Below are 61,848 nucleotides of genomic sequence, written 5' to 3'. Positions count from 1 at the left end.
AGGTAAACTAGGCTAGTTCTCTCTCAATGTTGTCTGCATGAAATGCAAATGGCATGGGCTTAGATCTTTGGACCCTCAAGCAGCCTAAAGTTTTCCATAACCATGATTCCACGTAGGCCTAATAACCTTATGTAACCATCCACACCACAATTCACTTAACAAGCCCTGAATATATGATTTGGGCTTAGCATGAATAGTTACTAGCATGAGGAAGCATGGTGTGATGAATAGGCATGAGCATGGCTTGAATATCGGGCTTAATCACCATGGCATGGCATGTTTGAAAATATATTCCTCATCGATCCCACGTCTTGGCATATGTTTCGGCTTGAATATAAGCTTTGCATGACAATTGAGCCTTGAGACTTAATTGGATTGGTGTGTGACATTTTTGGGCCCCAACAACAACCAAGTGGGAAGTGGCCCTCCATACAAATTAATCAAGCAAAACCACTATTGAGAACAAATTAACCAGGTAGGTAGTGACCCCATAATAAATTAACCAAGCAAAGTCACTCCTACAAACACTAATAAGTCGTGAGTACCCATCGCAGATTAACCGAGCTTGATCACCCCTAAGTACGCATGGCCATACCTAAGTGATAAGGATTGCCCATTGCAGATTAACAAAGCACCATCCTAAAATTGTATGGTTTCCCATTGCAAATTAACCAAGCTGGACCATCCATGTACCACTGCTACATGATGCAAACTCAATGTCACCTAGCCTTGTGACAATAAGGTAACAATCCTCTAATATATTTCTCAAACATTTTCAATATGCATATAAAATCACATTTTATAAAATAGACCGATGACAAATTTTAAAATCAATAATTTAGCATAAAACAATCTTGGAATGTTGTTGAGTCAATTGGTCGTGGTGGGTGGCTTCAATTTGCCAAAAAACACCAGAATAGGCGTTGGAAACTGTTGCAGGAAACCAGGTTTGGAAGTCGGGTCGTGAGGTACTCGAGTCTCTATCCGGGTTAGCTGTCCATTTCCCATAATGGTATTGTTCTACTTTCTCACATTGTTGGACTTGCTATTTATAGAAAGTCCACATTCCTATTTGGAACCAACTTACGTTGCTCGTAATTTTTCCATTACAACTCTGTTTCACAAACGGTTTTCGCCTATGTACTCGTGGAATCGACTGCTATTCGAAAACATAAAGTGTGACCCTGAAACGTCTACAGATTTTAAATTATTTACAAAATTCAAACTTTGTAACTAAATAACTAAAATTCTAAAATTAACGAAAATAAAAATAAAAATAAGTTTTGTAAATATGAAATTTGTAATTAAATAGTGAAAACTGGGTGCGGGATTTCACACATTCCTCTTTTATAATGCGATGAAACCCAATCAACTGCAGAATTCGCTTGACGGCGGATCCAACTCCAATTGAAAAAATAGAAGGGATGACAAAGGTTTCGGATTTGGATAAGGTAGGATAAATTGACTATCTCTCATTTCTAATATCTCTATTGAGGCTGTTGATAAACTTACGACTCTAAACATTAGAAATAGGTAATTTAACCCAAAGCGCGGACATCTTTCCATTCTCACTCCCATCACAGACAACGACACAATATGAGACTCATCCTCTCTCCTCCAACTAGAGCATCTTCGTTAGCTTTGGACTTCTAGAAAGCAATATGTTAAAAAACTAGTATTGAGACTAGTCGAGGAAGTTTTTTATTGATGAGGCTACGAAGAAAACGCATTTGTTCAGTGAAAGAAGGCTATATACTAGCTGGGCATTTGGGAGGCACGCCTAGGCACCTGAGGAGTTATCGAGGCACCACCTAGGCATCTAAATTTAAAAAAGAAAAAAAAAAAAAAGCCCAAACACAGAATGATCTTGTTTTGGGTAGGCATTTTTTAAAGCGAATTGTTATTGGCACTCTAAATTTCTCATTTTACACTCCAAACTTTCTATATTTAGAAAGAAAAATACACTTGTGAGGAGTGTAGAATGAGATTTTTAGAGTGCCAATAACACTTCCCTTTATAAAACTCAAACCCTTTTGTCTTCTTCCACCTTTCTTCACAATTTCAAGTCACAAGCTGACAATAAATTTGTAATTTTTAATTTAGGTTTAGGTTTCTAACCTGTATTGGGGTTTATTGAAAAATTAAAATTTTATCCTAATTTATGTTTCTAACTTAGTTTATAGGGAAACTTGATATAAGTCTAATTTTTTTGGTCAATAGTAGGAGTAGTCCAGTTTATTAAAATAAGTCAAATTCCTTAAATTTAAAGGAAAACTAATGAAGATGACTTCAAATCTTTGCATTTTAATAAAAAATCATCTACTAAATTTATTTAATGACAAGTACAAAAGAATAAAAGAAATTTAAAAAAACATAAAAAAACCCAACTTCCCCCCCCCCCCCCACCACCACCACCACCACCACCATACTCCTCTTTTTTCTGTCATTGTCAGCTACATTAAGAGATTTTTTTTTTCTTTTTTTTTTTTGCTTAGAATAAGAAAAAAAATTTCAAATTGAATTACATTCCCTAGATTTTTGTGGTGTTGTTCCCCAATTTATTCTTGTGTTAAAAAAAATTAATAACATAAAAAATAAAATTTTCCGGCACTTACATAATAACACGTAGTTGACCACTTGTGTTATTGGCACAAGAAAAAATTTCTCCAAGATGACATCCAAGTTCAAGAAATTGGATGGAGAGTTACATTTATTATTGTAGGTATGTAAAAATGTGTGGGAAATTTAATTTGGTAATTGAAAACAACTTTTTAAAAATAATTACTAAGAACATAATCTTCTCAAGATTTTGATCTAAATGATCACTTCTGGGTTCATCGTTTTCGGTGCAATTAGTGCTTTTACAAGACCAAAAAGGGTCTAAGTTTCAAACATTTTGAAACTAAACCAAGAATTAGGCACTGTTTATGAAACTAGACCAATAAGTAGACACTATTTATGAAACTTGACCAATAAATAGACTCTATTCATGAAACAAAACCAAGAATTGGGCACTATTTCTAAAACTAAACCAATAGGTGGAAACTGTTTATGAAACTAGACTATACACTATTTATAAAATTTGACCAAGAACTAGACACTATTTATGAAGCCAGACCAAGAAAGTGGACCAATTACTATACACTATTTATAAAACTGGGACCCAATAACTAGGCACTATTTATGAAACATGATCAAGAACTAGGCACTATTTATGAAAGTGGATAAAAAAAACCAGGCACTATTTATAAAACTGGACCAATGAATAGTGTACTAACATTCAGTTTCATAAATAGTGTTCAAATTTCATAAATAACGTTTAGTTTCATAAACAATGTCTGTGATGGACGCACGGGTCCTACGTGTCGGGTTTTTTTTTTTTTTTTATATATATTAAAATTGTGTCATTTTCATTCAAATTTAAGTTCTTTTTTCATTTTTATAAATTTAAGGTTTTTTCATTAAATAAAGTTATAGCATAGTTTTTTATTAAACTTAGTACAAACACTTTTCATGAAAGTTTCCTAAATTTAGTTATTTTATTATCAATAATTATCTCTTCAATGTTAAGATTTATTATAAAACTCAAATTTCTTCATAATTATCTCTTTAATCTTTTTCTTTGTTTTGTTAGTTCTTGTTCTTCCTCTTGCTTTGAACCTCATTTATAAAATTTATTTTTAATTTTTATAATCAATCTATATCACAGGTTAATTGAAAATCTACCTATATGACAGATTTTTTTTTTATTTTATTATAATCAACCTGTCACAGATTAATATGTCTTGCTTGTGGATATATTTTGTTTTTTTTCTACAGGTATCATATCTTGCTTATAGATATAATATACATCCATATATTTGTTACTTTAGAGTAGAATACTCTGCAGATAGATTTATGTTAGTATATTAGTTTTTTTTATAAGATATTAATTAAATTTTTGGAGTTGGAAAATATTAGAAGATTTTAAGTGATTTTTAATATTTTTAGAAAATATAAATGAGTATAAAAGCAATAAAAACATGTAATTTGATACTCTACGCACTCCTAAAAATAATCTATGTTTTTAAACCTGGATCTAAAAGCCTCTAGTTTCTATTAGTTTATTATTATTATTATATATATATATATTATCCATATCTATATTTATCTATATATATATATATATAATGCTAGGAGTCTATATATAAAGCCCGGAGGAAAAAAGGTGAATCATTTTTAAGTTCGAAAGTAACCCTCTTTAATTAAGATTTAAAATATATATATTTTATAAAAAAAATCTAAACTAACAGAATAAAACTACCCTTCTAGTTGGCAGTTTTTTTTCTTTCAATGATACCGATGAAGAAACTACTCACAAAACTACTTGTTTATTTACCGTAATTCTCCCATGTGGTTAATTTGATAAAGGTTAAATATGTGAAAAGATTGCATCTTTATGTGTATGCAGGGGTTTTGGAATGATCTTCTGCAGAAAAATCTGAGTAGGCAATGGCTGGAGTGGAGGGACTCCGTTACGCTGTTTTCGAATTGGGTGATTCTGGTTACCAGAAATTCAATGTATATTGTTTTGTGCCATTTCTTTATTTTCTGCATGATTGTTTTGTGTAGTCTGTTGTATGATTGATGAGTATAAGGTGCTGCTTTTCGACCTGTTAATATAAACGGAATTTATATGCTTGTGACGTTCGAGTTGTGCTTTGCGGTTTTTTAGGGTTTGTGGCAAAGAAGATTGACAGGAGACTTTTGGACCTTGGGCAATCCCCATTGTCCAAAGAGGTTTGGGAGATGATCAGCACCCGTCAGGGTACGGTTATGATTCCTTTATTTCTAAATTAGTTAATGAAATCTTACTATATGTTAAAAAACAAAAAATTCAAAACAAATTCAAAATCCAACAATTACATGATGTGTCATATGACTGCTGGTTGCAACAAATTGGCCCTCAAAACGGGCTAGCTGGATTTACCCCAGCCCAATGGCCATTAGGCTTCTCTTTGGCCCGATGGGTTCCTTTCTCTTTTGATTCAACCCTCCATTGAAGATGGTTTTTTTTCTCATTTCGGACTATAACATAGCTCATAGCCCTATGCCCTGATCCATTGGAGATGACCTAACCTTTTGCTTGCAGACTCTGAAGCAAATAAGCTTCAACTGTTTACGATCTCAATGTGACTCTGGCTTTTTTTCTTTGCCATCATTTTATGTTGCTTGCAAATTATTTGATAACTATTTGTGATTAGTTCTTCTGGTGTTCTTTTGAGACTATCATTTATCCATCCATCTGTTTTCTCTCCTTAGATATTGCAATATCCTCAGCATTATTCAGCAGATTGACATATTTTAGAAGCTCCTTTGGTCCGTTAATAGTTCAGAGGATCTTGCATCTAAAAGCCTGAGCTATGGAGAACTCCGCAGAGACAGTTGTGAGGTTGGTTTATATATAATTCTTTGTTTCCTTAAATAAAATTTATGTCAAACAATAGGACTTGGAAGCTTTTGGTCCAATGGTATTTCTCTTTCCAATGTTATAAGTTCAAATCTTCGAATCCACCATCTTAGTCTGGTGGAACCTCTACCAACTTGGAAAATCCACTATGCGGTATATTGAAAGAGGTTCGAAGTTTGAATCCCCACCCCCTCCCCCAAGTGATAACAAAAACATAATTTACACAAAGACGGATGCATAACTCTTTGCTTCTACTCAAAGAAAAATTGTAAAAATTTAAGCACGATAATTTGCCGAAAATTACTTATAGGCATCATATTGCAACAGCAATTCATGGGCATGGAAACTAAGTTCCCGCTCACAGCCCAAGTAGCAAGCGACACCAACCAAGCAAGAAGTGTAGAACAATTAACTCATAAGACAATGTAAGAAAATCAGCTAATCAAAAGCAATACCGTCACAAAAAGCTTTCCTCGTTCAATCCATCCCGACGGATCATTTTCCTTGCAACTCACTGTTTCTTATGAAGGAGAACAATTTATGCAAAGCACTTTGAAGAAGGAACTGGGTCTAAACGTACAGATATCTGAATACGAACAAACAATTTTTGCTCCTTCGGTCAAGTAGAGGCCACTTCTTTGTCTTCAGTCAAAAAAGGAATTGGTTTCGTTGGGGCTGGCAAGCGGCCAATGCTATCAACTTTATCCTTCTGTTTTGGGGGAGGTCTAGCTGCTTTCGGCAATAACCTGCCTTTCTTTTCAAACCACTCAGGTTTAAGCAATGCTCGAAAGCCCAACTTGTTGTAATACACTCTTCTAACAGACCCACCTGCAGCTTCAACAGCTTCCCTTGCCCTTACGGTGACGCGTGATACCTGCAAACCTCTCTCATAAGTCCATTTTTGAGTTGCATGCAACAAAAAGAGGAATGAAACCCAAAGTCTGACCCATCTGCATTTACTCCATATCCATGTGAATAATAATTGGCGTAAAAAGTATCTGCCACCACTAAATAGTAATGGACTGATAGTTCATTTGTAAACTAATTTCAAAATTCTATGCGGAATTAATTATTGTAATATTTCATAATTCTATACCCTGAAAACATTTCAAGCCATCACTAAATTTCCACTAATGAACATGATCACCATTTTCCAGTCATAGCATGGTTCTGCCTTATCAGAATCAAGTTTGAACAGTTTTTTTATTGATAAAATTTGACAGAGATCAAAGGTTATGTTACTAAACATTACAAAGAACAACGTAAATTACAACGACATCAGCAAACCATTGGACTAGCAGTAATCTTTATATCATATTTAACTGACATCGCCACTCCTTGGTTCAAAATACAAATTGAAGTGGTGAGAGACTCTCATGCCAGTGATGATATCAACATATAATCCAGCTACGAAGAGCACATACACTTTTGAGATAAGGGCAGAAATTTTAAATCTAGAAACAGTGAAGAGGAAGCAAGAAGTACAGGAGTACCCGCATAATGCACAAGTCCATGTCAGGTGGAATGCCCAGATGAATACATACCTCTAGATGAATTGGCCATTGGATCTGTTCAGCACCACGTCCCATCAATCGCACTCCATCTTTAATCTGCTTCCCTATTGCCCCTGTATCCTATTGTAACAATAATCACCCGACTGAACAAAAGTTGATGGAGGAAATAGTGCAATTGACCGTACCTTGAGCGTTTTCATTGTAATCAACTCAGACGAATCAATCTTTCCTGCATTTATAAGTGTAGCAATTTTTCCTAATCCTACAGGCTGCCACAACGACATGTACGCAGATCAGAAAATGATTGGAAATAAAGTTAATATTTAACAGCCCTCAGAAATATAAACAAGGCTTAAATAGATTAAAAGTCCAAAGGAATGATAAAATCAGTTTGCTATGTAACCAAAAATATCAACCGACAAAAATAATCTAAAACAAAAATATCCGGAGCATAATGGTTTTCAAGCATTGAGGAATCCGTACGCATGTATGTATGTACGTATAAAAGTAACTACTACTCAAGCATTGAGGCAAGACATACAATTACACCAAAGGGTACTAACAACAAGTACTTTTCTATTGCAAATATCAAACTTAGAGCATAAGCACTGGAAATTATCAAATGAACGTGCGAGTCATTCGTTGTACCAACAGAGAAACAAGTAGCAACATAACGACAATTAATATTAACTTCAGTACCAGCTAACCATGAGTGCCTATGGAAGTTACTTCCTTACTATCTCTATCAGGAGGGATATAAGCTTCTCGCAGAGTTAAAATAAGACCCCCCGGTGATCTGCATAACTCACGGGATTGCATAAATTTAGTATTTCAGTATTTATTATAGATCTATTGGCTTTCACAAATTTATGTTGTCTGTGTCAGCACACATGCGCACGCATTGTATAGACAGAGTACATGACTAATAAGCAACATATTCCTGTAAATTAAATCAATCTCAATTGAGCGGTTATGTTTATGCATCTGCTACTGCTTCGGAATATAACAACTGGAAGAAACAAAGTATACAAAATTTCCAATAGAAAGGAATTGACCTTGACAGTGGTTAAACTCATTCCACTACATTTCCTTCGTATTCAAGAACTTCGGGGCAACTCGACCAATAGAAATGCGCAATACAAACATAGAAGAAATTAAAGAGGATAGGGTACCTGAAAAGTGAGACTAAATGGGTTGTTAAAGCCACGCTTGGGCAAACGACGGCGCAGCGGAGTCTGACCACCTTCGAAACCCAGCTTCCCGGAGCCTCGAGCCTTCTGACCCTTGTGGCCTCGACCGGCAGTCTTGCCTTTACCAGAGCCAATCCCACGGCCTTTCCTCGTCTTCTGCTTCCTGGGCACCTTGCCTCTCAGATCGTTCAAGCTCAGCAGACTGTAGGCTCGCACTCCCTGAAATCCAAACCCTTTGTCATTGTTAAAGCTAGGGTTAGGGTTTAGGCAGGGGAGGAAATGTAGGGATTGAGATGGGATGGGTGAGTGTGTGGGGAGGGTGAGAGGGGTCTTGGTGCGAATTGAGGAGGTGAAAATGGTGGTGGAGAGAAGGGATGGGAGTCGTCTTCTCAGCATAATTGCGATTTGCAGTTGTAGTATTACTGAATCATTACCAGAGGGATGAGGATTAGTGAAGTGGAGGCAGCAGCGGCGGAGGAGTTGGTTTGTGAAGAAACTGCGAAAAGCTTAAACTGCTCGAAACGTTGTCGTTGCAATGGTTTTGTCGAAAGGCTTTAATAAATTTTTATTTTTTTAGACAAAATCATTTCAATTTAAGAAAAACTAATGAAAATGGTTTGAAAACTTTGAGTTTTAACGATAAAAACAAAATAAAATGTAAAGTGAATAGTACCAGGATTAATTTTTTAGTATAAAAATATGGTTTTTCGTTAAAGTGAACAGTACTGCGAGCTTTTCGTTAAAACTCTCTTCAATTTAACCAAAATAAAAGGGGAGTTCTAACGAAAAGCCCGTGGTACTGTTCACTTTAACGAAAAACCACATTTTTACACTACAAAGTCAATCCTGATACTATTCACTTTACCCTTTATTTTGTCCCTATCATTAAGACTTAAAGTTTTCAAGCCATTTTCATTAGTTTTCCTAAATAAAAGTCATATCATGTTATATGAGTAAACTGCCAATATGCCTCCGGAACTATCACCTAACTTTCGATTTCCCCCTTGAACTTTTTAATTGGAAAATTAAGGATTTAAACTAATTTTTTTTGCTGATTTACCCCTGCTGTTAATTTTTTATTCATTCCATCCAAATTTCTGTTAAATGGAAGCATGTGCATAACAAGTGTGAGTAGTTCGGTCGTTTCATTCTTTAAAATAATTAAAAACCTTAGATTTCTAAAATATAAACCTATGCAAATATGTGTGATTTTGTAGCTTTTGTGTCTAAAGGTCTAGCGAAGTGACGTTTTTGTCTACAAAGGAGAGTTACGTGGTGTGCACATGATCAGAGTTAATATTAATTTGTATGAAATTTATGAAAAACTAACTGTAGGGGGAAAATCGGCTAAAAAATTAGTTGAAGTCCTTATATTGGGCATCTATCCAATCCAACGGCGGAGAATGGCCAGATTAGGAAATTCTGGATTAGAATACCAACAACAAATAAATGAAAAGATAAAAAGCATTTCTTTTTCTTTCACTTTCTTCGTTGATGGTGTTCCCTTTTTTTTTTAGTCAAACGATCGATTTTTGTTAAATTAAATGTTAGATTAACCACCGACGAAATTCGAACTCACACCCTCATTCAAAAAATCAACTCATTTTCATAACTATAGTAAATAGTCACTTGCTCGTTGACAGTGTTCAATTGTTGTAATTTTCTGATGGCAAATTAGAATACAAGCTACAAAGCTTTCGACTTTTGAAGCACGCGCTCTTGTTTTTATTAAATCGGAGCGCATAATAGAATTTGACGGGGTCTCAAATCTTAATAGTGATTCCTCTAGTATTGGTAAAATGAAAAATCACTTTTATCTCTACTTAAGCGTACCTTAAATTGTACGAGTTATCCAATTCATTTCGATCATAACACCAAATAAGCATTAGGATCAAATTAGATCAAATAACCCATTAAACCTACGTGATATGTTTACTTACTTGAATTGTAACAAGCAATGATTCAAAAAAAGGCAACAAGAATTGTGTATTGGATCAAGTTTCAAGTTTTATCCATGTACAAGTGGAACATATAAACTTATAATTTTCTTCTTGTTGTTAGATTGCTTTCAGGAGGTGCAGAACCCCCTGTACACGCACAGGTAACTTAAGCAAATTATCCAACTCAAATGTAACTTCCAAATTCAATCCCTCCTTAATGGATGAGGTTTAAATTTTAATCCTAACCCGTAATTAAATTACTCTTCCTGTTGAGTTGAGAGCAAAAACTTATAAATTGTAGCATTAGTCTCTCAACTTTTATCTAATTAGAGTAATGATCCTTCAACTAAAAATATATTATCATTGATGCCTTAACTCATTAAAACGTGCATTTATGATCATTTTCGTCAACTGCGTTAGAACTTCCGTCATAAGGAATCACGCGAGGCTAGATCAAGGGTTAAATATGGAAAATCAAATTATAACAATGGTCCCTAAACTTTAATTCAACTGGAGAAATGATCCCTCAATTTTAACTCAACTAAAGCAATGGTCTTTCAACTTTAACTCAATTGTAGCAATGATCCTTCAAACATAACTTTTTTTAATAGAATTCTAACGGAATTAACGAAAATAATCATAACTACACATTTTGATTAGTTGAGGGACCAATAGTAATGAATTTTTAGTTAAAAAACCATTGCTACAATTTCCTTATAAACTTAACACCCAAAATTGGATAAGAAAAGAATTAACAAATATTTTTTTTTTTTTGAACAAACTACATTATCTATATTACAAAAGAGAAGAGTGTTTAGCCTCACAATGGGCTAGCAATAACATGGTTCAAATTCACCTTTGACGAAAATCAAACCTAAGACCTCTGACTTATAAGTGAAGAAAAATACCACTAGACCGTAGTATTAAGTAGCTCTTAATTTTAACAAATATTAACATACAAAAAACAAGAAAGGTTTGTCTCTCCCGCAGAGAGGAAAGAAATAATATTGCCAAAACGAATCCTGATCGTACATGAAAGTAATTTGGATCAAATTAATCCTTTCAAAATTTTATTTCGACAAATGCAAACAAAGGCGAATAGCTTGGAAGCCGTGAGTAGCCACGCGATTCAAAAAATTACGGCCAGCGGGCAGCCGAGGCACCCTCTCATTTTGCATGGAACCTGCTGCTAATTGAGTCGTAACCCGGTACATGTACAACTGCCACAAAAACACAACGGTTAATTTCCTCACCCTTGAATCAATGCCAGTAAACATCAACGACGAGATCAGTGTCTAAGAAAGTGGAAATTACCGCTGCCATATGTTGCCAGTGTTAGAGGTGAAGAGATAATCTTCTGCGCAATTGTAGTAATATCTTTCAACGTCACTCCTTCCACTGTCTTCAAGAAGTGCTCCACAGGTTTCCTGCAATGGTAAATAGTAATGTATGTTTTAGCAAGTCACAACAAATACAGCTTACCAAATAGAAACAGAGCAGTTAGTGAATTACCTATCTCCGTATGTCAAAACCTGCCTTCCTATATCCTCTGATGCAATCATCTGCGAAATGGAAAATGAAGACCCATTAAGAATGACCGAACCTCAACAACAAAAATCTTAAATTAAGAACAAACTAGTGCATCAGAGAACCACTGCGGCGTAATCATGCGTGTGCGAGAGAGAGGGCATACTCTAGATTCTAGATTCATTAAAACTGCAGCCTTTGTGGACTCCTTGGCACGTTTGACCTGTACATCCGTAACTGCAAACAAGAAAGGCAGCGATGAGAAACATAAATCAGAAATCGTTCATTCAGAAACAAGACGAAAGTCAGAAATAAAAAGAGCAAACCTTGTCCAGGTGTTGCAATTGTAAGTAATTCCTGTGCTGCTATATCAACTGCTTTCGATGCAAATTCAGAGCCCTACATTCAAAAATTGCAACAAAAGAAATCATTTTCAAATATAAGATTCATGCATTAATTATTTTACAAAATGATCAAGCCAATTGGCGATTCGTATTATTCGATAAAAGGCAGACACAAAACCATCATGATATGTGTTGTTCAACAGAGAAAAACCATCTTCATAAAACTAGCTTAATGAAATTAGTTCCAATGGCCAAAATTGAAATTATAAACTCATGGTAAATGTGCTAGAAAAACAGCATGGGTTGTTCCAACAGAAAATATCAATTGCCAGACTTCAAATTATAATGTGAAAGCAGGTAGATGCCATATCGATAAATCTATCTTCTGTCCTAGTCATACACACCCACATACACAGATACTACCCCAGAAATCAACATTAACTACAATGATAGAGAACTCATGGTTGAGCCTTACAGTGCTAGCATAAATGCCAAACAACCCAGAATCATTGAAGATGCTGTTGAATGCAGAAAAGGATTGGATCTGTGGATACTGATTCAAGACCCGGAGATCTGTTGTCAAACAAACATAATGATCATTATATAAAAATGTAAAAAAAATGTCCAACCAAACAAGAATAATAGTCAAGCACTCTAGCTAATTAGCAACAAACTAGAAGCCTAGATAAAACTCACATAGCCTTGAGTGCATCCCCTTTCCAGGGCCCCCAGCAGAGAAAGAGCCACCACCTCCCATCAGCAACTGCAAATACACAATTGTTATCGTCACCCATCTATACATGACATTTGAGTCTTTATTATGATGACGTATCAATAAGTAATAACCAGATGATTCTACAAATATCTGTAATAATATGTTAAAGATTCCAAGAGTAAATGTGGAACCTGGAGAACTGTCAAAAGGACGGCTTGCTTCTCTTGCCGCCAGCCACCGGGAACCTCAAATGCTAGAGCTATGTGTGTTTCCTGGATGATGAGTATAGCAGATAGCATGTTAGAAACAAAACTAAATAATTTATGTGACAATTTCCTACATTTGGGTATCAGACAATGAGGAAGTATGAAGGAAAGGAGAAACAACTCTTGAATGGACAGAAATACGAACCGGTGTATCAGCTTGATAACGGAACTCTCCTCCAACATATTTGGATAGTGGCTCCTCATAGCGAGGCACACTCGGTAGGTCAGAGAGAAGTGGTTCTGCAATGGATACAATCTCCTGATGATCAACCCCAGATGCTGCAAGAACTATACGAGGAGCAGTATAATTTTCCTGAGATTCCCACGTCAGCAACCAGTCAGTAGTCACATCAGATCAGACATTTATAGGAAATAAGGATAGAACAATGTTATAAAAAAGTAAACAAGAAAACCAAGTTATTTGAATAAATAACAACTACACTGCATGCAGTATTGAATTTTGGGTAAGGGATAGTTCGCAAGAGTACACAGTATTAATAGGTTTCAAGATCTTACAGCAATGAACTGCTCCAAGATGCTGCCATTCAATCTGTTCAGTGATGATTCAGAAGCCAAAAGAGGATTAGCCAATGCACCAGAATAACCAGCAGAATGAATCGCCTCCAAGAGTAAGCCCTGCGGATTCTTAGAAAGTTCTCCAATCTCTGCCCGCACCTTATTGAGCTGTATAAAAATCAAGTGTACTGAAATAAGAACGACTGAACAACTAATGAAATTGACAACAAATCGTCAAGACTTTTCCTCTTTGAATCCTTCCTAATTCAAACAAACTTCTCTCCTCAAGTGCCCAAACTAATTCTCAGAAGAGGAATATGTCAAAAAGTTCTGTTGTTTTTTTACAAATTGGAAATACAAAATTAAACACAAGACAACCTTCTACCACCCCAACTCCTCCGATCTTATAAATACCATAACTAACTATAAGTGGTATATAAATGCAACAGAATTTGTCCAATGAATCCCAAAAAGGATGTCTAATAACTTTGACAGAATATTTAAGGACTAGAAATTTTACCTCTTCATTGACTTCCCATTCCAAGAAGGCAGGGTTCCTCACAGAGTCAACAAGTAGTTCCACCATCTGGGGAACATAGGTCTTGATAGCATCAAAAGTATATCCCATTTGCTCCCTAGAGGCACTGGCTCCTATGTGACCACCGATTGCTTCCACTTCTCTCACAATGCGTAAGTGGCTCCGGTTGGTTGTACTCTTAAAAGCCAATCGTTCTAACAAGTGTGAGGCACCACTGGATACTGGTGTCTCATATATGGAACCAGAATCCACATATATTCCAATGGACGCTGCAGCACTCTGAATACTCAACACAAAAAGAGCCAAAATTAATCCACAAGATTGAAAGTAAAATGAGAAAGCTGTACAAGAAAAGAAAAGTTTAGCTACATTGTATTACATACCGTTGAAGTTTCTGAAGCTATTTTGACACCATTAGAAAGAGTTGTAATCTGCGTCTTGCTTGGTTCAACATAATCAGGTACTGGAGGAGGAAGGTTAACACCTGGGAGTTGGGTTTCCAACGGAGGAAGAGCACTTGAGCTCTCCCCCGTCAGCCAGCTAAAGAGACCCCCAGATGATGGCTTCGATACAGCTGCACTTGTTGCAAACCGGGTGGCCCCCAAAGTTCCACGGCCCTACTCGGACATATTCACATCACGGAACAGTCAATGACATGTAAAAAATCAAGAACAATGACATTTCGCATCCAGCAACTATCCTAAATTGCTCCTCACAAATTTCAATCAGAAACTCTAATTCTACGATATTCATCAATCATGTTACAAATACACAATATCATCATCCCTAACACAAACCAAATAATAGAAACTCCAATCCCTTTAAATTTTCTCAAATAAATAGATAAGTATATCGATTGGAATTAGATTTCTCATTTAACTAGGAAAACTACACATAATTTACGAAGACCATAAACTAATTTCCAATTTATTTCTCCAATTAAAAATAAAAATCCTCACTTGCCGCTCCAAATGAAATCTAATCAGATTAAAATGCTATACATCCGCATCAATCAATAAAACAATACCCAAAATTGGTCAAACAATCGTTAAAAATTCCAGAAAATGAAAACCCAGAAAGGATAAACGCAGATCTCACAACACGAATTCCATTCGGTTTACAATGCATAGGAAACGGAGCAGAAAGTTAGGGTTTTGGGAGAAGAGAGATTGCGACTGACCTTGAGGGACCTGAGTCGGGAGGCTGCTTTGTACATGGCGATGGAAGCTCAAGATTGATTGCAGCCCTAGAAAACCGATTGGGGACTTTTGCAGCCTCTGTTCCTCTTTAAAGGTTTGAGCTTTTTCTGAGAGAACAACAGAGAGAGAGAGAGAGAGAGAGTGGCTGTTGAAATAAAAAAGAAATGCAGTTTCGGAGACATGAACTTGGATACAGTTAGTGTTGGGCTTCATTTACTGGGCCAGTAAAGGCCCAAGAAGAAGGATTTTGTGACGAGAGTATGTTGGACCAAACCCTTGTTGTGGGGGTTTATTTTGGGTCAACTCTCTTTGGAGTTCGGCCATTATAGATCCTCCCAACTTTTGTGATGTCCAATTGATTTTGATCAAGTCCGGGTATGAATTAATCAGGATGGTGTTATCCACACACATTTTTCTTATCCTTCATAAACTTATTTTAATTTTCGACCGTCAGATCGAATGAATTCTAAAACATCAAAAAACAAAAATTAACAAAGAGTGTACATAAGGTAAAAATTGGTGTATAAATAGCACCACCCTTAATCAATATACATAAAGAGAACGTTTACGAACAAGGAATAGAAACATATATCATTTTCGTTGCGCTTATTGACAACCAAAAGATAAATAAGTAAGTTGGTTTTCACATTGATTTTGATATGACGTACCCCAAAATCAAGCATGGGATAATTGGATAGTTGATTATCTCAATTCTCATGCGCATTCATTCTCATACTGATCTATGACCTCTCTAATACCAAGTAAGTAAACATGCTACAATAATGTGTTGACATTATTATCACCAATGAGGCAAGTTATTGGTGCATTTTCAACAATCTCAATGTCATGCACCTTTGTTTGTCAACCCGTCTATATATTTGGCATAAAAATTTAAAAGTGCTTATGAGTTGTACAAGTGCTTTCTAGAGAAGTCATTGGAAAAAAGATTTTCACCCCTTCTCGGACCTTGTTTCTTCTGCCTGACACAAAACCCAAAACTAAAGTTCCCTTTGACGTCGGCTTAACATTTTCTGGGGTTGATGGCAACCCCTCTGATTTGCAATTTCTTAGCTCTTGTCATTGTTATAAGCGAGCGTCTCATATTTGTATGATGTGCCCATTTTGTGGTTTTTTTCTTGTTTCTATTCTTCCCCCACCTTTTTCACTTAGTCTTGCTTTCTTTTACCTCTCAAATCTCATGCCATATATTTTTCAATTTATGCTTCCTCTCTGCCTCAAATTGCAGCTAGTGCTCATCCCTACCATTACCACCACATTTGTGGACTTTGAATCTACAGTGGTCAGTCAAGTGGATTAAAGGTCATTTTCAACCGTTTCTCTAATCGATTGAGAATTACACGGGTTGGCTTGAGTACAAAGTCTAACCCCATTCTCAATAGGTCTCTTGTCGAGGTTTGTTCTTTGCCTCTTCCATGGTTGCTAATGGCGGCAACGGTTCTTGTGACATAGGAATAGTAGGGTTCCTAAAGTTTGTTCTTTTGTTTTGTGGCTATATTTCATTTGTGCGTAACTTTGTAATTGGACCTTTTTATGTACCCTTGTTTATGATAATGGATTAAAATGGTTTTAGGATCCTAGTAAATGTATAAAACCCACTACATAGATAATCTATATAAATAAAATGTATTTAGTTCATAACTTTTGAAATAAGGTCATACAACTTTGCTCCCATTTATGTATCAGAATTCAGACATATATTAAAATACTTTCACAATACTTTATAAGTTCATAACTTTTGGAATAAAGTAGTACCTCTTGGCTCTCAGTTATGTACATTTGGACCTGTTCATGGATCGGCTACTTATTCGTTGTCGACCACTGAAGAATTCTTGGGATGGCTACCAAATTAATCATCTTGCAATAACGTAGTGGCTTTTCCAATTTCGAGATTTTTTTTCGTATGTCCACACCTGCACGTATATTGAATTAGTGCTCATCATAATCACAACAATTTGACCCTCATTAGTGATCAAACCAACAAATTGTACCTGAAAGGCATAACCAAACCCTCTGCAGCCCTATTCGGATCTTTGCCTCATCTTACTTCCCATCGGTTATTCCTCTTCATCCTCCTCATCTCTTTCCACATCACCATCCCCTCTTCCTATCCTTTTCATAGCAGCAGTAAAATAGAGGTTGTCCTGTAGTTGTTTGAATGATATCACACTTTATGAATAAGTGTTGAACATATCCATGTCCTCTACGAGGTCCAAGTACTCTAGGTTCATACCCACATTGCTTCTCGCCCCTACCAACATACCCTCGGCGAAGTAAACCAACCTCATCTTTAACGCATCATCCTCATCCTCGCACTATTTAAATGCCGTTTCAAACTTGACACATGTCACTAAAACCTTTTTCATAGACTTCTTGGGGGCGGTCTTCACTTTACCTTTGCCCTTCACAACCTTACCCTTACCCTTGCTACTCTCTCCAACAAAACCAAACTTTTGAGGAAAATACTTAGTCAACACCCAAATGTTGGAAGGCTCAACCTCTAGATCATAGGATTCATCATAATGAAGCCCCGTAATGAGGCAAAAGTCCTTATTCGTGAACCAGGTGACCTCACAACCTATTAAATATGTGAGTCCCTTTAGGTCATTCACCCCCTAATTTTCCACTTTATGGATTGACAATTCATGCACCAGCTGCCTATTAAAGGCTAACTGGTCGACATTTTCTAAGTGTCCAAAGCATGAAGCCCTAAATTCGGCAAGTTGTGCATCATTAAACTTGTGACGCAAAACTCCTAAGACATGACTAGCTTTAGAAAGGTTGTTAACCCTTCCTCTATAAGATTCTTCATGTTTTGTTGCGAGTTCAACCCCCTGATTTGCCATCTCCTTTACACATAACAATACAACCATTCATCGCAACCAAATTGAACAACATATACCTTGATAACAACCAAATACAATAATGTTTATCATTGACACAACATGTCAACAAGTTCTCTTATCTACACATCTACTTGGCACAACCTGTCAACGAATTCTCATAGTTATACATCTACTATGAACTTACTTTCATGAGTTAAGAAATACCAATTGAATTCATAAAATTAGCAAATAATCATCGACAAAAATCATTCCAAAGTGAACAATATAAATTCAACAAAACAAACTGAAGCACATATATCTTGTACGCAACATGTCAACCACAATTCATAAACTTACTGAAATTGGTACCAGGTGGAATATCCTATAATTTAAAATTCAATATATGCTTGATTGACTAGTTAGAGTCACCAGTCAACTTAGATCAGATTTGTTAGTTTAGCAAAATCGAGAATAAACAATTATATCTGGTTTACTAACATAACTCTAGTTAACAAGGGATCAGTTCAGTGTACTTTTAAAATTTATTAAACTTTGTTGACAACACTTATCTATTTGCAAACCCTAGAGTCAATGTGTAACATGCAAAATTAACAAGATATGTGAGCAAGAATAACAATAATCAACACAATGAGTTTTTTGGCCCAAAAAACCCACTACTGGGTTAAAACACCGTGGACTTACCATTGAGTCTAATCCACTAGTGTAAACAAAGGCTTATAAAAAGATCCATACAAAGCTCAATTCCTAGAACCCTATCTATAGAGCAGCTTTACCTTTGTGCAACCGTGCTTACATGAAATCAACTCCTATGGTCTTCACGAAGTGGCAGCTCCTCTTAAGCTCATCACCTTGTGACACCAAGAACTAACACAACCAATGCAAATGATGTGACAATGATGGCTATGTAAATATGGATTCAATGACCAGTCAGTTTCTTTAGTCAAACATTTGAAGGAGGAAACTGATGTGAATCCTAAAAACAGGTTTATATAAGGACTTGAAACTTAATGCAAGACCATGATGTTGGAAATGTCCCTAAAACCAATCATATGATGATACTTTACGGACATTTCACATGTTAAACCTAATCTAGTTTAATATAAAGGGCAAATATTATTGTTTTAAGCCGTCTCATATAAATGTTATATGCTTATACAATAAGTCCAAGGAATATGCAATTGGGAGAATGTGATCTAAAGAAGTTAGATTCATGAAACCATTCTTTTTCGTATACATATCCTAAACGTTCTTGATCATAGGATTGCTGATTAGGCATTGACAGTCTATTAAGATCAATAAGTGTTATGTCTTCTCTTAGGGAGAGTGATTGGTCTCAAGTCATTGGTGTGACTGACACCAAGACAATCATGTAGGTGCTCAATAGAGAATGAGTCCACTGAACACGATCAGTAAGGAGTTCTCATACTTATGTCACATGAGAACTCATGGTTACGATAATGTAAAGTAGTCATTTGACTTGAGGCATCATAGTTATCTTGTGGTTAGGTTCTTGATCTTTGACTATGTCAAAGTCACTCCGTCAGAGGGTGTCCACAGCATAATTGGGGTTAAGTCACTTAGCCATGGAGGCAAATGAATGCACAACAAGGGATCTCTAACCTTCAAACCGTTTGAAAGTGAATACTCTATGATATGATTAAGAATCTCTGGCCATAGTATGAATGAGATTTACGAAGTCGTTCCAAATCACATTCAAGGTAATCATATAAGTAAATGAATCTCATTGGATAGTAGGCATGAATAAACTATCAAATCAAAAAATGTGGTCAAGAGTATTGTATGAGAGAATGAATAGGTTCTCCACCTCTTCTGATTAGCTTGGGTAGCCATGACATACTACTAGGTGTCACTTATAGCCAAAAGTCATTAGGGTTCTCTTTTGAGAAAATTGGAGAGAACACATGCTCTCCTTTTCTCTCTAAGAGGCCGGCCACCCTAGAGGAACTTAGCTAGCAATCTTCCTTTCCTCTAGTTTACTCATCTTTTCATCAATGCTTTCCTTGGTGTGGAGACTTAGAGGTTCTCTATTTTGGGAATTTGGAGAATCTATTATACCATCATTATCCAAGAAATCCCTGGAGCTAAGAAGTAAGGAATGAAGGCCCTATCTCTTGGGTGATTAGCCTTTACTTATGCAAAGAGGAATCAACAAAGGTGTAATATTTCTCAACTCACTTTGTTCTTAAGTTGAGTCTTGGTTCACCATAACTACTAGGCTTTGAATTTCATGGGTAAAGTTTTGTTTTTGAGTGCATACAAGCATGATTCCGCCTTTTAATTGTTAATTGCATGCATAGATGTTGCTCAAATGAACTTGTTTTCACAAATATTTCCTTCAAGTGGTATCAGAGCCTAGGTCTAGTAGTTGGTGAATCCTTTTGGGTTTTGTATTTTCATAGTTTATGATTTGAATGTTGTAATTGTTACAAGCTTTATTCTTGCTTCTTTGAATGTAAATTTTGTTAGAAAATTTGCCATCTCAAATGTTGTAGATGTAGTTTATATGAGCATGAATTTTGGAGCTAAAATTTGGTGCCATGTTTATGGGGAAATTCGGCCAAATCCAAAAGGTGGATTTTTGGGTTCATGTTTATCTTGTTAAAAGTATTTTAAAGTGACATTAGGAACCCCAAGTACTCTAGTATGGTAATATGTTATTTTCCCCTTAAGTTTGAGAGTTTTTGGGTGTCTTTGGGTGAAACATGTTCATGGAGCTTTTATGGGTTTTCATGGATGTTCTTCATTGTTCTTGTTATGTTCTTGCCAAGAACAAAATGTTCGTTGTTTTCATTCAAAAGGTGTTTGGTTGTTTATTTGTTTTTGTTAGTGATGGATGGTATGAATTTTTCAAACTTCACCTATACCTTTTAAACTATTCACACTATACCAATCACTTACAACTTTCAATCACCCTTCAAACCACAAATCCTCTCACTCTCACCTACCAAAACAGGCCACCCCTATAATGGGGGTACTTTTGGGGCTTTTATGCAATTACATAAAGTTTTGATACTTTTGTGTATTTGTACTTTGACCCAAAAGTTTACGTTTTTGCGTAAAGGCCCAAAATCACTAAAGGACAAATTGTTTTGCTCCTTTAATGAAGTTTTTGTTTTTGTTGAAAACTTTGGGTTCTAGTTGTAATTACATGAAGTAGTAGACTTTTGTGTTTTTACAAAGTGACCTCAAAAGTTTGTGTTTTGCAATATAGCCCAATGGTTGAGGTTATTGCTTTTTGGCCCAAATTAGTTGAGAACAAAATAGTTTTGTATCTTTAAATGAGAATTGGATTTTCATTTCATTTAGCTCCATCTAAATCAGTTCTATGGATACAAAAACCAAATGACAATGTTGCATTCAAGCTTAATTAGTTAAAGCGTTAATTAATTAAAGAAATGGTGATTATGAACCTAAGCCTACAAGAATTAAGCTATGTGAAAGGCCGTCTCTCAAATTTGTTTGAACCATGGGAATGTGTAGATTAGATTTTGGTTGTAATTGATATGATCAAATGTTGTAAAAGAGCGTAAGCTCTTCTTTACTTTAAAGTAATTTGTTTTGATCAAATGTTGTAAAAGAGTATAAGCTCTTCTTTACTTTGACGTACTGATTTTCTTCTTTTATTTGATATGCATGAAATTGGAGTGGTTGCGTCCAACACCCAATAGGAAAACACGCCTTAATATGATTAAATGCATAACTAAAATCAATCACCATCCCTAGACCGAGATCCAACACTAGGCTTGTGTTGGATTGAATCAAAGGTTCATAGTCATCCTAAGGCCCTAAGGCAACTACATCAATGAATGCAAAGCTTATGTTAGTAGTACCATATACTCTTGCTTTAAAAACCGTTTTACAAGCATAGTGGGAGTATCATATACTACTAAATCAAACACATGGACCAATAGTTGTGATAGGACCAAATTGTTTTAATGTGATTAAAATACATGCTTATATGTGATGTGACCTAAAAACCCTCAACCAAACCATTATTAAGTTGATAAGTGTGAGAGTGATTTGAACACTCTTTTGTAGCCTTCCACTGTGGTAGGCTCCAATTGTTTCTGAGACATCATTCTCTAGAGGCCAAACCAGATGGGTAATTACAAAAGTTGTGAATGGCTAAAACGTTATCCTTTCATCATTATTGTCGTTAGCCACTATGATATTCTTCTGAAGTGGGCTTGGTAATGGTGAGTCTTCCATACCTTACTAAGAGTTTTTTCCAAAACTCTCGAATTCCTATGGAATTTGCCAAAAATAGTGGGTGGTGCTATTTGATTTAAAGACCCAGATCAAATGGCTTAAAATCAATCAATTTATATTCGTTATGTATTTATTTACCGATATATTTGCATACGCTATCCAAAACTTGACAAAGAAAAGTCGAAGGCTTTAGTTTCCGGACTTGGTGCCACAATCCCATAGATTGTCTTGAATGGATTGTATATGTACCTAAGTAGTCTCATCCTCACAATCTTCCTATTGATAATGTCTCATTGGAATAACATGTTAGATAAGTCTATCATAAAAGAGGACAACACTTTTAGTGTCATAATTCTTCCATTACAACTCTTGAAAGTTTGTAATTATGTTTAGAACATAATGGTTGATTGACAAAAATAGTTCATCAACATGGACTTATGATGATTTTGAATCATTGATTGCTAAAGTGTTAAACCACTTCAGGAGGCGGAAACTAGCCAAGGACTTCACCTTTGAGTCTCTATTCGAATGGTTCACTAAGTTTATTGTAAATTATATAGTGAACAATAACCGCACTCTCTCCAAATCATTTGATGTGTATAACACAATTGAAATAAGTTTTAAGAGAGATAGTGGGAGTTTAAGGACTATGACTATTGTAGTCCAGGGAGCAGTCAAATGAAGAAAGCGAAATAACTCCAAGGGAACAAACTTTCTTTATGAAAGGATGGACATTGGAAGGGGTATTTGCAAGAAATGTCTTGCAAGTGTCAAGAACACATTTTTCAAAGGTGTTGTAAATTGTTCTTGAATAGTTCAAAACAGTTGGTTCTTCTACTTGAATGTTTGATTCCGTATTAGTAACTATGTTTTACAATCATTGTAAAAGTGTGGCTAATAAGTAGTAGAAGATTAATGAGAGAAGAGAAAGTACTTCACATTTAGAATGTGAATCAAATATAGATCTCTGCGAAAACAGATAGTACTTACTTCCTCATATGAACTACCAAAGAAATTGGAAAAACAAAGATTGTCTTTACATTCCAATTTGAATAAGGAACATAATTCCATCACTATAAGAGATGGATGAATGTTTTGTTTGACAAAACATTGTTCTTTATTAATGAATGATTGGATTATTGTAATATGATTGTTTGTCTCTATAATAGAGATGATGTGGTAGTGTTAACTGTTTAGAATATAATGATGCTTAAAACACAAAAGGTTGCAAGGTAGTGACTAATCCTAACTGAGTTGTGACACCTCTAAAAACATAAATTACGATTTGGTCATAGATGGATGCTTTGGATCGTTAGATCTAGATCCAATGCCTTCTTGTTAAAACTGTATAAATGCGAAATGTTTGAACCTTTATTCTTTTGGAAAGATTAAAGAATCACAAAGTTGTTAAGGTTAATTCACTTAGATGTTAGTGGCACTTGTCCACAACATAATACTACTCATGATGTATACATTCACCGAAGATCGCTCTCGGTTGGACTATCGTTTTTTTTTAATAAACACAAGTCCGAATACTTTGCAAAAGGTTTCAAAGAATTCAAGAATGTAAGTTGATGAGTAAGACGTCTAAAGTATTTACCTCCTTAGATTTGATCCAAGAAAAAGTAACACTTTAGAAGAGTTTCCTTGAAAGATATCAAGGAAAGTAGCATCATAAGATAATGGATTTCTCCATTGGGAGAAGAATGAACTCAAATAAGATTTAGTTCGTTGGATGTTATCAATTACCCATATATAAGATATAAACTTCTAAGACAATATAATTGTCAATTAGAAGATCTTCCAAAATTTTCATGACTTCATAGGATGTAGTTGGAAAGAAAGACAAGTCTTAATCGTGTTAAGATTTGGGGTTGTGTGCTAATAAGCAATATTTGTTTGAGAACAATCTTGTGGGATATCCTTAAATTAACCTTTGGATATCACTTCTATAAACCAACTAACAAATGTTGTTTGTTGGGTAGTTCATTGTAATCCTACACTAGGATTTGCCTAAGAGCAAATGAACAAGAGATAGAATTCAAAGAATGAGTTCTTTGAGAGACAAGATGATGATCAACAAATATAACAACCTAGTTCCTACAACACAAGCTCTAAGGTAGTCAAGAAGGATTTATAAATCGTCTCAGTTGAATGGTTTGAACTTTATGACTATGTCATAGAGTTACACCTCTTAATTCGAAAGAAATAAGAATGAAAGTCCTTAAGACTACATTGAGTGTATATATGACATATACTCAAGGAAATGGTATAGTACCACTTGACCCGAAATAATGAAACCTTCATAGCTAAATGGTAGCTTAAGGTGACTACAATCAACGAGATTGGTTGACTTGGAAGAAACCATCTTTGATGTAGTCTTGGTTTCTGTTAATTGGAAGATTGCTAGCTACAACTAAATGGTGATTCAATGTTTGGACATAATATGGGTTATTAATTTTGAAAATGAAAGGAATTCTTCTTCGTTAAAGTTATGACTTTAAACATTCTATAACGATAGAATGTATATAGGAGACATAGTCTATATACATAGGATGGAAATCTATAACTATAGATTTCAAGATATAATTGGATTATCTCAATCCCTATTGATAGACGATAGATGTAGGAACTTTCTCGAATGATAACTTCAAATGAAAGAACAATTCTAGTCAAACTGGGAGTTGCTCTTCTAAAAGGGAATGTACCCTTTTGACTCCCAAAGAAGCATTAAGCGTAAATAGAATCCTTTATGCATACACATAAAGGTGATTTATGTATTTCATATTGTATGAAAAACATTCATATAAGTTGTGCCAAGATCGGTACATGACGATATCAATGCAAGCCCAAGATCAGAACCATGACAACTGTCAAATGAGTCCTTAAGTATTTAAGAAATACTAAAGGATAGATTCCTCAAGAATGAGGAAGAATTAGAGTAATGCAATGGAAGCTTAAATGTATTTGATTATGAATCTAATATCGTGTCCATAATTGGATGTCTCTTCATTTTGAATGAAGAGATAATTGGATATCTCTTTATTATGACTAAAGAGATATATGGGTGGAAACATTAAAAGTAATGACTTTAGTGTGTTCCATTGTGCATGCAAAATATATCGCCATATAGAAGCTTACAATGTTGTTTGAATGGGAAAGTTCATTTATGAACTCTCTACTCGGTTCCAATCAGAAAGTGTCTTTAGTGTACCAACACTACGACACTAATGGGGTGATAGCTCAAGCCAGGGAATCAAGGTCTTATGAAGATCAAAAATCAAATGAGAGACTAAACCACATGATTGGGAATCATGAAGGTTCTTGATTGACTTAACTTCTTTAAAGGGGAAAAAAAAGGTTACTGGATCTGATCTTGTGAAGCTTACTGCTTCGAGGATTGCTAGAACTGTTGCTGACAGGATTGCTCGGCGGATGAGTTCTGTTATGCCCCCTATGCCTAGGTTTATTCCATGGCAGCCTTCCGAGCCCAAGTCCGATCTGATTCCAAAGGTGGGTGCAGCAGAGAAGAGTGATGATGGCGATTCCACTGCTAAGGTGGTGTCAGGGCCAGGCCCTATTGTTGAGAAAGAAGCGTCTGCCTGCATGAGCAGCCGTGATCAGCCTGCCAAACCAGCCTTAAGGGAGTTTTCAGAGATCCATGCGTTGTTGAAGCCCTATCTGTGTAAGGACACAAAAGTATATGCCAAGTTTATTGATGGCGTGAGCAAAGCTATCGAATCCAATTTCTTTAAGAGGTGTGAGGCTCAGTCGCAAAGGCGTTCCATTCTTGCTATGATGCAAAAATTTATGTTCTTGGCAGCCGAGTATACTCGTATGGAGCAGGATGACGCCAAGGTTGCTAGAGAGATAGCAGCAGCCAAGGTAGTAAAAACTTGCTTGACTGTTGATAAAATTAAAGATTTGGAGTTTGAACTTGTTTTTTTGAAAGGATCTGATGTATCGGTGCCCACTGCTCAGTAGCTTAAGACTGCTCACCAATAGATTAGTGACTTGAAGGCTCAACTTAATGCGATCCTGGGGAAATACAATGTTGTAGAGAAAATGATTAAAGTCCAAGCATTACTAGTGCAAGACCTTGAGCGTGCCATTTCTAAATTTCAGTCTGCCCGCGATGCCAAGGATATAAAGTTGCATGCCATGCATAATGGCGTTGTTCGACTCAAAAAGGCTGTCAGTAAACTTGAGTCCAAGGAAGTGAAGCTGCAAGGAGCGTTGTCTGCCAATGAGAACCTAAAGAACAAACTAGATGAGTTGCATAATGCTCGTATTGACCTGATTTTGTAGAATAAGCAGTTGAGGAGTGAGAAGTTTAGTCTTGAGGTTGTCCTTGCCCAAGGTCAAGTTGACTTCTATAAGATTGGCTATATAGATCATTTCCTTGGCATGCTGTCTAACTATGCCATCTCTAATAAAGACCTCGAGCTTTTTCCTATTTCTTCTGAATATCTCCTTAAGTTTTCCTTCAAGAGCACCATTGGTGGAGTAACTAAGGATCAAGCTGCCCAAGTAGGTGCGGCCGAAAGTGGTGTTGCCCAGGTAGGGCAGTTTATGACAGTGATGCCCAAGATGGGGCAGTTATAGGTGAAGGATGGGAGGTTGATGCTACTGCTGAAGATGTCTAAGTTGCAGAGAAGTAGTCTTTTTAAATAGACTTTAGGATTTGCTTTCTTTTCCTTTTTTGCTTTTCTTTTTCCTTCGCTTTACTTCATCTTTGTCTTTTTGCCTTGCTTCCAAGCGTTTGTTGTAGGATCAACAACTGAGCAGGCTGCTTTGAACAAAGCAGTCAAGCCCATCTCTATTAGTTTAGGTGCCAACTTCTGGTTGTCAAGTGCGAATCTTCGCTTGCTTAAGGCATCTTTTGAAACTTCTAAGTTGTAGGGTGAATAACCTCCGTAGTTGCATGTTTCGTATCAGTGGTTCACTAGATCTTTAATCACAAGGTCTTTAGCATAGAGCCCTGTTTTTTAATAAGCAGACGGGCTTGCATGACTTACGTCACTGTCGATCTAGGCTTATGACCTCCACAAAGCTGTTAACCAGAGAGTCAGTAGCCAAAAACCTTACTTACAGAAGTAGGTGAGTCTGCAAGACTGTTCGGTTATTAACTTTGATCTTCTAAGGCGTTGAACTGCTGAGTTTTATCTCATGTTGTTGTCCTCTGACCATAGGTTGCTTAGTTGGTTGCCATTTCTCTAATCCTTTAAGTTGCGTGGCCATCATAACAACATACTAAAGATTTCTGGGACATGAAATTCACTAACCTTTCACATCAAAAGTGCATGGTTCTATTGAATTTTGTGGGCAATGGTTGAAAGAACTATTTGCACTTTATGTAACCAATTATGTAGACTGTGTAACAAGTAGCACAACACTTTAGGAATCAATGTAAACCCAAGGGGTTTTTCTGCACTAGGTAGTGCATGTTCGCGTTAACCTATTACCTTTTCACATGATTATGCGGTTGTAGATTTATGCAGCTAACTGCTCTAAGGATGTACCGTAGACAATCTTTCAGAAACCGTAGGCTGCTCGTTGAATTGGCAATGGCTTTAGGTTCCCAAGGATCTTTGAGAAGTGTAGGCTACTTGTTAAATGAGTTGCAGCTTTAGGTTTTCCATAAACCATAGGTTGCCCATCACATACAAGATGTTCAGCTCCTTACGCTAGCTAGTCACATCAAGGATGCTCAATCGCGTGCACCCCATGCATGTAGCCGAAGCTAGAATTTTGTATCCCTGCAGAGATCACCTATGTATTGCACCAGGGATGCTCAGTTGCGAATGTTAGTTGGTCACATCGCAGATGCTCAAAAAGGATGTTCCTCTAACGAGTAGAGGGAATACTATTCCGTAACAAGAAGATCGCTAGTTGGTCACATAGAGAATGCTTAGCCGAGGTTTCCAGCAGCTGGTCATATCAAGGATGCTCAACTACGGTCTATCTGCGTGGGAGGCCGTCCAAAGGGTGAGCTACACAGCGTGCCTGTTCCGTTTTTGAGGCCCAAGTCCCCGTGGATCAAGTCAAAGGCCTAAAATTTTTCAAATCTAGCTAAGCCTTGAAAAAGACCATTGTGGCTACTTTAAAGGATGCCGACGTAGGCCATCGTGATCTTGTTACACTAGGGTAGCCCGACCCATCCACGTCTAGATATTCACCATGCGTAGTTTACCCTCTCTTAGGGGAAGAGCAAGGTTGGCCCCCGGGGGAGAGGAAAGGGGGCAATTTCGATGATAGGTCCTTGAAAAAGATTATTATGGCTACTTTTAGGGATGCCAATATAGGCCATCATGCTCTGGTTACACCAGGGTAGTTTGACCCATCCACGCTGGATATTCGGAGTGCATAGTTTACCCTCTCCCAAGGAGAAAGCAAGGTTGGTCCCCAAGGGCGTAATTCCTATGATAGGTCCTTGATTAAGCCCAATCTTGAATGAGAGCAGGAGTAAATAGTTGTTGCAGATACACAAGCAAGCCAAGTGATGTATAGCTTCGGGAATCTTCATTGAAAAATGAGAAGAATGATATCGAACGTAGCTGAAAAGTAGAAACTGCGTAATAACTGGATAGTTCTCGGCTTGCTAGGTAGTGCTCGTTGAGCTGCTTGAGTCATTGAGATTTATTTTATTGGAGCAGTGCTCAGTGAGAAGTGAGAGGTCATGCATAGTACTTCCGCAGGTTGTAGGCATTCCACTGCTGGTCGATCTCTTTGTCGTTCATGATGGTGAGGGTGCAATTACCCTTGTCGCCTGCTCCGCTAATTTTGTACGAACGTTCCCAAATTGGATTCATCTTTTTGGAGCCTTCTCTTCGAGTAGTGATGAATGATTTTCTTATGACTAGATCTCCAGGCTGGAATTGCCAAATCTTTGCCCTTTTGTTATAGCTGGAGAGGAGTTGCTGCTGGTAAGCTGCGATGTGAGTGATAACCTTTTTGCATTCCTCCTCTGTTAGATCTAGATTTGTGGCCACCTCCTTTATATTTTGCTCCAAAGTTGGCAATATGGTGCTGATCCTCAGCGCGATGATATTGGGAAGAATGATTACTTCTAAACCAAATGCTAATGAGAAAAGAGTTTCACCGGTTGCTCATCGTTTGGTTGTGTGACACGACCATAGGACACCGAGAAATTTATATGGCCATTTCGCTACTTGTCTGTAAAGGATTTCTTGAAGCAATCCAACATTGTCTTGTTGATGCCTCATTGATGCGAGAATTATACGCGCACAAATTAAACCCTCTTTTTGACAATTGTAGTATAAGTATAAGTAGGGATCGTTCTGGACCGGGGATTAGGAGGGCTTGTTAACCACTTGGATTTGACTTTAAAAACGTAGAAACAAGTTTAAAACACTAATTAATGCGAAGAAAACAAAACTAAAAGTAAGAAAGACTTAGACTAAAACTTAAACAAAATCAGGGGGGATTGGATTTGGACGAAATTAAACTAAAATGGAAACTTGGAAATAAAAACAAATTGTAAATACGATTTTGACGGAAATGAATGGATAGGATGGATAGCTAAGGGGTTCAACTCCATACATGTTACACTTGCATAATAAAAAGATTTCTAATTGCATCTCAATAAACCATGAATTCTCAACGCTCCGGGTTAATTAGGTCCGCTTAAATTAACCGTCAAGTTTTCCTTAAGTTAATGAATTGGATGATTGCATACGACAACCCAAAGCATTCCTCACAAGTTCCCTACATGAATTGCATAATAGAGATACAAGCAAGAATCATTAAGCATCATGAAAACTATAAGTGTTGACGAGGCATTCGTTACTATGATTGCATGAAACTTATGCCAAGAATTTGTTTAACGCGATTGTTTATAAGCAACCTCCACTATTTGTGAATATAAGTTCATAACTATTACGTGAAACTCACTTATATTCTAGCGTCAAATTCATGCATGAAAATTAAGCGTTCATTCTTAATAAACATACATAAATAGGATATCAATCAAATAGTTAAACAAATTGAATTCACAACTTATGAAATGTAATTAAAAGTACTCAAATCATATTGCAAGCATAAACATATATTTCGAATCACCCCCTAGCTAAGGGGGGTTTAGTTCCTCATACTTACAAAACAAAGAGAATTGAAATTAAACGTTGAAATCAAAGAAACACCTAAACATTCCAACAACTCAATCTTGAATTGTATGAACGTTTAGGCCCTCTTATCTTCCTCTTTATTGTGGCACAAGGACTAAGGGATGTTGTTGGTGTGTTGAATGGATTGGGGAATTATGGAAATGGATGAAATGGAGGGGAAATGGAAGGGAACCCACGGCAACAACAAGGTTGCTGTTTTTGTGTTTGTGTTGTGGTGTTGTGTATGGAATTAGACGATGAATGAATGAATGAATGCAAGGGTATTTATAGGAGTAATGGAGGGAACATGACAGCTAGGAGGTGGGTGGAAATGTGGCTGCATGTTTGGTGAATGATTATGAATGAATGCATGTGACTTGGCTAGGTTGGAAAGCTGGAAATCTGAAAATGCAAATGGGAATGCTGAAATGCAAAGGTGGCCACGGTTTTGAGTGTGTTTTGTGTTGGAAATGCATGTGAATGTTGTTTGTGTGAAGTGTGTGTGGGTTAAAGAGTGAATGGTGGTGTAATGATGAAGTGTGATGGCTGAAAATGTCAAGGGAAATGCATGTGATGCATGGCAATGTTGTCTTTTGGTGCATGTGTGTGTTGAATGGTGTCCTTTAATTATGGACGGTTTAGGGCTGTTAAGGGGAGAGAAATGGGAGTGAATGTGGCTTAATGATGAAGGGGGAAAGCTTGGAAAGCATGTGGCAAGGTTGGTTTCATGATGATGATGCATGTGATTGGTGGGAACAAAGAATGTGGAGGGAATATCATTTGCACGGCAAAGAGGGATTTGTGTGAAATGGGTGAATGATTAAGAGTGCATGTGGGTGATTTGTGGTGCAATGATGAAGAGAATAAGTGCATGTGGCTGAATTGAATGAATGCAAAGTGAATGAATAATGAAATAGGAAAGCATGAACAAGGTGGAAATGCATGTGAAATGTTGGAAAGAGGTGGGAGTGCATGTGAGTTGAAATGCATATGTTTAAATGGTTGAAATGTGTAGATGATTATGAGTATGATAAGTGATAAGTGTATGATTATGATAAGTGATAAATGAATGATATGTGATGAGTGATAAGTGAATGGAAGTGATAAGTGATAAGTGTATGATAAGTGAATGGAAGTGATAAGTGATAAGTGTATGATATGATAATTGAATGATATGTTAAGTGAATGATATGATAAGTGAATGATATGTTAAGTGAATGATATGATAAGTGAATGCTTTAAGTGTTTAAAATAGGGAACAAAGCCCTTCCTTGCATGGCAAGGAAGGGAGACACAAGGAAACACACGACAATGTCCTAAGGTTGCAAGGAATGTTGTTTTTGTGTTCTAAAATGCGTAGGAGTCTTCAATGATGCTTAAACATGAGGTCTTTTAGGATTTAACTTTCCTACTTCAAGTCTTTAATTTCGTCCATCCTCTTGGCTCCAAGCATATGATATCCATTCCAATCTCTAATTTGCTCCAAAAGGCTCCAAAAGGCATCCTTTTGCATACCTTGCCCTTAGAACCTGAAAACACACAAAAGAAGCATAAAGGACTAAAATAACTAGATAAACATAACATAAATGCACGAGAACAAGCCATTTAAGTCGCATGAATATGCTCCTATCAAATACCCCCACACTTATCTTTTGCTAGTCCTCGAGCAAAACAGAAAGAAAAACAAAACAAAACGAAACGAAACAAAACAAGTAAAACACAACCTAAACCTTCCAACAACCGTCTTAGGGATTTCCAATGCACATGACAAGTTAAAAATCATCATTCCCACAGAATTTAGCCATCTTTACACTTAAGTACATTCTTAATCGTAGTCACCATATACTAGTTCACAGTTAAGCATTTAAAACCATGTTTTGAATGTAGTAACATGCTTTAGAGAAATTGCTCCATTCCTTACAAGATATGCACTCGATTTTCACTCAGATTTTCTAACTACACACCCTAATCTAGTCATATGTGAGAAGATTTATGTAAACATGAAAACGAACACTCACATATATGTATCACAAAGAACGCAATTTCTGAAGTTAATAAGCATGTTTAGATATGATCTCATGAATGGAATGCTACTACTTAGACGCGAGAACCAGTGACACCATATGCTCATACCAAGTTCAAACTCCACAATTGAAATACACAACACTCAAGATAGAAGTCAAGGGTTGTAACGGGGCTTGGGGTATTGGCTAACAATGAAAGGTGAAGGAAAAACAAACATTCTTAAAGCAATAGTGAGCAAAGTATTGAATCAGGCATTTAGAATTCCCTTAAGAACGCAGAAGTCAACTTTGAACACCCAAGGGAAAGTCACATAAAACTTAGGGCCATATTCACTTTTTGGACCCTTTCTTCAACAATCAACGCTCATGAGTTCATCCTTACTTATTTTCACTCCTTTTTTTTTTTTTTTTTTTTTTTTTTGTCGTTTTCTTTTGAATCTCAAAACATACATATAAACGTAAGAACAAACTTTTACTCCCCCACACTCATTTTCTTGCATAATGTACTCAAAAGGAATTCACTTAAGTCATGCTCACTATATTTTAAGAACAAGGGTATAGAAAAGTCCTACTCTAGGCTAGGTAAGGGGTGATGTGGGTTAACAAAGAATAAAGGCTAAACAAAGCTCAACGGGGGTAAAACTTACAACATATACGAAATATAGGAAGTGAGGCTATTTGGCTATGGTGGCAACTACACAACTTCATCTTGATATATGTTATGCAAATCAATAATATGCTTTGAATGAAATGGGCATGAGTTCTAGCATTTGGAACTATATGATGAAACGCCTTCTAAGTAGTAACCAAGAAAAGAATAATGAGATCATGCAACGACTTTAGAAAACAATAATGCACAGATTTTAACTCTCCAAAGAACGTTATAGGCTCAAGTCTTTCAGGGCTGTAGCGTTTGTTTGAGTTCCTTCCTTCAGGCATGTTACAAAAACGAATTTTTCTTTTATGATTGCATGTGAAGTCATACATTATAACCATAACCAAGCATATACCAAGAGTAAATCAAACTTTTCTCCATGTTTATAACTCTTTTCAACAGTCATGCAATTAGAAACCAAATCCTTAGCATTGTGTTGGAAGGTGACCTACGACACAAAAACGACTCAAAACACTCTTTTTAGGCTTTTCAAAACATGTTTTTCAAATTTTTATGTGATTTTCGAATTTTTAAGTCAAAACACACTAAACACACTTAAAAACAGCAAGAAACAACATTTGAAGTTATGGTGGATAAAACCCTACGAATTTGCATCAAAACACTTTAGTAACTCCCCCACACTTAAAACAAACATTGTCCTCAATGTTAAAAACCACACTAAACACAAATAAACATATAAACAGCAATTAAACATACTAAACATGGCAGAATGTATCTAACAAAGAGAAGAGTTTAGAGATGCAAATCTGGTTATGGAGTTTTCGTTCCATCTTCTCCTTGGTGATTGCAGTGAGGCTTGGATCTTTGTGATTCCACAGGCTTACTCTTGAACTGTGCTGCTCCCATCGTTGATTTTCCTTTGTGCTACTCTTGAACTGGGCAGCAGGCTTCCTTTGGTCTCCCCCGAAGGTCTGAGCTTCCTCCTCTTATCTGTTTCTTTGTTCAATCTCTCCAATTCGTATTGAAGAGGGTTAGAGGATAGCTCAGCAAAGCTAGGTAAGCAACCAGGGAATAGAGTCCAGATAGACTCCAAGTGCCGGCTGATTGCTTCTTTCACTTTGCCATGCAAGTAATATCAAGGACAAAGGAAAAGACAGGGAAAGAGCATGATATGAGATACCTTTGCTTTTGCCCTTGATGATATGAGATACCTTTGCTTTTGAAGAAGCGGTGAATGAATCAGCACATGTATTTGTGGTGCTGTTTCCTCCTGGGTTATCTGTACTCCAGGCATCTGGTATCATCTTTGGGGAAGAAGAAAGAATGGAGTATTTCGAAAGGCTTTGCTGGGAGTGCGCCCTCAGAGGTGAGGAAGAGTTGGGCATTTTCTTCAGTTCTGTCTTGCCATAAAAGATGAAGGTCGACATATATAGGGAATTCAATAGCAAGTGGTGATACTGTTCTTTTACCGTTGTCGACAAACATTTTGATCCCGCAAATCCGGCTTTTTGGAATAGTGACGACTCTTCGATCTTTGAAGACGCCTCTTCGATCTTTGAAAACGGCTCTTCGATAAAGCTGCACGCGTTTTCTGAAAAGCAGATAAAGCGTCGCCGAACTTTGCGCTTGTCGGCTAAAGACGTGTAGTTGCGATGATGGCCTCCACGTGTTGAACGCGTTTTCTGAAAAGCCGAGGAAGCGTCGCCAAACTTTATGCATGAACTTCCGGCTTTTTGAATCGGTGGACGCGTTGCCTTGGCTTTTTATAGAGCTATCGATCACCGCCAACTTACACACTCTGAAGATTTCCCATTCTTGAAACTCGTCTCCGGCCCTTTGAAAATCTACTCCATCCACCCTTTCTTTTTTAACTTCGTGAACAATGGCTAGCTCATCCAACCCATCGAACCTTTGCTTAGATTTGAGTCTAAGCAGTGATCCGGTCGTGCCTCGTCAGGATAAGGTATGGTGCCCGTCTTTCTTATCTTCCCATGGCCCTCTTACAGATGAGGACTCTGTGATGACGGATCCCACAACGGCTACGATAGTGGCTCGGAACCTCCTCACTCCCAAAGACAGTCAGCTGCTTTCAGGATGGTCCGATGAGTTGGCCGTTCAAGAATCCCTGGCTCTGAGTGTTCAGTGCGCTGGCTCTGTGTCCAACATGGGCCAACGCCTTCTTGCTCGCTCCCGTCAGGTTGAATCCTTGATGGCGGAGGTGGAGAGTCTTAAGCAGGAGATCAAACAGCTTAAGTACGAGAACCGAAGTTTGCACGTGCTTGCCAACAATTATTCGTCAGGCATGAAGAGGAAACTTGATGAGCTTGATGACCGTCAAAGGCTTGCAGCTTTCTTCCAGAGGCACCTCTTTCCTGGGTCATCCAGCGTTCCACCAAGGTTTGGGGCCTTGAATGATCTATCTTCGGTGCCTCCCGCTCCTATGCCTTCTGCTCCGATGCCTCTTGCTCCAATGCCTTCTGCTCCGAGACCTCCTGTTCCGATGCCTCCTGCTCTGATGCCTCTTGCTCCGAGAGTGTTGCCATGTAGTGGGGCCTCACGTACACAACCTTTGTAAAGGCTCCATCTTTCTGCCATGTTTAGATACAATTGTAATTTATCGAAAAATCAATGAACAAGCTTTGTTTTATTTACTGTATTGGGTTGCCTCCCAAGTAGCGCTTTCTTTTACGTCTTGCAGCCGGACGAAACCTTCTTAGGCTCATTTAGGACCCATGACATGGAATTTATCTCTGAATAGGGGGTGATACTTGAGATGATCCGGTAATGGTTCAAATTCTAAAGTGGGTGCCTGGATCATTAACAACATATTAGTATAAAAGAAAATTGAAATTCGGGGAGGCGGCTTACCTGTGTGCTCCGACAAGAACTCAAGGATAAACACATCTTCTTTGAACGTTTCAGGGATTTTGCACTCGGCCAGATGTGGTGTGAGGATTGGTCCTTGTCCTGTGTCATAAACTTCAATTTCTTTGGGGTTGTTTGCCTCAAGTATATCCTCTTCTAGACATTCCCCAGTCACATCTTGCTCTTGATTCTTTGGAAAGGATTCGAAGATGCCTTTCTCACCCTCTTCTTCCTTGGATTGCATGATCCTGCAAGGAATAGGGATATTCATTGGAACGGGGTTAGCAATAATTAACTTTGGAACAACCTTACCTAAATTTGATGGCGTAGGAGCAATAGGTGCCTGCGGCAAAGGTGTTTCCACCCTAGCCATATGTTGCATGTGTTCCTCTTCCTCAAATTGCAACCTTTCATCTTCCTTGTAATTTGATTTAAGGTCCGTTCCAACCTCCATAGCATTTCCCAAAGTGATAGCATTATGGATTTCAAAATCTTCCTTCGAGTTTTCAATAGTTGAGTTGGAGAGTTCACTTTGCTCTTGAATTTGTTTCATGAACCCCATAATCTGCTCAATTTGCTCCTCCAATTTACCCAACTTCTTGTCTTGATTTTGTTCGTCCTTGTTTGGAGTTTGGACTTCATTGCTTTGGGCAGGTTGTGGTGGCTGCATAGGTGTCGTATAGAACTCATCATATGGTTGCCAATATTCCCTTTGTTGAGCCTCCTCGACTTGGTTTTGTGAACCCTACACCAAACAAAGTATTTCATTAAGCTTTTGATTATAATCTATTGACGAACTTGAGTTTGGTTGGGCATATTGAATATGAGGTTGTGGTGGATGCATAGACGTTGAATAGAACTCCTCATAAGGCTGCCAATATCCGTCTTGTTGAATATGTTGAGGTTCCCACCACATAGAGTTTGAATGATCACTCCAATCCGAATTGTAATTATTGGAAAACATGTCGTTCCTTGATTGATTATGATCAAATGTACCAACTCTTTGCATTTGGTACTCTTCTATAAGCTGTGACAAAAGAGAAACACTATCAAGTGCCATGTCTTGCGTATAAAATCAACAAAATAAAACTAAAAATATATACACACAAACGAGAATAAAACAATCCAAGAGATTAGCAAAGTTGCTAATCCCCGGCAACGGCGCCAAAATTTGATGTGAGAATTATACGCGCACAAATTAAACCCTCTTTTTGACAATTGTAGTATAAGTATAAGTAGGGATCGTTCTGGACCGGGGATTAGGAGGGCTTGTTAACCACTTGGATTTGACTTTAAAAACGTAGAAACAAGTTTAAAACACTAATTAATGCGAAGAAAACAAAACTAAAAGTAAGAAAGACTTAGACTAAAACTTAAACAAAATCAGGGGGGATTGGATTTGGACGAAATTAAACTAAAATGGAAACTTGGAAATAAAAACAAATTGTAAATACGATTTTGACGGAAATGAATGGATAGGATGGATAGCTAAGGGGTTCAACTCCATACATGTTACACTTGCATAATAAAAAGATTTCTAATTGCATCTCAATAAAACATGAATTCTCAACGCTCCGGGTTAATTAGGTCCGCTTAAATTAACCGTCAAGTTTTCCTTAAGTTAATGAATTGGATGATTGCATACGACAACCCAAAGCATTCCTCACAAGTTCCCTACATGAATTGCATAATAGAGATACAAGCAAGAATCATTAAGCATCATGAAAACTATAAGTGTTGACGAGGCATTCGTTACTATGATTGCATGAAACTTATGCCAAGAATTTGTTTAACGCGATTGTTTATAAGCAACCTCCACTATTTGTGAATATAAGTTCATAACTATTACGTGAAACTCACTTATATTCTAGCGTCAAATTCATGCATGAAAATTAAGCGTTCATTCTTAATAAACATACATAAATAGGATATCAATCAAATAGTTAAACAAATTGAATTCACAACTTATGAAATGTAATTAAACGTACTCAAATCATATTGCAAGCATAAACATATATTTCGAATCACCCCCTAGCTAAGGGGGGTTTAGTTCCTCATACTTACAAAACAAAGAGAATTGAAATTAAACGTTGAAATCAAAGAAACACCTAAACATTCCAACAACTCAATCTTGAATTGTATGAACGTTTAGGCCCTCTTATCTTCCTCTTTATTGTGGCACAAGGACTAAGGGATGTTGTTGGTGTGTTGAATGGATTGGGGAATTATGGAAATGGATGAAATGGAGGGGAAATGGAAGGGAACCCACGGCAACAACAAGGTTGCTGTTTTTGTGTTTGTGTTGTGGTGTTGTGTATGGAATTAGACGATGAATGAATGAATGAATGAATGCAAGGGTATTTATAGGAGTAATGGAGGGAACATGACAGCTAGGAGGTGGGTGGAAATGTGGCTGCATGTTTGGTGAATGATTATGAATGAATGCATGTGACTTGGCTAGGTTGGAAAGCTGGAAATCTGAAAATGCAAATGGGAATGCTGAAATGCAAAGGTGGCCACGGTTTTGAGTGTGTTTTGTGTTGGAAATGCATGTGAATGTTGTTTGTGTGAAGTGTGTGTGGGTTAAAGAGTGAATGGTGGTGTAATGATGAAGTGTGATGGCTGAAAATGTCAAGGGAAATGCATGTGATGCATGGCAATGTTGTCTTTTGGTGCATGTGTGTGTTGAATGGTGTCCTTTAATTATGGACGGTTTAGGGCTGTTAAGGGGAGAGAAATGGGAGTGAATGTGGCTTAATGATGAAGGGGGAAAGCTTGGAAAGCATGTGGCAAGGTTGGTTTCATGATGATGATGCATGTGATTGGTGGGAACAAAGAATGTGGAGGGAATATCATTTGCACGGCAAAGAGGGATTTGTGTGAAATGGGTGAATGATTAAGAGTGCATGTGGGTGATTTGTGGTGCAATGATGAAGAGAATAAGTGCATGTGGCTGAATTGAATGAATGCAAAGTGAATGAATAATGAAATAGGAAAGCATGAACAAGGTGGAAATGCATGTGAAATGTTGGAAAGAGGTGGGTGTGCATGTGAGTTGAAATGCATATGTTTAAATGGTTGAAATGTGTAGATGATTATGAGTATGATAAGTGATAAGTGTATGATTATGATAAGTGATAAATGAATGATATGTGATGAGTGATAAGTGAATGGAAGTGATAAGTGATAAGTGTATGATAAGTGAATGGAAGTGATAAGTGATAAGTGTATGATATGATAATTGAATGATATGTTAAGTGAATGATATGATAAGTGAATGATATGTTAAGTGAATGATATGATAAGTGAATGCTTTAAGTGTTTAAAATAGGGAACAAAGCCCTTCCTTGCATGGCAAGGAAGGGAGACACAAGGAAACACACGACAATGTCCTAAGGTTGCAAGGAATGTTGTTTTTGTGTTCTAAAATGCGTAGGAGTCTTCAATGATGCTTAAACATGAGGTCTTTTAGGATTTAACTTTCCTACTTCAAGTCTTTAATTTCGTCCATCCTCTTGGCTCCAAGCATATGATATCCATTCCAATCTCTAATTTGCTCCAAAAGGCATCCTTTTGCATACCTTGCCCTTAGAACCTGAAAACACACAAAAGAAGCATAAAGGACTAAAATAACTAGAGAAACATAACATAAATGCACGAGAACAAGCCATTTAAGTCGCATGAATATGCTCCTATCACTCATCTTGCCCATTGCCTTGGGGATATCAAGGCGTAGACACGTAAATTTCATTACATACAAATGATGCATGACAAAGCTTCACGTGGCATATGACTCATCACAAATGGATTAGTCATCAATGACATATGACACAAATCAAGCAAAGGAAATATAAAATCCTCCTAAAAATCGGCACAAGGGAGAAAATTCCCTTAAATTCGGCAAAAGGGTCTAGATTAGTCCTAAAATCGGAAAGAAAATTCAGCATTTTCATAAAACAAGTAAGAATTGAAGATTGCTTACAAAATAGGCAACAAGGCCTTATAATTTCGGCCAAAGGAATAAAGTGGCTGAAATTAAGACACAAAACATCCCTAAATTCTCCCATGGACGAATTATGACATAAATCAAAGCCAAATACACTCAAAGGCAAGCTCTGAGAATCCTATAAATACAAGGTCATCCCACAAGCATAAGGGTGGAAAAATCTCTACACAGAAGAATCTCTACCAAACCTTTGAAGACTAATACGCTGCCAAAACTATCTTCGAATAACATTCAACCAAAACCGAAGCTTCCTCTTGACCAAATTTGAAGCACTTCATTGAAGAATCAACAAGCGCTCGTGCTGATTCCTTCAAGACTTTGTTGCAAACTTATAAACTTGTAGCAACGTTTATTTCAAAATCAAGTCGCCAAGACACTAGAAGCAACGAAATCCCGCATCAAATGCTACCTTTGCCGTGATAGGAGCATATTTATACTACTTTGTTAGCTTATTTCTTTGCATTTAATCAATTAGTTTCTATTTATTATAGTGATTTAAGCTATTTTCGTGTGTTTGTAGGTTCAATTGGCTAAAGTGGCAAGAAAAGGCAATTTGAAGCATTTTAGAGCAGTTTTGGGCTTGGAATGGATAACACATGCATGGAGCAAGGTGGATGGACGAATTTGAAGTTCAAGAAGGGCTAAGAATATGCTAAAGAGATGGAAGAATTAATTCAAGACAAAGAAGATATGGAGTTCAACAAAGAAAAAAGGAAATATGAGCCAAAATACCTGTTTTAGCCCAATCCTAATCCTACACTACCTAAGTTCCTGCTACCAGGGGGTCCTTAATTATATTAGGACACCTCAATATATGATTCTAGAAGGCTTAACCCTATTCCTACAGGGGTGCCGCACCTATTTCTTCTAGAAAACCAATTCTTTGCCGTGCACTCCCTTTCCCTTTCCCTCTAGGATCCTGCCACACCTTTCTTTCCCTTTTCCACTTGGATTCTGATTTTAATTAGCCTTTTTCCTTGTGGATTTGGAGTGCAAATCTTTCCCTAAAAAATTAATTAATGCCGTGCCTTTCTTCCTTTATTTTTATGTTTCTGCCACACAAAAATGGGGGGACTACTCATCCATCTCTGACCACAATTCATACCACCCCATCCACCATACGCTTTAACCTAATTTCAAAGACAAACACCTTTGTGCTGCAACTTTGCAAGAAAGGAAAGGATAGCTTAGAGTCATACCTCCATTCAAGACTTTTTGGATTGTTGGAGCATTTCTAGGTGTATTCAATCTTTTGTTTTCAATGTTTAAATTTAATTGCGAACATGAGGAGCTAAACTCATTTTAGCTAGAGGAGAATTCAAAGCCATGAACATATATGTGATATGAATTGATTTCCTCCAATTATTGTTTCATAAATCGTGAGTGCAATTTGCTTAACTGCTTGATTGATAACTTATTCTTGTATGTTGATTAAGGGTGCACACTTAGTTTTCATGCATGAATTTGATGCTAAAATATAAGGGATTTTCACCTAATCGTTATGAACTTATATTTGCAAGTAGAGGAGGTCGCTAGTCATGATCGTGTTAAATAAATTCCTAGCAAGAGTATCATGCTTTTCATAGTTACGAATGCCTTGTCAATGCTTATGACTTTCATAAAACTTAATGATCTTTGATATGTATATCTATGATGCAGTTCATATAGGGAACTTGATAAGAATAATTTGATTGTGTCGCTGAGTCCAATTCAATGAAATTAAGGAAATCTGAGAGTTAATTTGTGCAGTTCACAATTAATTTGGGGCATTGACATTCATGGTTTATTGGAATAATAATTGGAAATCAATTTGTATGCATGTGTGTCATGTGTGGAGAATGACCCTCTAGCTAGCTTATCACCCATTAATTCACTCTAAATTCGTACCCTTTATTTAGTTTTTGCAAGTTTGTTTGTTTAAGTTTTAAATTTGTCAAAACCAATTCCCCTTTAATATTTCGTGTTTTACTTAGATAGGACCTGTTTTAATTTGTTTCTATTAGTGTTTTAAGTCAAGTTAAGTCAGAATTCGTCCAAAGTCACCCTTAGTTTCTGTTTTGAGTCAATTTGTTTGTTTTGTGCTGTTTTGAGTCATTCTAGTTTGTTTTGAGTCATTAAAGTCTAGTTTTCTATTTTTGAGTCTAGTTTAGTGTGTTAGAGTTTAAAATTGAGAGATTAGCATCCCTTCTAATCCCCGACCTATAACGATCCCTACTTATTCATACTACAACTACATAAAAAGGGTTTAAGTTTGTGTGCTATTTTATAGCACACCAAATTTTTGGTGCCATTGTCGGGGATTAGCAAAATTGCTAATCCCCTTTTGTTTCTGTTCGTGTCTTTTAGTTTTGGTTTTTGATTTTGTTTTGTTTTGTTTTGTTTTGTTGATTTTAGGTACTATTTTACGACTCGAAGTTCTCAACCTGTTAGTGCACATATCTTGGAGTTTGACGACGATTTAGAGCGAACTTTGAGAAGAAAAAGGAAGGAGCCAGAACCTAATCCACCTAGTTCTAGCTCTGAATTTGAGTTTGAAGAAGAAGAAGAGGAAGAGGAAGAACAACTCATGGATGTGGATAATCGAACAATCAAGGAACTTTCAGCCTCGGGATTGGACAATACCGTACCCCTATGCATTCAATATCCTAGGGCAGCTCAAGGCAAGACCGAGGAGTTCGAATTGAAGTTTAGTTTGCTGCATCATATTCCTAAATACCATGGGTTGTCCATGGAAGATCCAAACAAGCACTTAAAGGAATTTGAAGTGGTATGTTCAAGTATGACCCCAAGCACCGTAGATGGGAACATTTTGAAGATGAAAGCTTTTCCATTCTCTCTTTTGGAAAAAGCTAAGGATTGGTTGTATGAATTGGCACCTAGAACCATCACCTCTTGGGAAAGCATGAAGAGAGCATTCTTAGAGAAATTTTTCCCAACTTCGAGAGTCATTCTTCTGAGGAAGAAGATTAGCGGAATTCAACAAAACCAAAGAGAATCCTTTCCAGCATACTATGAGTGTTTCAAGACTCTAGTTGCATCATGCCCTTAACATCAAATGAAAGAAGAGCTTCTAATTCAATATTTCTATGAAGGACTTCTTCCAATTGAGGGACAAATGTTAAATGCCTTGGCAGGAGGTGCTTTGGTTGACAAAACACCAATGGGTGCCAAGATCTTAATTGAAAATCGAGCCTTGAATGCACAACAATACGAGAGATTTGGACAAAGAAACACCCCACGACAACAACAAGAAGTGAATGAGGTAAGTGCAATTTCCGAAATTCAATCTCCATTGGCTAATCTCACTATTCTTATGTCACAGGTTGTTGATTGATCTAAAGTGCAAAGAGCTAGTGTTTGTGGCGTGTGCACTATGCAAGGACATTCCAATGATCAATGTCCTCAATTGATAGAGAATAAGGGATGGGAAAGTGCCAATGCCATGGGTTATCAAGGCCAAAATCAACCAAGGCATGATCCATATGCCAACACTTATAATCCGGGCTAGAGAGATCACCCAAACATAAAGTGGAGGAAGCCTCAACAAACTCAACAACAAGGAGGATTTCAATAGCCACCCCTTGGGATATTTCAAAGGCCATTCGCACCAATGCAACCTCAACCACATTCAGCCCAACCAAATTCAGGTATGTCTTTGGATAATGATAAAGTTATTCAATTACTCACCTCTTTGACACAAGGAGTACAAAATCAAACCAAAGAGATGCAAAATCAAGCTAGAGAGGTGGACGAATTGAAGAAGCAGATGGGGCAGATGGCGAAATTCATGGGACAGTTTAGAGAACAAGGCAAACTACCTAGTTTAACCATTGTCAATCCAAAGGGAGGTTTTGAAACTGCCAACGCCATCACTTTGAGAAGTGGCCAGGAGATTGAAACAAGTTCAAAAACGTCAAAACCAACCCAAGAGGAGGACGAAAAGTTGCTGCAACAAGAAGAATGAGCTACGGCAGGGGAAGAACAACCTTTGCTGCAGCCCCCTAAGCACCCTATGCCAGCCAACTCAACTAAGGTAGGTCCAAATTCAATTACTTCTAACGTTATTCCACCAAATGTGCCTTTCCCTAGTAGGTTTACGCAATCTAGGAACAAGGAGAATGAAAAAGACATCTTAGAGACATTTAGGAAAGTGCAAGTCAATATCCTGTTTCTTGATGCAATAAAGAAAATTCCGAAGTATGCTAAGTTTTTGAAGAAGCTTTGTATAATCAAGAAATGAATTTAGGAGAAAGATGTGGTACATGTAAGTGAAAATGTCTCTGCAATGTTGCAAAGGAAGCTGCCACCTAAATGCAAAGATCTAGGTAGTTTCACTATCCCTTGCGTAATTGTTAATATAAGGTTTGAACATGCTATGCTAGATTTAAGTGCTTCCATTAATGTCATGCCATATTCTGTTTATGCATTTATGAATCTAGGAGAGCTTAAAAATGATGGAGTTATTATCCAATTAGCTGATCGTTCTAATGCATATCCGAAAGGAGTTTTGGAAGATGTTTTGGTGCAGGTTAATCATTTAATCTTTCTGGCTGATTTCTATGTGCTTGAAATGGAAGATTCAGCCCACTCTTCACCATTGCCAATCTTACTTGGACGATCTTTCATGAAAACAGCCCAAACCAAGATTAATGTGGCCAAGGGAGCATTAACAATGGAGTTCGGTGGTGATATTATTAAATTCAATGTTTCTGAATCTGTTAAGCATCCTAATGATGTTCGTCCTTGTTTTGCCATTGATGTGAATAAAAATATAGTGCAAGAACGTTCAACACCTATCAAGAAGGATGTATTTCGAACCATCATCGAAGAGGGAATTAAAATAGAGCACAAGGAACACGCCATTGCCCTCAAAACACCCAATCTGGCCGAGAGCATCCCTGGTGAAGTTGTTGACAATGCTGCCACTTTTGAGCCTTCGTCGCAGTATATTGGTGAGCCACCTATTCCAATTCTAATTCCCATTTCAATTAATAGGTTGTTACCTTCTTTAGTGCAAGTACCCAATTGAATCCAAGGTGGTGGGAGAGTTTACATTGACTTTAGGAAGCATAACGCCATAATCAGGGAGGATCACTATCCCCTACCGTTCATAGATCCAATGCATGAGTACTTTAAGGAGCATGTCGTGGAGGAGGTACCCCTCCATGCTGTTGGCCCTAGTGAAGCTTAAATGGAGGTATCGTCCGGCTGGAAGACGTTAAAGCAAGTGCTTCTTGGGAGGCAACCCATGCATTTAAATGAAGGAGACCTAGGAATTTTCGGCTCCATAACTAGAATTGTGTTCCTTAACCCTACTCTTTATTGCTTTTATTTTGCCATACTTGTCATGTTTGTTAGTTGTGTTGTTTGATTGTTTGCGTGTGAGTCTATGTTTGAAACATAGAGGACAATGTTTGGTTTAACTGTGGGGCGTAAATAGATGCTTTCCATAACTTATTTTCAAATTTTATCACCTATCACTTCTAAAAGTTGTTACTCACTATTTTGAAGTGTTTTAATTGTGTTTTGAAGTGTTTTAATGTGTAATATAACAAAAAATTAAAAAAAAAAAGCTTTGAAAAACCCAAAAAGAGTTGTTTTTAGAGTCATTTTTGGTGTTTGTTTGTGTCTTAGGGTACCTTCCAACATAATGATGAGGATTTGGTTTTTAATTGCATGACTATTAAAGAAAGTTACAAACATGGATGGAAGTTTGATTTGCTCTTTGGTTTATGCTTAGTTGTAGTTTTCGTTTATGAATTCACATGTAATCACAAAAGGAAAAAAATTAGTTTTTGTAACATGCTTGAAGGAAGAAACGCAAACTAACACTACAACCCTGAGAGACTTGAGCCTAAACTTTATTTGGAGAGTTATTAATCTTGATGTTTTTGTTTTCTAAAGTCGTTGAATGATCTCATTATTTCTTTGCTTGGTTGCTACTTAGAATGCGTTTTCATCATTATAGTTCGAAATACTATAACTCATGCTCGTTTCATTCAAAGCATAAAATTGATTGCATAACATACAATAAGATGAAGTTGTTTAGTTAAACCAGAGCCAAAAAGCATTATCCCTTTGCATTTGTATTGTAGGTTTAACCCTTTGAGCCTTATTTAGCCTATTTTCTTTGTTAGCCACATGATCCTTACCTAGCCTAGAATAAGACTATCCATACCCTTGTTCATAAAGGATAGTGAAGCATGACTTAGAGGGAATTCCTTTTGATCTACATTTTGCAGAAAAACAAGTGTGGGGGAAGGTTTTTCGTTGGAAATCTATAAAAAAAATAAAAAAATAAACAATAAATAAATAAATAAACGTGAAAAAGAAAGAAAAAGAAAGGAAAGAGTTGAGAAATGAGTGAGAATGAACTCACAAGTATTGGTTGTTGAAGAAAGGGTCCAAAAGTTTTAATCTGGCCCTAAGTGTTGTGTGAATCTCCCATGGGTGTTTAAAGTTGATTTCTGCATGCAAAAGTGAATTCTAAAGTGTTTATTTCATTACTTTGCTTACCATTGCTTTAAGAACCCTTGTTTATCCTTTACCTTTCTTTGTTAGCCAATACCTTAGCCCCGTTGCAAGCCTTAAACTTCTATCTTGATTGTTATGTGTTTCAATATGTGGAGTTTGAAATTGGTATGAGCATATGGAATCCTTGGTTCTCGATTCTAAGTAGTGGCATTCCATTCATGAGATTATATACATGTTCATATTAATAATCCCAGAAAGTGTTTTCTTTGTTATAACAAAATCTAGTCTACATGTTTACATCAATCTTCTCACATATACCTAGTGTAGGGAGTGCAGTTAGAAAATTTGTGTGAAAATAGAGAGTACATCCGGTGAGGAATTGAGGGGATTCTCTAAGGCATGTTACTACTTTCAAAATGTTGTTTTAATTGATTAAATGCGAGCTAGTGAGTGATGACTGCAGTTAAGTGTTTACTCAAGAGTAAAGAGAGCAAAAATTTGTGAGAGTAGTGATTTTTAACATGTCATGTTGCATTGAAAATCCTTGAGGCAAATGTTGGATGGTCTAGATTGTGTTTTGTTTGTATTGTTTTGCTCGGGGAATTGCAAAAGCTAAGTGTGGAGGAATTTGATAGGAGCATATTTATGCGACTTTGTTAACTTATTTCTTCGCATTTAATCAGTTAGTTTCTATTTATTATAGTGATTTAAGTTATTTTCGTGTGTTTGTAGGTTCAATTGGCTAAAGTGGCAAGAAAAGGCAATTTGGAGCATTTTAGAGCAGTTTTGGGCTTAGAATGGATAGCACATGCATGGAGCAAGGTGGATGGATAAATTTGAAGTTCAAGAAGGGCTAAGAATATGATAAAGAGATGGAAGAATTAATTCCAGACAAAGAAGATATGGAGTTCAACAAAGAAAGAAGGAAATATGAGCCAAAATACCTTATTTTGTCTTAGTCTAATCCTAATCCTACACTACGTAAGTTCCAGCTGCCAGGGGGGTCCCTAATTATATCAGGACACCTAAATATATGATTCTAGAAGGCTTCATCCTATTCCTACAAGGGTGCCGCACCTATTCCTTCTAGAAAACCAATTCCTTGCCGTGCACTCCCTTTCCCTTTCCCTCTAGGATCCTGCCGCACCTTTCTTTCCCTTTTCCTCTTGGATTCTGATTTTAATTAGCCTTTTTCCTTGTGGATTTGGAGTGCAAATCTTTCCCAAAAAAATTAATTAATGCGGTGCCTTTCTTCCTTTATTTTTATGTTTCTGCCGCACAAAAAGGGGAGATTACTCATCCTTCTCTGACCACAATTCATACCACCCTATCCACCACACACTTTAACTTAATTTCAAAGACAAACACCTTTGTGCCATAACTTTGCAAGGAATGAGAGGATAGCTTGGAGTCGTACCTGCCATTCCAGACTTTTTGGATTGTTGGAGTGTTTCTAGGTGTATTCAATCTTTTGTTTTCAATGTTTAAATTTAATTGTACTTGTTTAATTGCGAACATGAGGAGCTAAACTCATTTTAGCTAGAGGAGAATTCAAAGCCATGAAGATATATGTGATATGAATTGATTTCCTCTAATTATTGTTTCATAAATCGTGAGTACAATTTGCTTAACTGTTGGATTGATAACTTATTCTTGTATGTTGATTGAGGGTGCACACTTAGTTTGCATGCATGAATTTGATGCTAAAATATAAGGGATTTTCACTTAATCGTTATGAACTTATATTTGCAAGTTATGGAGGTCGCTAGTCACGATCGTGTTAAGTAAATTCCTGGCAAGAGCATCATGCTTTTCATAGTTACGAATGTCTTGTCAACACTTATAATTTTCATAGAACTTAATGATCTTTGATATGTATCTCTATCATGCAGTTCATATAGGGAACTTGATAAGAATAATTTGATTGCGTCGCTGAGTCCAATTCAATGAAATTAGGGAAATCTGAGAGTTAATTTGTGCAGTTCACAATTAATTTGGGGCATTGTCATTCATGGTTTATTGGAATAATAATTGGAAATCGATTTGTATGCATATGTGTCATGTGTGGAGAAGGACCTTCTAGCTAGCTTATCACCCATTAATTCACTCTAAATTCATACCCTTTATTTAGTTTCTGGAAGTTCGTTTGTTTAAGTTTTAAATTTGTCAAAACCAATTGCCCTTTAATATTTCATGTTTTACTTAGATAGGACCTGTTTTAATTTGTTTCTATTAGTGTTTTGAGTCAAGTTAAGTTAGAATTCGTCCAAAGTCACCCTTAGTTTCTGTTTTGAGTCAATTTGCTTGTTTTGTGCTATTTTGAGTCATTCTAGTTTGTTTTGAGTCATTAGAGTCTAGTTTTCTGTTTTTTATTCTAGTTTAGTGTTTTAGAATGTAAAATTGAGAGATTAGCATCCCTTCTAATCCCCGACCTATAAAAATCCCTACTTATTCATACTACAACTACATAAAAAGGGTTTAAGTTTGTGTGCTATTTTATATCATACCATGCCTCACCCTTGAGGTGAAGATTATCCACGCATTTTTTTCAAGCACAAAACTTTAAGTAATCCTTCAACCGTTCGTCCGAGATCAAGTCATCGTGACCCTTGGATCAACAATCAACCATCTACATCAAATTTGAAGACTAAATCAGAGGAAAAGTTGTAAACAAAGATTGTAACCTACAAATTCAAATCAATACAAATCCACTTTGTATATGTGTGCTCGTTTCATTTGTTTCAGAATTTTCATGTTTACAATGTGTTATTTGATGCCATATTTCTGGAAAAACTTTGCTAACTCTTTGCCTATGAGTTGCGGGCCGTTATCGGTGATGATAGATTGTGAGATGCCAAATTGGCAAATGATGTTACTCCATATGAAGTGTTATGTGTCTGATTAAGTAGTGGTGGTCATAGGCTCGACTTCTACTTACTTGGTGAAGTAGTCGATAGCCACAATCATCATGCTCCTGGCCTCATTAACAAGCGGCATGGGCCCTACCAGGTCGATTGCCCACTGTATGAACAAATTCCTTAGTGTCTTGATGCACGGTGGGCTAATAATAGCCGATGTTAAAAACCTTATATGTTAAGGATCAGCCTCCTAAGTAGTTTCCACAAACTCTTTCATGGATTGAGCCCAGGACTTTCAAGTCCGCATGAAGCACTAGGCAATGGAGATGTGGGCCTGAAATGGATTTTTGAACGAGAATGTCGTTCCACATGTAGTAGCGTGCCGTCTTTATTTAGAGTTTCCTAGCTTCCAATTTTTTTTTTTTGCAGGGAGTGTCCCATTGACTAGATACTTGATGATAAGGTCTTGCCAGCTTGGCATTGTATTGATTTGTAACACCTCGGTTGCTGGTTCCTCTTCTATGTTTCACTTTCCCAAATACTTGATCTAAATGAAGCGTTTGAACTGGTAGTCCAAAGCGGAGCCTAAGGTTGCCAGACCGTCTATATGAGTGTTATCTGCCTGTGGCACTTTTGTGAGGGTGTAAGTCTAAAACTCCTCAAGCTGCTTTCATGCCTTCTCAAAGCATAGTGCCATCCTTGGATGCTTTGCTGCATACTCTCCGGTAGTCTGGCTAGTAATGAGCTGAGAATCAGAATGGATTGCGAGATTCTTGACTACCAGATCTTGTGCCATTTGGAAGCCTGTCAATAGGGCCTCATACTCTGCTTCATTATTTAATGCCTTGAAGCCTAGAGCAATTACCTACTTAAGCATCGAGCCATCTAAGGTAACGAGAACCAAGCTTGCTCCAAAACCCTTGTAGTTGGATGAATCATCAACATGCAGGGACTAAAAGTCATTATTGGCAATGGTTGGTGCGGCCAGGGAGTGCTCGGCTACTTTGGGGGCGCCTTCAAGGCCAGGAGTGAACTTCTCTGTGAAGTCTACCAAGGCCTGAGCATTTATTGCCATGCGAAGTCGAAAAACCAAGTTATATTGGACGAGTTCTAACGCCTACTTCATCACTCGTTGAGAAGTGTCCAGACCATGTAAGATAGATCGTAGGGGATACTAAGTCATTAAGACGATTGTATGTGCCTGAAAGTATGGTATGAGCTTCTGAGCTACAACAGTTAATGCCAAAATTAGCTTTTTGATCCTCGTGTATCTTGTTTTTGCATCGATGAGAGCTTTAAAAGTGCAGAATACTAGCAGTTGGGTCCTCAACTCTTCTCGTATAAGGGCAGAGCTTAATTCTATGTTTGAGACTACCAAGTAGATGTATAATTCCTCAGCTGCTTTCAGCTTGGATAACAATGAAGGGGATATCAAATATCTCTTCAAGTCTTGAAATGTTTTCTCGCACTCGTTGTCCTACTTGTATCTTTGCGCCTTTTTGATGGCCTTGAAAAAAAGGGCTTGCATCGATCAATTGAACACAAAAGGAAGTGGTTGAGCGCGGTTGGGCTCAATTGTGAGCCAATTCTAGTCGTCTTTTCCGGTTGCTCGGATCAAGAATGATGTATTCAGCATCCTCTTCTGGCTTCCATCCTTTTTCTTCTGGCAGCGTGTCTTCCTAAACGCCATCATCTTGATCTACCTGCTGTAGTTGCTATTTGGTAGTAGGCTCGTCCTTCTCAACCTTGATAGCTTCTGGGTGAAGGACTTCTTCTTTGACTCCTTCAACATTTGCATTGTGCATCGTCAAGATACGACTTGGTTAGACTTGATCTTTCCAACTCCTTTTCCTAGGATGTGGAATTGAATTTTCTGGTACTCAACGAAGGTTACGGCGCCCAGTTTCACTAGCCAAGGCCTTTCCATAATCCCATTATAGGAAGACAGGTCGCTGACTATTGTGAACGTCTGCTTTGAGACTACTAGTGGTGTTCTCACATTTAGTCTTATGTTGCCAATAGTAGTTAAGGTGTGTCCATTGAATCCGGTGAGTACCTCTGCTCAATGTATTATCGTGTTTTCCAGGCCCATCTTTTAAATAACGGATAGCTAAAATAAATTACTAAGCTGCCATTGTCCATCATCATTTTGTCGAGTATAGCGTGTGGCAGTTTAACGGACACTACCAGAGTCCTTTTTGGAAGGTTGCGGTAGCGATCGAGTCGTTACAGCCAATTATCTTTGCCTTCTCCGCTTTGAGCTTCTTTACATAGTCATGGAATGACTCCCTTGATTTTTCTTGATGTTAAAAAGATGATCAGACTTCTTCTTGATCAAGCGGTAGGATGAGTACTCCTTAGTGAAAACTACGAAAAGCTCATTGGAACTCCGAATAGACAGTGGAGGTAGGGTATGGAACTAATCCTGTGCCTACCCTTACAAAGTAGTGGTGAATATCTTGCACATTAAGGCATCGTTGGCCCTGTAGAGGATCATCGCGTTGCAGTAGTGCTTCAAGTGCCTTTTCAGGTCTATGTTTCCCTTGAAGAGGGTGAAATGTGGCGTATTAAACTTACGTGGGGGCTCTATGTGCTTGATTTCATCTATGAAAGGTGATTTGCCCATGCATGCCATATCCTTACGAAGTCTCGTCTATGGTCTCGTCTATGGTCTCGATACGTTGGAATCCGCGCAATCACTCAGTCAAGAGCCTCTTTACTTTTTCCTGAATTTGCCTCTGTCGGGGCAGCAGGGCTTCACGTTGCCCTCAATCATGACCTATTGGTCTCAGCTGCTCTTCTCTATGCTCGGCTTGTCTATGTTGTGGCTGTTGTGCATATAGTACACTCTTGGCAAGTGAGTGGTGTTGGAAATGTGCCCTAAAACCAATCATATGATGATACTTTACGGACATTTCAAACTAATGTAGTTCATTTCAAACTAATGTAGTTTAAATGTAAAGGGCAAAGATTATTGTTTGAGCCGTCTAATATAAATGTTATATGCTTAAACGATAAGTCCAAGGAATATGTGATTGGAAGAATGCGATCTAAAGAAGTTAGATTCATGAGACCATTCTTTCGTTGACACATCCTAAACGTTCCTGATCATAGGATTGTCAATTGGGCATTGACAGTCCGTTAAGATCAGTACGTGCTATGTCTTCTCTCAGGGAGAGTGACTAGTCTCGAGTCATTGGTGTGTGTGACATCAAGACAAGTACGTAGGTGCTCAATAGAGAATGAGTTCATTGAACACGATCAACGAAGAGTTCTCATATTCATGTCACATGAGAACTCATGGTTGGGATAATGCAAATTAGTCTTTTGACCTGAGGCATCACAGTTGTCTTGTGGTTAGGTCCTTAATCTTTGATTATGTCAAAGTCACTCTATCAGGGTGTCCACGGCATCGTTGGGGTTAAGCCACTTAGCCATGGAGGCAAGTGAATGCGCAACAAGGGATCTCTAACCTTCAAACTGTTTGAGGGAGAATACTCTATGATATGATTTAGAATCTCTGGCCAGAGTATGAATGAGATGTTGGAATGCGTTCCAGATCACATTCAAGGTAATCATATAAGTACAAGATTCACATTGGATAGTAGACATGAATAAACTATCAAACCAAACAATGTGGTCAAGAGTATTGTATTAGAGAAAGACCGTATTGCATTTGTAATCCTAAACTGAATAGGTTCTCCACCTCTTCTGATTAGCTTGGGTAACCATGATATGCTGCTAGGTGTCACTCATGGTTTGTGGAAGCCCTAAAAGTGTATTATCACTAACGGGAGAATTGAAAGTAAGTTTCAATTCACAATCGATTTGAAAGAGTTTGAATCGCCCACTGCCTCGCTAAAAGGAACCTAATGGATCGTACACCGTGTAAGGTAGAGATTGAAGATTCAACGGAGATGAGTAAGAATAATTAAATGGTTTAATTATTTATCTAAGGCTAGGATTAATTAATATGTTAATTAATCAAACGAATAAGTTCGTTAAAGACCTCGGGTTAGTATTAGGCCACAAGGCCCAATGGGATTTGAATGTCAAGCCCATTAACTCAAGTTGTATGACAACTTGAATAAAACAAAGGGCTTGAAAGCCCAATAAACCTATAGGCTAGCCATGTGTAAAAGAATAGGGCTTTTGGTCCATTAGGTCACTTATTTGAAGGGACTATATAAAGGACTTTATAGCCTAAAATTTACTAAGGGTTATTTTTGGGGGAAAGGATGAGAACACAAGCTCTCCTTTCTCTCTAAAATTTTGGCCAATCTAGAGGGGAATAGCTAGCAATCTTACTTCCTCTAGGTCACTCATTTCTTCTACAATATACCTTGGTGTGGAGACTTAGAGGTTCTCAATTTTGGGAACTTGGAGAAACCTTTTCATCCATCCAAATCCATGGATCCAAGATGCAAGGAATGAAGGCCCTCTCTTTGGGTGATTAGCCTTTGCTTATGCAAAGAGGAATCTACAAAGGTATTGATTTCTCAACTCACTTTGTTTTGAGTTGAGTCTTGGTTCACCTATCTACCAGGCTTTGAATTTCATGGGTAAATGTTTTGTTTTAAGTGCATACAAGCATGATTCCGCCTTTAATTGTTAATTGCATGCTATTGATGTTGCTTAAATGAACATGTTTTTCACAAATTTTCCTTCAAGTGGTATCAAGAGCCTAAGTCTAGTAGTTGGTGAATCCTTTTGGGTTTTGTAGTTCATAGTTTGTGATTTGAATGTTGTAATTGTTACAAGCTTTATTCTTGCTTCTTTGAATGTAAATTTTGTTAGAAAATTTGCCATCTCAAATGTTGTAGATGTAGTTCATATGAGCATGAATTTTGGAGCTAAAATTTGGTGCCATGTTTTTGGGGAAATTCGGCCAAATCCAAAGGGTGGAATTTTGGGTTCTTGTTTGACTTGTTAAAAGTGTTTTAAAGTGACTTTTGGAACCCCTATGTACCCTAGTATGGTTGTATGTTATTTCCCTTAAGTTTGAGTGGTTTTGGTATGTTTTTGGGTGAAGAATGTTCATGGAGCTCTTATGGGTTTTCATGAATGTTCTTCATTGTTCTTGATATGTTCTTGCCAAGAACAAAAGGTTTGGTGTTTTGATTCAAAGTTTTGATTTATTTCATAAAGTTTTTGTTTTGAAATATTTCTTATGTTTAAATTTATTAAATATTTATTTTAAAAAATTAAAGAAATTATAGTGGGTTTGGTGTGTAATGATTTATTCCATTACACACACCCCACTTACAAAAACTTTGAATTTTTTTTTATTACTTTGCTTCAAAATCAGCCACCCTACTCAATTAGGGTCCTTGTGGGGCTTTTGTGCAATTATATAAAGTTTTGATACTTTTGTGTATTTGCATTTTGACCCAAAAGTTTACGTTTTTACGTAAAGGTCCAAAATCACTAAAAGGACAAATTGTTTTGCTCCTTTAATGAAGTTTTATTTTTTTGTGGAAATTTTTGGGTTCTAGTTGTAATTACATGAAGTAGTGGACTTTTGTGTTTTTACAAAGTGACCCCAAAAGTTTAAGTTTTTGCAAAATAACCCAAAAGTTGAGGTTAATTGCACTATGGCCCAAACAAGTTGAGGTCATAGCATTTTGGCCCAAATTAGGTAGAGAACAAAAATTGTTTTGTCTCTTTAAATGAGAATTGGATTTTCATTTCATTTAGCTCCATTTAAATCAATTCTATGGATACAAAAACCAAATGAAAATGTTGCATTCAAGTTTAATTAGTTAAAGCGTTAATTAATTAAAGAAAGGGTGATTATGAACCTTAGCCTACGATAATTGAGCTATGTGAAAGGCCGTTTCAAATTTGTTTGAACCATGGGAATGTGTAGATTAAATTTTGGTTGTAATTTGATATGATCAATTGTTGTAAAAGAGCATAAGCTCTTCTTTACTTTAAAGTAATTTGATTTGATCAATTGTTGTAAAAGAGCATAAGCTCTTATTTACTTTGAAGTACTCCTTTCTTGTTTTATTCGATATGCATGAAAATGGAGTAGTTGGGTCCAACGCCCAATAAGACAACACGCCTTAATGTGATTAAACGCGTAACTAAAATCAATCTCCATCCCTAGACCGAGATTCAACACTAGGCTCGTGTTTGAATCGAATCAAAGGTTCATAGTCATCCTAAGGCCCTAAGGCAACTATATAGTCCATCAATGAATGCAAACCTTATGTTAGTAGTATCATATACTCTTGCTTTAAAAACCGTTTTAAAAGCTTAGTGGGAGTATTATATACAACTAAATCAATCAAATGGACCAATAGTTGTAATAGGATCAAAATGTTTTAATTAGATTAAAATGTATGTTTATATGTGATGAGACCTAAAACCCTCAACAAATCAATATTAAGTTGATAAGCGAGAGATGCTTTGAATATCTCTTCGTGGCCTTCCACCGTGGTAGGCTCCAATCGTTTGTGACTTGTACACCGGCTTCACCCTATAATGGGGGAGTACAAAGTGCATGCTTACATTCAGGAGGAGTCTATACGCATATGATGAGGTGAGTGTAGACAACGAGTATGGCCAACATGATATAATTCTGAGGTTGTGCTTGAACCTCTACATAAACTAAGCATGGTGGGAATAACTTAACTAAGTGCAATGGTGCCAACATGATATAATTCTGAGGCATTCATTCTCTAGAGGCCAAACTAGATGGGTAATTACAAGAGTTGTAAATGAGTAAAGCGTTATTCTCTCATCATTATTTTTGCTAACCAACATCGTATAATCGTGAGGTGGGCTTGGTAATGGTGAGCCTCCCATACCCTACTAAGAGTTTCCTCCAAAACTCTCGAATTCCGATGAGGGATATGGAATTTGCCAAAAATAGTGGGTGGTGCTAATTGATTTAAAAACCCGGATCAAATAGCTTAAAATCAATCAATTTATATTCGTTATGTATTTGTTTACCAAAATATTTGCAAACGCTATCCAAAACTTGACAAAGAAAAACCGAACGCTTTAGTTTCCGAACTTGGTACCACAATCCCATAGATTGTCTTGAATGGATTGTAAAAGTACCTAAGTAGTCTCATCCTCACAATCTTCCTATTGATAATGTATCAATAGAAGAACATGTTAGATAAGTCTACCATGAAGAGGACAATGCAAACTCTAGTGCTTGTCTCTTTGTTACACGAACAAGGAACTTGAGAAGTAAGCACAAGGGCATGGACACTTTATGTGCCATGATTCTTCACTTACAAATTGTTGTATGAAGAAATGAGAGTTGCCTTGAACAACTCTTGAGAGTTTGTTATTATGTTTAGAACATAATGGTTGGTTGACAAAAATAGTCCATTTATATGGACTTATGATGATTTTGAATCATTGAGTGTTGAAGTGTTAAACCACTTAACGAGACGGAAACTAGGCAAGGACTTCACCTTTGTGTCCCTATCCTAATGGTTCACTAAGTTTATTGTAAATTATATAGTGAACAATAACCGCACGCTCTCCAAATCGTTTGATGTGTATAACACATTTGAAATAAGTTTCAAGAGAGATAGTGGGAGTTTAGGGACCATGACTATTGTAATCAAAAGGGAAGTCAAATGAAGAAGGCAAAATAACTCCAAGGGAACAAACTTTCTTTATGAAAGGATGGACATTGGAAGGGGTATTTGCAAGAAATGTCTTGCAAGTGTCAAGAACACACCTTTCGAAGGTGTTGAAAATGTTCTTGAAAAGTTCACAACAGTTGGTTCTTCTACTTGAATGCATGATTCTGTATTAGTAACTATGTTTTACAATTGATGTAAAAGTGTGCTAATAAGAAGTAGAAGATTAATGAGAGAAGAGAAAGTACTTCACATTCCAAACGTGAATCGAATATAGATCTCTGCGAAAGCGGATTGTACTTACTTCCTCATATGAACTACCAAAGAAATTGGAAAATACTAAAGATTGTCTTTACATTCCAATTTTAAGGAACTTAAATCCGTCACTATAGTAGAGATAGATAAATGTTTTGTTTGACAAAAACATTGTTCTTTATTAATCAATAATTAGATTATTGTAATTTAATTGGTTGTCTCTATAGTAGAGATGATGTGGTAGTTTAACTGTTTAGAATACGATGATGCTTAAAACCCAAAAGGTTGCAAGGTAGTGACTAATCCCAACTGAGTTGTGATACCTCTAAAACATAAGCTACGAGTTGGTCATAGATGGATGCTTTGGATCGTTAGATCCGGATCCAATACCTTCTTGTTAAAATTGTATAGAGGCGAAATGTTCGAATCTTTATTCTTTTGGAAAGAAGAAAGAATCACAAAGTTGTTGAGGTTTATTCACTTACATGTTAGTGGCACTTGTCCACAACATAATACTACTCATGTTGTATGACATTCACCGAAGATCACTCTCGGTTGGACTATAGTTTATTTTGAATAAACACAAGTCCGAATACTTTGTAAAAGGTTTCAAAGAATTCAAGAAATGTAAGTTGATGAGTAAGACGTCTAAAGTATTTACCTCCTTGGATTTGATCCAAGGAAAGTAGCATCATAAGATAATGAATTTCTCCATTAGGAGAAGAATGAACATAAATAAGATTTAGTTCGTTGGACATTATCAATTACCCATATATATATATGTGATATATACTTCTGAGACATGTTAGTTGTAGAGATCCATCCATCATGGATCTTAGCAAGCTAGTGGGAGCCATAAGCGTCTTATGAGAAAAGATCAATTGTTTGATTTCTCATAAAGATGTAAATGAATCTTTTGTTTACTAGGTTTACAAAAGATTAGTGGGAGTTGATCATATTCCTAAATTAGAATATATATACATGATATATATTTTGAAAATGAAAGGAATTCTTCATCGTTAAAGTAATGACTTTAAACATTCTATAATGATAGAATGTATATGGGAGACATAGTCTATATACATGGGATGGAAATCTATAATGATAGATTTCAAGATATAATTGGATTATATCAATCCCTAAAATAGACAAGAGATGCTAGGAAGTTTCTCATATGATGATAAACTTCAATTAGAATGACAATTCTAGTGAGACTAGGAAGTTGTTCTTCTCAAAGGGAATGTACCCTTTGACTTCCAAAGAAATAATGCGTAAATAGAATCCTTTATGCATACGCAGAAAGGTGATTTATGTATTTCATATTGTATGAAAACATTGATATAAGTCGTACCTAGAACGGTACAAGATGATATCAATGCAAGCCCAGGATCAGAACCATGGCAACTGTCAAGTGAATCCTTAGGTATTTAAGAAATACTAAGGATGGATTCCTCAAGAATGAGGAAGAATTAGAGTAACGTAATGGAAGCGTAAATGAAATAGATTATGAATCTAATCCATCATAGAATATCCCTTCATTATGAATGAAGTGATAATGAGATATCTCTTTATTATGACTAAAGAGATATTTGGATGGAAACGTTAAAAGTAATGACTTTAATGTGTTCTATCATGTATGCAAAATATATTGCCATATAGAAGCTTACAACATTGTTGTTTGGATGGGAAAGTTCATTCATGAACTCTTCATTCGGTTCCAACCAGAAAGTGTATGACACTAATGGGGCGATAGCTCAAGCCAGGGAATCAAGGTCTCATCAAGGTCCGAACTCAAATGAGAGACTGAACCACATGATTGAGAATCATGTATAATGGTGACGTCGTTATTCTCAAGGTTGCTTCTATGGATAACATATAGATATCCATTGTTTAGGCCTACTACTCAGCCATTTATGAAATGAATTACAGAAGAGGTATCATCAATGATGACTAAGCTGATTGGCTCTAGTGCAAGTGGGAGATTGTTGGAAATGTGCCCTAAAACCAATCATATGATGATACTTTACGGACATTTCAAACTAATGTAGTTCATTTCAAACTAATGTAGTTTAAATGTAAAGGGCAAAGATTATTGTTTGAGCCGTCTAATATAAATGTTATATGCTTAAACGATAAGTCCAAGGAATATGTGATTGGAAGAATGCGATCTAAAGAAGTTAGATTCATGAGACCATTCTTTCGTTGACACATCCTAAACGTTCCTGATCATAGGATTGTCAATTGGGCATTGACAGTCCGTTAAGATCAGTACGTGCTATGTCTTCTCTCAGGGAGAGTGACTAGTCTCGAGTCATTGGTGTGTGTGACATCAAGACAAGTACGTAGGTGCTCAATAGAGAATGAGTTCACTGAACACGATCAACGAAGAGTTCTCATATTCATGTCACATGAGAACTCATAGTTGGGATAATGCAAATTAGTCTTTTGACCTGAGGCATCACAGTTGTCTTGTGGTTAGGTCCTTAATCTTTGATTATGTCAAAGTCACTCTATCAGGGTGTCCACGGCATCGTTGGGGTTAAGCCACTTAGCCATGGAGGCAAGTGAATGCGCAACAAGGGATCTCTAACCTTCAAACTGTTTGAGGGAGAATACTCTATGATATGATTTAGAATCTCTGGCCAGAGTATGAATGAGATGTTGGAATGCGTTCCAGATCACATTCAAGGTAATCATATAAGTACAAGATTCACATTGGATAGTAGACATGAATAAACTATCAAACCAAACAATGTGGTCAAGAGTATTGTATTAGAGAAAGACCGTATTGCATTTGTAATCCTAAACTGAATAGGTTCTCCACCTCTTCTGATTAGCTTGGGTAACCATGATATGCTGCTAGGTGTCACTCATGGTTTGTGGAAGCCCTAAAAGTGTATTATCACTAACGGGAGAATTGAAAGTAAGTTTCAATTCACAATCGATTTGAAAGAGTTTGAATCGCCCACTGCCTCGCTAAAAGGAACCTAATGGATCGTACACCGTGTAAGGTAGAGATTGAAGATTCAACGGAGATGAGTAAGAATAATTAAATGGTTTAATTATTTATCTAAGGCTAGGATTAATTAATATGTTAATTAATCAAACGAATAAGTTCGTTAAAGACCTCGGGTTAGTATTGGGCCACAAGGCCTAATGGGATTTGAATGTCAAGCCCATTAACTCAAGTTGTATGACAACTTGAATAAAACAAAGGGCTTGAAAGCCCAATAAACCTATAGGCTAGCCATGTGTAAAAGAATAGGGCTTTTGGTCCATTAGGTCACTTATTTGAAGGGACTATATAAAGGACTTTATAGCCTAAAATTTACTAAGGGTTATTTTTGGGGGAAAGGATGAGAACACAAGCTCTCCTTTCTCTCTAAAATTTTGGCCAATCTAGAAGGGAATAGCTAGCAATCTTACTTCCTCTAGGTCACTCATTTCTTCTACAATATACCTTGGTGTGGAGACTTAGAGGTTCTCAATTTTGGGAACTTGGAGAAACCTTTTCATCCATCCAAATCCATGGATCCAAGATGCAAGGAATGAAGGCCCTCTCTTTGGGTGATTAGCCTTTGCTTATGCAAAGAGGAATCTACAAAGGTATTGATTTCTCAACTCACTTTGTTTTGAGTTGAGTCTTGGTTCACCTATCTACTAGGCTTTGAATTTCATGGGTAAATGTTTTGTTTTAAGTGCATACAAGCATGATTCCGCCTTTAATTGTTAATTGCATGCTATTGATGTTGCTTAAATGAACATGTTTTTCACAAATTTTCCTTCAAGTGGATCACTCGTAAGCTACCGGTTGAACTTGATCCGGATTAAGTGACTGTTTCTCTCCGTCCATCATGCTACCTACTCCGAATGAACACTTCACTTGGAAGGTTTTCAATGTTGATTTTTGGAATGTGGCCCTAACGGTGAATATATGCTCGTCTGGGGGCCTAACTGATAGTGCACACTATCTTGGGGGCCCAGGCGGGAGAGTACATTGCCAGAACGCTTGGTTCATGGCTGATCAAGGGGCTGTTTGCTGGGACGCTATTGGGGAGAAAAGTCATCGCCTGCCTTTGTCCTACTTCAGGACACCTCGTCTCCGGCACGCTGCTTCTCGATGCGCTGCAAGAGCTGACTCACCAAGGTAGTTTGCTGCATAAGGGCGTTTGTGAATTCAACGACCTATCGGGATAGGTGTTGTTCGCCATTTGGAGTAGAAGAGCTTGGACGGTAGGCGTCTGCTTGAGTTGTGGAAGTGTAATGGACTCTAGGTGTAAAGCTTGAGCCAGGATAGGTCAGATCTGCAGCAATGTGTGGTGAAAATACCTTTGGTTCAACCATCGGCCTCAAGATCTGGATATAGGCTAGTTGAACTGGTCTGGGACCATGTTGGACCATTTAGAAAGCTATTGGAAAAGATTGGCCGCCTAAGTGCTAAGCCTTCTTGGTTGACGTGGCTTAGGCTGCCTCAATATGGGCATCTCGCGTCTAAGTGAAGGTGGTAGGTGCCAATCACTGCTGGCGAGGGCGACCAGCTACCTGAGCCCGCACTTGCTGGTTGCTTGAGCTATGGGTGTTTTGCCCTAGGGTTTCCTTGCGATAAGTAGAGGTTGCCTCTAAAGCGGCGGCTTCCGCTGCTGGCATGGCCACGGTACCTTATGGAGAAGGCAAAGTAGCGGTTCTTGTCATGGTAAGCCTCGAGGAGCGACGACATAGAGC

The 61,848-nt window shown here is 37.2% G+C and overlaps 2 protein-coding genes across 2 annotated transcripts; both read right to left on the bottom strand.

Moving 5' to 3' along the window:
- Nucleotides 1-5,681: 5,681 nt before the first annotated feature.
- Nucleotides 5,682-8,680, bottom strand: LOC103931057 (50S ribosomal protein L15). Its single transcript, XM_009340469.3, has 4 exons — nt 8,136-8,680; nt 7,149-7,232; nt 6,994-7,083; nt 5,682-6,323 (listed from the first exon to the last, which is right to left on the bottom strand). Exons 1-4 carry the CDS (start codon nt 8,547-8,549, stop codon nt 6,069-6,071), a joined length of 843 nt encoding a protein of 280 aa, XP_009338744.2. The 5' UTR covers nt 8,550-8,680; the 3' UTR covers nt 5,682-6,068.
- Nucleotides 8,681-11,071: 2,391 nt separating this feature from the next.
- On the bottom strand, nt 11,072-15,337 carry LOC103931058 (mitochondrial-processing peptidase subunit alpha). The gene is made up of 13 exons (XM_009340471.3): nt 15,180-15,337; nt 14,383-14,616; nt 13,982-14,278; nt 13,462-13,629; nt 13,091-13,258; nt 12,871-12,951; nt 12,661-12,727; nt 12,440-12,537; nt 11,947-12,019; nt 11,787-11,857; nt 11,606-11,655; nt 11,408-11,520; nt 11,072-11,313 (listed from the first exon to the last, which is right to left on the bottom strand). Exons 1-13 carry the CDS (start codon nt 15,213-15,215, stop codon nt 11,261-11,263), a joined length of 1,509 nt encoding a protein of 502 aa, XP_009338746.2. The 5' UTR covers nt 15,216-15,337; the 3' UTR covers nt 11,072-11,260.
- Between the last annotated feature and the right edge of the window lie 46,511 nt (nt 15,338-61,848).

Source organism: the organism of the source record quoted next, unplaced genomic scaffold (assembly GCF_019419815.1).
Source record: "Pyrus x bretschneideri cultivar Hongxiangsu unplaced genomic scaffold, Pyrus_bretschneideri_v1 Contig20, whole genome shotgun sequence".
Classification (NCBI taxonomy): domain Eukaryota; kingdom Viridiplantae; phylum Streptophyta; class Magnoliopsida; order Rosales; family Rosaceae; genus Pyrus; species Pyrus x bretschneideri.
This window is presented reverse-complemented; position numbering and strand designations above follow the sequence as displayed.

Bases quoted from the DNA above. Each gene is read 5' to 3' on its own strand.
- LOC103931057 (XM_009340469.3), bottom strand. From the start codon at position 8,549: ATGCTGAGAAGACGACTCCCATCCCTTCTCTCCACCACCATTTTCACC. The intron at 7,084-7,148 runs GTACGGTCAATT...TTGTTACAATAG, and splicing joins TTACAATGAAAACGCTCAAG to GATACAGGGGCAATAGGGAA. The intron at 6,324-6,993 runs GTATGTATTCAT...AGAGGTTTGCAG, and splicing joins AATGGCCAATTCATCTAGAG to GTATCACGCGTCACCGTAAG.
- LOC103931058 (XM_009340471.3), bottom strand. From the start codon at position 15,215: ATGTACAAAGCAGCCTCCCGACTCAGGTCCCTCAAG. The intron at 13,630-13,981 runs GTAAAATTTCTA...ATTTTTATACAG, and splicing joins AATGGGAAGTCAATGAAGAG to CTCAATAAGGTGCGGGCAGA. The intron at 11,314-11,407 runs GTAATTTCCACT...TTTTTGTGGCAG, and splicing joins ACTGGCAACATATGGCAGCG to TTGTACATGTACCGGGTTAC.